Here is a 66,183-nt window from a genome sequence, read left to right as displayed (position 1 = left end):
TGTGCAGACCTGCCAGTGACTTAACCCCCTTCGTGAGTACACGCAAGCACAAGACCAAGTGCGCACGGAAAAGATCCTGTAATCCATGTCGGAGTTCGGTGGGTTATGGCAACACGAAAATACCCAGCATGCCTACTCAACGAAAGCGGAGTGAGCTGACTATAGGCTCTCAGAGTATAGTGTGGGGAACCCAAATGGGCAAACGAGCTCACACGTAACCAGACAATTCTGGAACGCTGAAGAAGAAGAAGATCCGGTGACTAGGATGGCCATGGTCATGCTTATGGAAATGTTGTGCTGTCTTTTCAAGGTATCAGAAAATACTGACTTGTGAACAGATATATTGTCTTCCTGTAGTGTCCAACGCCGCAAACCAAACGATCGACGAACCAAACGATCGACGAACTAAACGCTGAAGGTGCTGTTCGAGTGTTTAAACATACTTTTGAGAGTTAAAATTGCCTTCCACAAATGCCAGCGACCCCACCCATTATACGAGATACAACCCAGACCATGATTTTCAGTGCCTGTGCCGGGGCCTTTGGTACATGGCCGATACACTCAGGTCTCCACGCCTCTGACACCCTTCTCCACACAGTCACTTCCTCTGTGTCCGAAATTAATTCGTAAAAAAAATCGCAGTTCTTGACTCTTTGGGTGCAAGTCAATGAAACTTGATAGTTCTTCTAACGGATAGCTGCCTGAGGTATGACTAAAAGCCCCAGGGGCTCCGTGCACCTGGATTTGACAAGTTCAGTACCTTTAAGGATTTGTTTTGTATATTATACCTTCATATCATAAGCGAGAGTAAAACAGATTAACTGGTCAGAGTGAAAAGTGTCGATACAAAGATGTCTCCCTTGCTCGTACCAGTTTGGTCACAAGTTGGTCACGTACTAAGTGGAAGAGGGGGGGGGGGGGGGGTACTTGAAACCAATCAAGGCAGTGAAAGCGCATTACCCTCTCTTCTCCATCCACTTTCAGTCGGACATGAGCCAGTTGTTAAGAGGGCGAAGGGTTTGGCGTGGGATCAAGGTGGAGGGGGGGGGGCAGGTTGGTGGTGATAGCTATAGGTGCTCCACGTCAAACTGTGCAGTACTTCTTCTTTTTCTTCTTCGTTCATGGGCTGAAACTCCCACGTTCACTCATGACGTACAAATCTACTCACAGTTAAGTACTGTTTCAAATGCCGACAAATAAAATGATGTGATGAGAATCCGCTGTATTTTCGTGTGTGTGCAAGTGCCTCCACAGAATGGAACATGAAAACTAACCTTAAAACTCTCTTTGTGTCTTAGTTTTAAAACAAACTTCTCAAATACATACTAACAATATGAACATTACCTCACTATATTAGCTATTGTTTCAAAACAGCATAACACGTTAAAAAAAATCGACCACATATGCACTTCCGTTTCAAACGCCAAATAACAAGTCGAAAGTCGGCTCATCAAGTAACGTAATGAAAATGGGCTTAGTAAAAACTTCTGTTTTAAAAAGACCTATTATATAGGCGTTATGAAAATCGACTCCATGTCAGTCAACAAAGAACGCGAAAATCGGCTTCATTTTAAGTACTGTATCTCGACACAAACAAATAGAAGAACATTCGTTCCATATTTATATAACTATTCTTTGAAAACTCTTCAGACCAGAAAAAACATCGGCTCCATAATTGACTATTTTTTCAAAACACCAAATGACATGATAAAAATCGTCTTCTGGGTTGCGGAAAAAAAATGCTTCACAACGCGGACCTTGTGTGCAGTGAAGAACCACTGATTTGTTTATTTATTTGCGAATCGAAAATCCTTGGTACCGTATGAATGAATGGAGGGGGCCGTCTTGAATTTGTATGCATTAAGCTACACGCTCACAGACCGATTTCCAGAAAAGTATGGCATGCATGCGCAGTACAATGTCATATAGTACATGTAATACACTGCCCAAAACACCAGGAAACATTTTCAAAGGGAGGCCATTGGCGTACACTCGCATTTGTTTCGAGCGGTGAAGCAAACACTATAGTTGTAACTCCAACTAGTGGGGGTTTCCAAATACCGTCCACCACGTGCGCCCAAATAACGGACTATGTAATATGTGTAATCTATATATATATACGACTAGTGTCTGTCTGTCTGTCTGTCTGTCTGTCTGTTCGCGATGCACGGCCAAAGTTCTCGATGGATCTGCTTCAAATTTGGTGGGCTTATTCAGAGAGACCCCGGACACAACCTCATCGATGAGATATTTCAACACGTGCTCTCAGCGCGCAGCGCTGAACCGATTTTGGTTCCACCTCAGCTATTTTGGTTCCACCTCAGCTACCCGGGCCCCCATACCGACACACCAAAGCCAAAGTTCTCGGTGGATCTTTTTCAAATTTGGACACCGTATTCAGCTACACCCCGGACACAATATCATCGATGAGATATTTCAACACGTGCTCTCAGCGCGCAGCGCTGAATCGATTTTGGTTTTTGTGTTCATTTCACCATTATAAGTAACTCTTCCTTATCTTCTCATATTCTCCAGGTTTTCAGCGTTTACCTCCCTTCCTTCGTAATGGTGCACTATAGTGTGAGTGGAGCGTCTTCGGATATTCCCGGCGTTCTGTTACTGTTACTATTTTTAGAAGGTCAACGCAGTGTCCAGAACGTAAATTGGACCCGTAAATTATCCTCACTGTAAAAGTGCAAAGGTCGAATCAATTTATAGCCACGCGAAAAATACACTGTCATCTATCTCTCTATAGATACGGCTTCTCTGTGTTTTTGTGTGTGTGTGTGTGTGTGTGTGTGTCTCTATGTGAGCAACACCTGTGCATTGTTCAGTTCTGTTTGTGATGTGGTCTGGCGGCTTTTGTGTAAATTTATGTACTGGCCTTCCTTTTAGAAGCCATAACTTGCTCAGTCCTGTTTGAGTGGAGTTCGCCTCCAAAGGTGATTAACACGGTTACATTCGTCGACAAGGATGGGACTCGATATGGTCAGGAATGGCATTATGGCCACTGAATCTTTTTCGTGCTGTTCCCATTCCACGAATCTGGGAGGGACCTAAGCTTGGCGGGTCCATTGTTCGGACCCGGCGAAGCCGGCGTACGGCTCTAAGTACTTCTTCCCGGCGAAGCCGGCTACCCGGCGAAGCGGGTATTCATTCTAGTTATATATATATACGACTAGTGTCTGTCTGTCTGTCTGTCTGTCTGTCTGTCTGTCTGTTCGCGATGCACGGCCAAAGTTCTCGGTGGATCTTTTTCAAATTTGGACACCGTATTCAGCTACACCCCGGACACAACCTCATCGATGAGATATTTCAACACGTGCTCTCAGCGCTGTGCGCTGTGCGCGCTGAACCGATTTTGTTGTTGTTGTTGTTGTTGTTGTTGTCGGGATCCACTACCAGTAACTCTTCCTTATCTTCTCCAGTGTTTTCAGCCGCGATTATCTCCCTTCCTCCGTGTGGCGTCAATCCATATTCCCGTTACTAGGTTACTATTTTTAGAAGGTCACTGCACGTTACTATTTTTAGAAGGTCTCCAGTGTTTTGCGCGTTTATCTCCTTTCCTTCGTGCGCACCCGGCAGAGCTGGGTCCCAGGCGCAGCCTGGTATTCGGCTCTACTTCTTCGCGAAGCGGGTAATCATCTAGTATGTAATAAATATGTGAGTGTGTGTGTGTGTGTGTGTGTGTGTGTGTGTGTGTGTGTGTGTGTGTGTGTGTGTGTGTGTGTGTGTGTGTGTGTGTGTGTAGTTGAACAAGCGGTTAATTCGCTTGACTAAAAATAACGCATAAGCCTCTCTCGAGAAAAAGATACATATCTTCATAAAAACTTGCTTTTTGACTGACAAAAGTTGCAAAAACCAACATAATAATTAAATGTAAAAATACATGAACGTTCACGAAAAAGAAAACGGTTGCAATTGTTAATTAAAACATGGTTTCTGCAACTTTTGTTACTCTATTAAGCAGCGAATTTCGTGTCCGGATTTTGGTGACCCCCTGTCCGGATTTAGGCAGTAGGTTTCCCAAAACCGGACAATTTGCCGAAAAAATTCAAACCTCAATAACTTTTAAAATATAACAGATTTTTTCAATTCTTTTCAACAGGAAGATAAAGGTAGGTTAGATCTACAATAATCCGTTTCCAAATTGCGCTATGTTATATACTTTGTGAGAAAAATGGGTTTAACCTTAAGTGTCCGTTAATTGGGGCCTTTCCTCTAATCACAACTGTAAAACAAATTTGCTTTGATAAAGCTCCCGTTTTTCTCTCAGAATTTTGCTCATTTTTACATTTAGTCAAGTTTTGACTGAATGTTTTAACGTAGAGGGGGGAATCGAGACGAGGGTGTGGTGTATGTGTGTGTGGGTGTGTGTGTGGGTGTGTGTGTGTGTGTGTGTGTGGGTGTGTGTGTGTGTGTACCCATGTTTCCACAGGTTTGGTTGCCTAAATCACCATAAGGCAACTATCCACACGTGGATGGCAACCTAAACTCTGGATGGCAACCTAATTGTGTGGATGCTCGCTTCATTTAACACCGTTAAATTGACTTTTTTGACGGAAAGAATGTCATAACAATGTTCAAAATGACATTCTTTCCGTCCTCTATAGGCGACGAAATAGGTCAAATTTTGTGCATTTTTTAGTGCAAAATTCTTCGATGCCGGAGCGAGTACTGCACCCAGTGCTGTTGTAGTGCAAGTGCACTAGAAAGGCACTACACCCAGTGCCGCCTCTTAGGTAACCATCCACACTTTAGGTATGTGTGTGTGTGTGTGTGTGTGTGTAGAGCGATTCAGACTAAACTACTGGACCGATCTTTATGAAATTTGACATGAGAGTTCCTGGGAATGATATCCCCGGATGTTTTTTTTTATTTTTTCGATAAATGTCTTTGATGACGTCATATCCGGCTTTTTGTAAAAGTTGAGGCGGCACTGTCACACCCTCATTATTCAATCAAATTGATTGACATTTTGGCCAAGCAATTTTCGACAAAGGCCGGACTTCGGTATTGCATTTCAGCTTGGTGGCTTAAAAATTAATTAATGACTTTGGTCATTAAAAATCTGAAAATTGTAAAAAAAAATAAAAACTTATAAAACGACCCAAATTTACGTTCATCTTATTCTTGATCATGTTCTGATTCCAAAAACATATAAATATGTTATATTTGGATTTAAAACAAGCTCTGAAAATTAAAAATATAAACATTATGATCAAAATTAAATTTCCGAAATCGATTTAAAAACAATTTCATCTTATTTCTTGTCGGTTCCTGATTCCAAAAACATATAGATATATGTTTGGATTAAAAACACTTAAAACAAGGAGAGGTACAGTAAAGCGTGCTATGAGGCACAGCGCAACCGCTACCGCGCCAAACAGGCTCGTCACTTTCACTGCCTTTTGCACTAGCGGCGGACTACGTTCAGTTTCATTCTGTGAGTTCCACAGCTTGACTAAATGTAGTAATTTCGCCTTACGCGACTTGTTGTTTTGTTTACATGCTCCAGAAAAAAACCCTACAAAACGATTCATAAAAGTTCCGTTCCATGCATTCCGTCTCCTCTCAATCTAAGATCCCCCACCCCCCCCCCCCCCCATCCCCGTAGACCCTCCCCCCAAAGTTTTTTGCTTGCCTCTTCGACTTTTCCCAACGAAGCGTACAGGAGCGGGGCAATTAAGAGCCTTTGCAATTTTATGACCCGTCTGAAAGATGTGATTGACTGGACACTGTCGAGTGCTCTTAAAGAAGCGATCAGACACATGAGAATCACAGTGTGAAATGTGAAAAGAGGTTGACGGAAGTCTGGCAACCAGATGTTAGAGGAAAAAAATAACTCACTGAAAAAGTGAGATCGCACGTGTCGGACAGTTGAAGGTTAGAAAAAAAGGAACCTTCTTGTCATGGATAACACTGGAAATATAACGTGGCAAACATGTAATTATAGGTGCTGGACTTTTAAAATTCAGCTTGATCGCACATGTCGCCCTTAATTGTCTCTCTCACTGCTTTTTTTTTTACCCTTGCAAGTTGAAACCACCCATCCCTCTCTTACTTGATGGCAACTTTAAAGTTCTCCTTTTTCCCAACCGTTTTGTCCCAGCATATAACCACTTCATGTCCCTAATAGGCACTAGTTTCTTTTTTTTATTTTTTTACCCCAAAGTTTACATGCCTTTATTTCGAACAGTAACAGCCTAATTGCAAAGGGTTTCTATCTGCAGTATACATCACAAGCAGTTTTCAATTTTCTACACCGGTAGGTTACATAAGGTTGGGTAATACATGTACTTTAGAAAACTATAATAAATGTTCACAAATACACATACAAAGATTGCTTTGCCATTAATTCAAAAACAACACTGCCTGTAAACACTTATAAACTGAAATTCAAAGTAATGATGAACACTGCAAAGGTGTAAAGGCGGCAATTGTCAATTATAAAGAAAATGATTCGCCATAAAAAGTGAATGCCATTTTATCACGGTTTTCAATTTTCATAAATATGGAATAGATAGATATTGCACATATTACTGTTGGAGTTGTTTTGCAATGAAAATCAAATAGGGTGTTCAAAATGTAGTCCTAGTCACTTCAGCCCAGTCACAAAAAAGAATCACAAGCAAATCTTAATTAGATTTAAAACACTTTTCTGTACAGTTCACCAGTTTAATAATCATCTTTTCACAGCCCTTCATTCCCAAAACTGTTAATGCACCGCACAAACAACACTTAGTTAACAGCTGGTAGTTTTAAATGGGGGGCACCATATCATCTGAATGTCTAGTCAGCATATTTGCATCTCATTTGTTTCACACATGAAAAGGTGAGACATGTAATCAGGAAACTAATGCCATCACTTCATGGAGAAAAGAAGATGGGGAAAAAACCATGGAAAAAACAACAATGCTAAAACAGACTGCACACATTTTCCCCCTCTTCCTTTTTCACGTTTTGAATGTTGAATAAATTCAAAAATACAAAAGCTTTGTATGGTATATTCTTCTTAAAACAAAATTCTCACAGGGACCTCCCATTTTATCCAAACTTTCCACGAAAGAAAACGTATCCCTGGTTTCCATAAATTGTTCTGGCCCCAAAACTTACAAAGGGGAAAAGTGGCTTAACAGCACAGACGATATATAATATAATGCATCAAATATAAATGTCTTTGATGACGTCATATCCGGCTTTTTGTAAAAGTTGAGGCGGCACTTTCTTTCTTTCTTTGTTTGGTGTTTAACGTCGTTTTGAGGCGGCACTGTAGCACCCTCATTTTTCAATGAAATTGATTGAAATTTTGGCAAAGCTATCTTCGACAAAGGCCGGACTTCGGTATTGCATTTCAGCTTGGCAGTTTAGAAATTAATTGATAAGTTTGGTCATTAAAAATCTGAAAATTGCAGTTAAATTTGTTTTTGATAAAACAATCCAAAAACAATTTTATTTTATTTTTCATCATTTTCTGATTCCAAAAACATATAAATATGTTATTTTCGGATTAAAAAAAAGCTCGGAAAATTAAAAATATCAAAATTATGAATAAAATAAATTTTTCGAAATCGGTTTAAAAAAAACAATTTCATCTTATTCCTTGTCGGTTCCTGATTCCAAAAAACATATAGATATGATATGTTTGGATTAAAAACAAGCTCAGAAAATTAAAAAGAATAGAGACTCAGAAAAGCGTGCTATCCTCCTCAGCGTAACCACTACTAGGCACTAGCAGTTCTGCACGTACGTACGTTGGCCTGGGAGATCGGTAAAATCTCCACCCTTAACCCTATCTTAACCTCTCGATAACGACCACCTACCCATTACGACCACCCTATAGGATTCTTGATGAGTTTGATTTTTCTGTGTAGTTCACATTTGTACACCTGTCTATAAAACCCAACGGTCCATTGGGTGGTCCTTTTAGACAGGTTTGATTGTGGTCGCGGCCTGACAACCAAGACTATCATCAGTGATCGCGGGAATCCCAACAGGGATGCTGATTACTGCAACCAAAAGTAGCAGCTACTTATCGTTATTCCGTGGCACGTCACGTTACCGAGACAGTTGAGAGGCTGAGCGTACAACGACCGAATGATCAGTACGGTCTGAACCAAACCTAAGATAGCATTAAGTGTCTCGTTTTAGACCGCCGGTGTAACACTCGTTTTGCTTCCCACACAACGAGCCCTTATATTTCCAAACGGAATGTCACAAAAACAATCTGAGACGAGAAAAATAACGCAATTTTTGCCTCGTTTGAGTACTGAGCATTCGGTCGGTCTCACCGCAACCTTGATAATAAGCTATGAAACCAAAAGCGGTATTTAATAATATTAATAATAATAATAACAGCATTTTATTGTCCATTAAAATATTACATAAAAATGGAAATTTTCCTTCGGCACAGCCTGCCTGCAAACGACTATAACAACAATTGTATAGGACGACACACATGAAACATAAAACACAAAACATAGGTTCACAATCACAAGCACACATCATATTTCCAATAACACTAACCTAAAGTGATGTCCCTGTCATCTTAAAATTCAGTAATTTCACAGATAATATCTGATAAGGTAAAAAACGTCTTTAAGACTATCACAATCAGATATGATATTGCACTATATAAATTTACCCTCTCATATCACAGGAGTTGGGTTTCACAGCAGAGTAATCACATTACAAATATTTCACACACACCTTCACGTTATTTATTCCGTCGTATATGACAGCGTGTCCCTAAGACCTTTGATTCGACTAGTATTAAAACCAGAAGACAAAGGGAACAATATGTAGAAGGGAACAGAAGTAGTGACAGCCGAGAGATCAGCAGTGTACACGTTGAAAAGCAGATCGAAACAAAGAAAGCCAGGCAGAGAAGATAGAAGAAGGGAGGGAAGACAGTCACTGCGCAGCATGGGCGACTGGAGATTGTTCGTCCTGGTACTTCTTGTTGCTCTCAACAAACGTGAGTTTTGTTTGTTTTGTACAGTCAATCAAGTAGTTACAGAATATTTTAACAAGGTCAGAGGGAATATTTGTCTTCCTATGTATGTGTATGTGTGTGTCTGTCTGTAATATGCATTTGTCACAAACTACTGTTATGAGTGAATTTGCTAGAAATCCGTTTCTTCGTTTTTTTGATAACGTAATTTGATAACGTCATTTATGAGTTTCACTGGAAGTTGAGGCGGCACTGTGGCGGTTGCATGTTTGAAGTTGTTTCTTTTAACAAGTAGTCTTTAGTACAGTCCGGACTATGGGATTGCGTTTTAGCTTGGTAGCTCAAACGATTTAGAAAATTTCAAGTCACATTTTGCAGATATTTTGATGTTTTTAATTTGAAATTGCAATTCTTATTACCCCCTGAATAAAAAAAAAATTATACAGTTTTGTTGTATTTGATCGAAAATGTACCCCCCGCGGGTTAGGGGGAGTCCCATATTGGTTGGGACTAGAAAGAATTTACCCGATGCTACCCAGCATGTCGTAAGAGGCGACTAACGGTTCTGTTTCTTCTCTTCTTTTGTCTTATTTCTGCCTTACCAGTCCTTTCACCTATATTTCCTTCCAAGAAAACTCTCCCTACTATTCCCTGCAGTTTTCCAATTCTTTTCTTGTTGTCTTATTTCTACCTGACTGGATCCATCACCTTTATTTCACTTACCAAAAGTCTTCTTTTCCACATCCTTATTTCTCTGCACCCCGCATGTCGTATGAGGCGACTAACGGATTCTGTTTGGTTTAAACTGTTTTATTCATTTGTGCATTATTTACAAAAAACGCATATTGAGTAAACAACAACAAGCACAATGCTTATAGTGGTGTTTACAGTTAGAAAATTACATACAAATGGCGGCTATTGTACAGTTTAAATGAAGAGCAAGCAAACATGAAAGGAAAATTGAATGAAAATTGTACATCAAAACAAAAATCCGTTTAAGAATCCATATATAATATTTATGGTGTTAGCGAGTAAGAGATAGGGAGGGAGAGAGGGAGGGAGAGAGGGAGAGAGGGAGAGAGAGAGAGAGAGAGAGAGAGAGAGAGAGAGAGAGAGAGAGAGAGAGAGAGAGAGAGAGAGAGAGAGAGAGAGAGAGAGAGAGAGAGAGAGAGAGAGAGAGAGAGAGAGAGAGACGAGTAGACGTATCGATTTTGCTTTCACTTTACATGTTTATCTGTTCGAAACTGTCCAATAAATTCCTGCACTGTTAAAAAGATTTTTTTGTTAATTTTTGTTTGCAAGGAGGGGTTTCCATGAAGTAGAATATCTGTGTGTATGAGGTTGTTGGTTAGTTTGTTGATTGTGTTGTTTCTTGCAGCTAAGTGTAAACGGCATTCTAGTAAGAAGTGTGTTGCAGTTTCTGTTCCATCACCACAGTCGCATACGCTGTTTTCCGCAAGGTGTCGCTCAACTAAGTCTTTCTTTAGATCACTAATATTCAGTCTCATTTTTGTGTGGATTATTTGGTTTAAACTGTTTTATTTAACGTTTGTGCATTATTTACAAAAAACGCATATTGAGTAAACAACAACAAGCATAATGCTTATAGTGGTGTTCACTATTTCTAGAAAATTATATATAATATAAATGGCGGCTATTGTACAACTAAGTCTTTCTTTAGATCACTAATATTAAGTCTCATTTTTGTGTGGATTATTTGTGTTTGTCGACTGCCACTGTAGAAGTAAACGGGAATTTGTGTGTCGTCTTTTGTTAAGTAATGTTTAAATTAACTGTATTTGTTCAGGTAGTTGGTTCCAGAGTACTGTTGTCGAAGGAAAAAAGGATGTTTTGTACGTTTCTGTTCGATGTGGGGGTATATTTCGTTCTAAGGGGCGGCGTCTGTGGTAGGGGTTGTTGGCTGCTACGAGAGGTGGGAGTGCTGCTTGTAGGTATGGGGGGGGTCTTGTCGTGAATGATTTTATGGAACATTGTTAGTTTATGACGGTTACGCCTTTCAGATAATGATTGGAGTCCAGATTCTCCGTAAAGCTTAAAGTGACTGGTTCCGCGGACAGCTCCGATGATTGTTCGTATTGCATCTAGGTTTAACTTTTCGAGTTCATCTGTTAGGGTTTTGCTACAGTTGTCCCATATTATGTCGCAATAATCAAAGTGTGGTAGAATGAAGGATTTAAACATAATTTCCAATGATTTTCGACTCAGTCTATATTTGTATGTACGCAAGCAAGCTACAAGAGTTCTGCACTTTGCAACAAGAGATTTTATATGTTCATCCCATTTACAGTTGTTTTGTATTATTATTCCTAAGTGTTTGTGATTTTGAGAACTTTCAAGGATGGTATTGCCAAAGTTTAGATCTGCGATATCAGGGGTTCTTTGTGTACAAAAGTTCACCAATTCAGTTTTTGCATGGTTAAATGCTACCTTCCATGTTTCTGCCCAATTTACAATTTTTTCAAGATCTGAGTTTAAAATTTCGGCACGGATGTTGTGATTGGCTAAAGACAAGTACATGCTAGTGTCGTCAGCAAAAAGCTTAATCGTAGATTCTATATCACGTACAATGTCGTTTACATAAATTAGGAAGAGCAAAGGTCCAAGCACTGAACCTTGAGGAACTCCCGCTACTACTGGAAGATAAGTTGATTTACTGCCTTTTAATACAACTGCTTGCTTTCGATCTGTTAGGTAGTCTGTAAACCAGTTTAATAATGGCCCGTTAATTCCAGCGGCTTCGAGTTTATGCAATAAGCCCCTGTGCCAAACTCTATCGAATGCTTTGGATATATCAAAGAAGATTGCTTGGGTAGTTATTCTATTATCGAGTGATTTGCATATGTCATTGTATATTGTAAGAAGCTGGTAAACAGTTGAGTCACCAGGGATGAAACCGGACTGCGACTCTGTAATGATATTGTTTTGCTTTAAGTAGTCAAAGACATGAATTTGTATACATTTCTCGAGTGTTTTGCCAACACAGCTTAGGAGGGAGATTGGACGATAATTACTACATGTATCTTTGTTTCCCTTTTTATGAACTGGTGAAACGTGGGCTATTTTCCAAACTGACGGAAAAAGTCCTTCACGTAAAGACCGATTAAACAGTGCAGTTAGGCTGTCACAAATCACTTCGCAGCTCTCAATTAAAATTCGATTGTGGATTTCGTCTGGACCGACTGCTTTTGTTTTGTCTAGTTTGTTAATCGTATTTATAACTTCTTCGGCTGAAAGTGTGAGATTGTTTATTCTGCAAGGAAGCCTTGGTACTTCAGGAATGTCTGACATATCGTCTTCGACAATGAACTGTTGGATAAAGAAGTCGTTGAACAAGTTTGCTTTTTCTAGGTTAGTATAGTAGGTTGCTCCGTTTGACGTCAAAGGAGGAATTTCATTGGGGTTTGATCCTTTCTTTGATAAGAATGATTTAACTAGTTTCCACCAATTTTTAGTACCAAAGTTATCTCCACTGGATACTCTTTTGTCTAGTTATTTTATATATATTCTAATTTCCGATTACGAATTGTGTCAGTATAATTATTGCGAGTCATACGAAAGTGTTCCCAGGCCTCAGGTGTGTTTAGACGCACTGCTGTATCATGGACTGATCTTTTTTTGTCGCGTAGTTTTATAATTTCCTCTGTCATCCATGGTGCGTCTTGATCGCGAACAGTTATTGTCTTTACTGGCATACATTGTCTTGCGACACTTAACAGCTTTTCGGAAAATGACCTGGCAGCTTCGTTGACAGTGTGTAGCGTTGCAATGCTCATCCAGTCGATTTTCCTCAGTTCGATAAGGAATTTTTCTTTGTTTAATTTGGAATAGTTAAATATTGTTCTTTTAGACGCAGGAGTTTTATGTATGTGTTTCTTAATTGTCGCACATGGCACAGAATGGTCGCTACAAATAGGGGGTAGAACGTTAATGCTTTGCACGATGTCTACACTCGAGGTAAGAATAAGGTCAATGCATGACGATGTTGTTTCTGTAACGCGGGTCGGAAGTGTAACTAGTTGTTGTAGACTGTTTAAAGTGATAATATCAAGAAGATGCTGCGACGGGTTGTTTGTAAAATCTGAATTGAAATCACCAAGAATAATAAACACGGCGATATTTTTAATTGACTGATCAATGAGTTTCCAGTATTCTACATTAGAGTTAGGCGGCCTATAAAATGTACCTATTAACAGCGTATCCTGGTTTAATCTTGTTTCAACCCATACGGCCTCAAGCTGGGGGATCAGAAGGTCATCCCTTGGTTTGCACACAAGACTGTTTTTCACGTATACTGCTACCCCGCCGTGGGGGTCGTTAGGTCTGTCTTTACGAATTGGGGGGGTGATAACCTTTAAGATGAATGTCGTCGTTAGAAGTGGTCTCCGAAAGCCATGTCTCTGAGATCGTTATAATATCGTGGGTACCAGTCTCTGTTTCTATTATATCTAATTTGTTTCTAATACTTCTAGCATTTATGTGTATAACAGATAGCTCGCTAGGTTTCTTAGTTCGTGACGGTCCAGGGTTCGGGTGAATGTCGCCAGCAAGGCAGATTAGATAGCTGGCAAGGTTAATAAGTATTATATAGGAGAGGGATACGCTAACTGGTGCAATGTGGGTAAGTTGATTACGTGGTTTAATAGATTCGGCTTGTTGTGTCACATTCTTGGATGGGGCTGCCTTTCGACCGAGTAGATGCGATTTAAAGAATGTTTGGTTAGATAAACAATAGAGTAACAACGCAAGAGGACAGCTTTCTTTGCCCATAAAAAGCAATGCGAGAAAAGAGTAAATATTTGAAACATTCAAAAAGTTCAATTTTTGATTGGACAGGCCGACCGCTATTGAGTGATAACCCCCGATTCTTGCTAGTAACAGGCTAGTGATACAAACATTATGTCACAGTTTCGCTAAGGAACACAAAAGGAGACGGGGCCAGAAGCGGTGGCGATCGTTCACACTGGTCTCTCGGAGGAAGCACACTCTTGGACGGAGAAAAAAATGTCTCTATCAGGAAAGGAGAAAGAGGACAGTTGAGTGAACAGAGCAGAAATTTCGAAGTTCTAAGTAGGAATGACATTTTTAGGATTACGTTCAGTGTATAAATTGGAACAGAGCAATATGTCTATGTGAAAAAGCAACTTTAAAAGAAAAACAAGAAAAGAAAGTAAATATAAACAATAAGAAAAACTCGCAAAGAACCAACAGAAAGGAGAACAGCAACAATGAGTACGATCACGAACAAAGGTGTTCATGGAAGTCAAGGGCAGAGTTGAATTTGAGCAGCAATGCGAATACAATCAAATCAGACGAACTATGTATCTTGGTGGGCATTTACAGTGGTGTTTGTACATATACTGTTCAAAAAAAACACCGCATAGTTGCTACTTGCCAAATTTGTTTTATTTTTCGAAAAAATTAACAGAAAATCCAATATTTAGATTATTTGTTTGAAATTTGGTATGGACACAGTTGAATGCACACACAGTTCATTTGCATCTTCAAATCAATCAGTCAATCAATACGATTGGGTGCCGAGGCTGTCAAGTCAGTAGGGGGTGTGACTGCCTTGAGCAGCAACAACTGCCCGGCACCTCCTGGGCATGGACTGGATCAGATGCCGGATATCTTGCTGTGGGATGGTGTCCCACTCCTCCTGAAGTGCCTGCAATAGATCGCGGTGATTTGCCGGCGCTTCTTCTCGCCTGCGCACACGTCTGTCCAATTCATCCCAGAGGTGTTCTATCGGGTTCATGTCTGGCGACATGGATGGCCAGGGAAGCACCTGGACATGGTGGTCGGTGAGGAACTTGGTGGTGAGTCGTGCTGTGTGTGGGCGAGCGTTGTCCTGCTGGAATATGGCATCCTGGTCAGCCAGAAGAGGAAGGGCGTGTGGGCGCAGAATTTCATCCACGTATCGCTGGGCAGTTATGCGTCCTTGGACGTGCACCAGGGTGCTCCTTCCAGCAGTATTGATCGCCCCCCACACCATGACGCCTCCACCACCATGAACGGGTGCCTCATCCACACAGTTGGGCGCGTAACGTTCGTTTACTCTCCGGTAGACCCTCCTCCGACCATCATGTCGCTGGAGCAGGAAGTAGGACTCGTCGCTGAACCACACGTGTCTCCAGTGATTCCGGACGGTCCAGCGAAGGTGCTGGTTGCCCCACTGCACTCGGTTCTGGCGATGGCGGCGGGTGAGGACAGCTCCTCTGTGAGGTCTGCGAGCTCTCAAACCAGCTTCATGCAGGCGGTTCCGCACGGTCTGGTCCGATAATCGGTGTGGCCCGGGGAGAGCCTGGACAGAAGATGAGGCCGACAGGAAACGATTCCGAAGGTGGCGGAGCCGTATGAAGCGGTCGTGAGCAGCAGTTGTCGCCCTTGGTCTTCCCGCTCGTGGCAAGTCAGCAACGGAGCCAGTGGCTTGAAACCTGACCCACAGACTACTGATGGTGCTCTGGGACACGTGGAAGTGCCTGGTGATTGCACTTTGACTTTGGCCTGCTTGTAAACGACCCAATGCAATTTGGCGGTCTTCTCTGCTCAATCGGGCCATCTTTCGTCGCTGAATTGTCGTCTGATTTCTTTGTGGCGAACAATCCGCTTTTATGGGTTTTGGAAGACATGGTGAGAGCTCAATATTCCCCGAGTTTCACGAGATTACACTGAAGCATGACGAGTGGTCAAGCCAAATGAGCAATTTTGACATTGTAGCCACTGATAACGCATGCGTCACGTGCAGAGCTCACTTGTGGCAATGGACGAAAGGCCGACGACCAGATAAACATTTTCTGCAGTTTGGTGGATATCCTTGTAGCCATATAACTAAATTAACCAAATATTACAAGCTATGCGTTTCTTTTTTTGAACAGTATATATATATATATACAAAAGCGGGCTCGCGGACAATAGTAAACGGTAAGTCAGTCGTAACATAGAAGCGTTAGATAGGTGTACTCATGGATACAAAAAGATAGAAATAAGAATACAACCATAACAACAACTATGCCTATGCACTCACCCACACAGTAAGTCAATCGAAGGATAATAGTCTAAGTCAATCGTAGGATAAATGTACTTGTGGGTACAGAAAGTATACATACAATAATGTCAACCACGACAACAGCCATGCACGTAACTCACGCGCGCACACGCACGCACACAGACACACACGCACACACACACGCACACACACACACACACGCACACACACACACACACGCACACACACACACACACACACACACGCACACACGGTCACAGTGGTTGTTATGTGGCTGTAATGTCTCGATGACTGACTCAATGAATTGGTGGAGCGCCATGAGATCTTAGCGAGCATACAGTCTGACTTCGCGCATGGTGGTCAGTCTGTGCACTGTTTCGCCTTTCTTGATGAAAATGGCCCCATCCCTGGTCCAAGTGCCATCAACTTTCTCTTCTCTGAGAAGCTCGCGACACTTCGCTGCCATCTCGGCTCGAATCTTGGTCAGGTCCTCGTTGATGAACACTGATGAGGCTGACTTCTTGGGGCCTGGCCTGGTGCTGGAGGGTAGGGGCGGCCAGTGTAGATCTGGAAAAAACTTTCCGGTGTCAACATCCCTCAAGGCTCTCCTGGACCTCATGAGAGCCTCTTTCCAGCGGTAGGACGACAGCTTCACAATGATGGAGCGGGGGCGGGTGCCAGGAACCTCAGACCTCTTCCCGACCCGATGACTGCGGTCGATGGCGTCTGGCGTCAGCTCCACACCGATGCTTTTGGCCAGAGTGGTTACAAGGGCGTCCGTGTTTTCGCCCGGTGCTTCGGGTATCGGACCTACCCGGACGATGTTACGTCGACCATACTGCTCGAGATGATCGACCTGGTCTTTGAGCTGGGTTATCTCGTGCTCTTGCTTCTCTATTGTCTGTCGTAGAAGTGCGACCTCCTCCTTTAGCTCACTGCACATAGCATGAGCTAGCATCTGCTGGATCTCCGGGTCGCGGAGTGCCACCCTAAACTCTTCCCTGATGGACATGGCGGGCGGATGGGTTTCCGCACTTCCCTCCGCCCGCGTAATGATCGTGGCGTCGGCGTCGTCGAGGTAGCTACCGTCCGCGCAGGGGCGTTTGGCGTCCTCACCGTCGTCGGACAAAGGAGAAGAAGCGACACGCTTTGCCACAACAGACATGAGTGATGGAGAACAGTATGATGATATTGAGACCGCTGTGACCGCTGTGAACAAGTTCGTTCTCCCAACCAATGGGTTGTACGGTCACTAGAGCAGTGGGGCAGTAGGACACCGGGGCACTGGGTCACGACACGACAAAAGAGCACGGAGCACGGAGCGTGTCAAGTGTGTTAAGTACGGTGTCTCAGAAAGCACGTGATAGCAGTAAAGTACAACTACACAAATCGCTTGTCCGAGGCTAGTCGATTCAAGTCAAAGTCAAAGCGAGAAAAGCGAGATAAAGTCAGAGAAGGGCGAAGAAGCACGCGAGGGTACACATTTTTTAAAGAAAGTACTCACTGTTTGAAGACATTCAACACTTTTGCACTCGAATATGCAAAGTACAGAAAATGTACAAAACTCTCAGCACTGAAATTTGTGAAGCACATGAAGCATAGCATCACAATAACACCTGCAACTTTTCATTTGTTTGTTTGTTTGTTTGTTTATTTGTTGCTTAACGTCCAGCCGACTACGCAGAGCCATATCAGGACGAGGAAGGGGGGGATGAAGGGGGCCACTTGTCAAGCGATTCCTGTTTACAAATGCACTAACCCATTACTTGTGTCCCAGCAGGCTTTAGTAAAACTAAATTAATACCTACTGGAAGATTACCAGTTTCCAGTATGTTAAAATAGGCTTAACCTATCTACTGCTGGACTTACATCAGAACACTAACAGATTAAACTATACATGAATCGCGAGACAAGCGGCAAGAGAAGAGATTTTTGGAAAAAATACAGGTGAATGAGCAAGAAGGCAGAAAAAAGAAAAGAATTCATGAAGAAAAAGAGAGCATGACAGGAAAGAGGAACCAAAAATCTACCTAACAGCAAACTAGAAAGCTCCTGCGGTTCCAAAAACAGGAGGGGCCTTTAATTTCATAACCGCAGTGCCCCACTGCGGGACTACTTTTCATGTCCAAGAACGTAGCATCTCCCACCAAAAACAACGACGCATTGCAGAGCTCAGACACAAACACTACCCCTCCGCCATAGCGACCTTGACCTTGACGGATTCTGTTTCTCCTTTAACCCTTGTTAAGTGGTTCTTGTATAGAATATAGTCAATGTTTGTAAAGATTTTAGTCAAGCAGTATGTAAGAAATGTTTAGTCCTTTGTACTGGAAACTTGCATTCTCCCAGTAAGGTCATATATTGTACTACGTTGCAAGCCCCTGGAGCAATTTTTTTATTAGTGCTTTTGTGAACAAGAAACACTTAACAAGTGGCTCTATCCCATCTCCCCCCTTTCCCCTATCCCATCTCCCCCTTTCCTTCGTCGCGATATAACCTTCGTGGTTGAAAACGACGTTAAACACCAAATAAAGAAAGAATCGAAAATGTGCCCAAAATAAAGAAAACCGATAACATTTTCGATTTTTGACATACAAATATACATGTAACATACATGTTCATTTTTGGGGCATTCACTTGTATCCCCTTGCTCATATTTGCTTTCTACTAAAAGACTTTCTCACTCTCTCTGCGGAGCTCCCACGACTTTAATTTTGAAGGTATGTCTTCTACATTTTCACCAAGTAATCTTTGACCCGGTCAAAACTATGGGCTTGCATTTTAACTTGGTGCGGTAAAAACTATTAAAAAACCCAATCACTTCTTTTCAGATTCGTACTGCTTGGACTGGAGTGGCTCGCCAAAGGACAATGACGTCCTTTCAGTATGTGTCGGAGATGACGTCACTTTCCCGTGGGGTTTTCTTACCGCACCAAACGAAGGCGTCAAGGAACATTAAATGGCAATATGAAACAAATTCCACCTCGAAACTGATTGCCTTTTACAGCTCGGGGGTGTTTGAAACCAGTGCAAATTATTCAAAGCGTGTGAGCTACGAGTCAAATGGAAGTGTGACGATGACTGACGTCACGATGAAGGATTCTGGGATGTACAGCATCAGCTTTGAAACACAAGACCAAAATGGCGTCGGTCGCTATCAAAGATCTGTTGCTCTGCAAGTTAAAGGTACTGTTTCACCTTGTTCGGGTCTGGGTCAGTTTGCTGGTTAGTTTTGGGATTTTTTAGTTTGATTTTGATTTTTGATTTTTTTTTGCGTGTATTTTTGTTTTTATAAAATATTTCTAGATTGCTTCTATATATAGTCCTGATTTTGTGATGGTACAAAATAAATAGCTTTATGTCCGTTTGCAAAAATCGAACCGCACATAAGACACACCATTTTATAGTTTCTAAGCTGCGAGGGCATTTTTCTCGGATACGGTGTAAAATCTAGTTTCACTGTTACCGGGTGTTTCGCCGTGAAAAATCGCATGTGCTATAGAAGGACTATGCTTTTGCTATGTCAAGGCCCTATTTTCTTCTTAATTTAAGTAAACCATCTTTGTGCGATTCCTTCTTTGTTGATAAGGAAGCAATTCCCTGTGTGTGTGTGTGTGTGTGTGTGTGTGTGTGTGTGTGTGTGTGTGTGTGTGTGTGTGTGTGTGTGTGTGTGTGTGTGTGTGTGTGTGTGTGTGCGTGTTTGTATGTGTGTGTGTGTGTGTGTGTGTGTGTGTGTAGAGCGATTCAGACTAAACTACTGGACCGATCTTTATGAAATTTGACATGAGAGTTCCTGGGAATGATATCCCCGGACAGTTTGTTTTTATTTTTTCGATAAATACCTTTGATGACGTCATATCCGGCTTTTTGTCAAAGTTGAGGCGGCACTGTCACACCCTCATTTTTCAATCAAATTGATTGAAATTTTGGCAAAGCAATCTTCGACGAAGGCCGGACTTTGGTATTGCATTTCAGCTTGGTGGCTTAAAAAATAATTTATGAATTTGGTCATTAAAAATCGGAAACTTGTCATTAAATTTTTTTTTTAAACGATCCAAAAAAAAATTCATCTTATTCTTCGTCATTTTCTGATTCCAAAAACATATACATATGTTATATTTGAATTACAAACAAGCTTTAAAAATTAAAAATATGAAAATTATGATTACAATTAATTGTCCGAAATCGATTTAGAAACAATATAAATTTCATCATATTCCTTGTCGGTCCCTGATTTCAAAAACATATAGATATGATATGTTTGGATTATAAACAAACTCAGTACGCTAAAAAGAATAGAGATACAGAAACGCGTGTTATCCTGCTCAGCGCGACCATTACCGCACTATTCTGGCTTGTCGATTTCACTGCCTTTCCCACGAGCGGTGGACTGACGAAACTACGAGTATGCAGTGCGTTCAGTTTCATTCTGTGAGTTCGACAGGTTGACTAAATGTTGTTATTTCGCCTTACGCCACTTGTTTTCTCCTCTCTGTGTCTCTGTCTGTGTATCTCTTTCTGTATGTCTGTCTGTCTGCATCTTTGAGTCTTGGAGACTTGAGTCTTGAGTTTGTCTTATGTGTCTGTCTGTCAGTGTCTCTGTCTCTCTCTGTCTCTCCCTCTCTTTCTCTCTCTTTCACACACCCCTACCATCCCCCATCCCTCCCCACCTCTTTCCCCATCCTATTGTATTCTCACCCCACCCCTTCGACCTCACGCCCCTCCCCCCTTCCCACCTAGTCATCATGCAACATACATCGTTACCATCGAGGACAAAAAAAGAAATAAGTAAGCTTATAACCCCTCGCAAGGAAATCCACGGCCGTACGTGTTTTGCCATTCACAAATAGCTCGTTTCCCTTCAAAAAGCCTATACATTGGAACAGAGAGTAGAAAAAGAAGCCTAAAAGTAGTCAAGGTAAACCGCAGTTCAAGCATTACCTGGCCTAATTGGCAACATTCAGGCGGCGTCTACGAGCTAATCCGTCAAAATCCGTGCACAGGGTTGAAACGGGTGTGCACTGGGCACACAGTACACCTGTGGAAAAGAGGGATATATGGAGACGTGCTTTTCTTCTTGCCTTTAACACTGGAGTGGCGACAGCCCTATGTGATGGGGCTTATCCCTTTCATAGTCCGCGTCAAGTCATGCACTTTTCGCATCACTACCCTTCGTTTCAGTCCCGCGTTGGCACTGTCGCTCAATCATGCTTATCAGCTGACACTGTCCCCTCCGCCAAACAAAAACAAGTCGCGTAAGGCGAAATTACTACATTTAGTAAAGCTGTGGAACTCACAGAATGAAACTGAACGCACTGCAATTTTTCACAATGACCGTAGTCCGCCGCTTGTGCAAAACGGAGTGAAACTGACGAGGCTGTTTAGCGCGGTAGTGGTTTCGCTGTGCTGCATATATAGCACGCATTTCTGTACCTCTCTTCGTTTTAACTTTCTGAGCGTGTTTTTAATCCAAACATATCATATCTATATGTTTTGGGAATCAGGAACCAACACGGACTAAGATGAAATTGTTTTTAAATCGATTTCGGAAATTTAATTTTGATAATAATTTTTTTATTTTTAATTTTCAGAGCTTGTTTTTAATCCAAATAAAATATATTTATATGTTTTTGGAATCAGGAAATGATGTAGAATAAGATGAACGTAAATTTGGATCGTTTTATTTAAAAATAAATGTTTATTACAATTTTCAGATTTTTAATTAGCAAAGTCATTAATTAGATTTTAAGCCACCAAAATGAAACTGAAATGCAATACCGAAGTCCGGCCTTCGTCGAAGATTGCTTTACAAAAATTTCAATAAAAATGAGGGTGTGACAGTGCCGCCTCAACTTTTACAAAAAGCCGGATGTGACGTTATCGAAAAAATGAAAAAAACTTGACTAAATGTAAAAACGGTCTGTTTTTTGTGGGTTTTTCTTGGTGGTTACTTTTTACATTTAGTCAAGTTTTGACTAAATGTTTTAACATAGAGGGGAGAATCGAGACGATGGTCGTGGTGTATGTGTGTGTGTGTGTGTGTGTGTGTGTGTGTGTGTGTGTGTGTGTGTGTGTGTGTGTGTAGAGCGATTCAGACTAAACTACTGGACCGATCTTTATGAAATTTTTCATGAGAGTTCCTGGGTATGATATCCCCAGACGTTTTTTTTCATTTTTTCGATAAATGTCTTTTATGACGTCATATCCGGCTTTTTGTCAAAGTTGAGGCGGCACTGTCACACCCTCAATTTTCAATCAAATTGATTGAAATTTTGGCCAAGCAATATTCGACGAAGGCCGGACTTCGATATTGCATTTCAGCATGGAGGCTTACAAATTGATTGATGACTTTGGTCATTAAAATCTGAAAATTTTAATTAAAATTATTTTTTTATAAAACGATCTAAAATTACTTTTATTTTATTCTTCATCATGTTCTGATTCCAAAAACATATAAATATGTTATATTCGGATTAAAAACAAGCTCTGAAAATTAAAAATATAAAAATTATGATTAAAATTAAATTTCCAAAATCGTTTTAAAAACCACTTCATCTTATTCCTTGTCAGTTCCTGATTCCATAAACATATAGATATGATATGTTTGGATTAAAAACACGCTCAGAAAGTTAAAACGAAGAGAGGTACAGTAAAGCGTGCTATGAAGCACAGCGCAACCGCTACCGCGCCAAACAGGCTCGTCACTTTCACTGCCTTTTGCACTAGCGGCGGACTACGTTCAGTTTCATTCTGTGAGTTCCACAGCTTGACTAAATGTAGTAATTTCGCCTTACGCGACTTGTTTGTTTGCTGTAGTTGTTATTTTTTCCCAAAAAAAACCATTTACGCATTTCTCGTGTGGTTTTCCCCATTCGTCTTTGCTATCTTTTTTAATTTATTTTCTTGTTCTTTCTTTCTTTCTTTCTTTTTACATTTAGTCAAGTTTTGACTAAATGTTTTAACATAGAGGGGGAATCGAGACGAGGGTCGTGGTGTATGTGTGTATGTGTGTGTCTGTGTGTAGAGCGATTCAGACTAAACTACTGGACCGATCTTTATGAAATTTGACATGAGAGTTCCTGGGAATGATATCCCCGGACAGTTTTTTTTATTTTTTCGATAAATACCTTTGATGACGTCATATCCGGCTTTTTGTAAAAGTTGAGGCGGCACTGTCACACCCTCATTTTTCAATCAAATTGATTGAAATTTTTGCAAAGCAATCTTCGACAAAGGCCGGACTTTGGTCTTGCATTTCAGCTTGGTGGCTTAAAAAATAATTAATGAATTTGGTCATTAAAAATCGGAAACTTGTCATTAATTTTTTTTTAAACGATCCAAAAACAATTTTATCTCTATTTTTCGTCTTTTCTGATTCCAAAAACATATACATATGTTATATTTGGATTACAAACAAGCTCTGAAAATTAAAAATATGAAAATTATGATTAAAATTAATTGTCCAAAATCGATTTAGAAACAATTTCATCTTATTCCTTGTCGGTCCTTGATTCCAAAAACATATAGATATGATATGTTTGGATTAAAAACATACTCAGTACACTAAAAAGAATAGAGATACAGAAAAGTGCGACCATTCTTGGTGAAAAAATGCAGTGCGTTCGACAGCTTGACTAAATGTTGTTATTTCGCCTCACGCGACTTGTTATTCTCTGGCTCAGCAGATTGCGATTCGCGGTGACTATCGTCTGCTTCGATCGACTCGACAACACTACTACCACTCACACTGACACTGTCCACATTCGCGGTGTTCCTGTCATTTTGTCAGGAAACACTTACCTTGGCGAATGGTAGCAAACCTTAGTCAATTTAGTTTTTTTCTTTTTTGATTGCGACATGATGTTCAAATCCAAATCGAAAGCACTGACTGACTGATAAACTATCGCGAACCGGCGAACGCAAACGCTGAGAGTGTAGTTTCCCAGTGGTCAAAACATTTGTTTCAGGGATGAAACGCCAACTTTTGTGCTGCAAAAAAATGACGAAATTTGTGTCCAGAAAGTGCGCGACACTTTGAAATCTGCACGCTTGTGCTGCACACACCTCTTCCATTTCCACAAGAGACTTAGAATTTTATGAGGGAAAGTGTGTTATGAAATGCCTGGGGACATTGACGAGTTATTGCAGTTTGCGGCTGCTCTCCACCGAGGCATTCTTTTCGGGCATACAGTGGTGACTTTTCTGTGTGAAAATCAAGCTGGTACTAGTGGTAGAATCAACACAAAAACTTGTGACGTCACAGTGCACCGACGTCACAGTGCACCGAAAACCACGTGACCACTACTTGACCCCAGGCGACTTGTCTTGGTTAGCCCCGCAACACTAAATCTTCAACTACAACAACAACAATTATTTTTCAATTTTTACAATATTTTTCCAGAGATGTTTGTAACATTTGGCATTCGATTTTCAAGTTTTTGGAGATACTTGAAAACCTTGGACTTTTCCTTTAATAAATACTCTTTGATTTGCCAAAAGTTACTCAGTCTTCGTTGATGAAAAAGCACAGAATTCTACCGTGGCAGGATATCGTTAATTGCTGGACACTGTGATGAGCTTATCGTCTAATGTCCACGCCAGTTTAATTGCTGAAGACGCGAAAGAGCAACAATAAAAATGTCACATCTGATTTTTGTTATGACTTTAGTCGTTTTCGTGTTGGGAACGGAATCGTGCAAATTTCGAGAATCTTTGTTCTCCCGCATTCAAGATCTGTCAGACCTTGTGTTCGCCGACAGCCTGTTGTTTCAATTCAGTGCAGTCTCTGCTGAAGACTGTGCACACACGTGTGCTGCAACGCCGTCCTGTTTAAGTTTCACATACCCTGCACCAATGTACACCCGGGGTACCTGCCGTGGTCACGCCACCCGGGAGCTGTCCAGTAACGACGCGACGCCATCTGCGGGGACAGTGGCATTCCTCGGGAAAAAAGGTACAGTGCATCCAATTACATCATTTTTAGCAGGCACCTTTTAGTTTTTACACGAAGGCAATTTTTTTTTTCTTGGGTCGTGAATCGAGACGAAGGTGGTGGTGATGATGGTGGCTGTGGTGTTGTTGGTGGTGGTGGTTGTTGTGGTGTGTGTGTGTGTGTGTGTGTTTGTGTGTGTGTGTGTGTGTGTGTGTGTGTGTGTGTGTGTGTGTGTTTACTGTTACATAACCTTCAGTAGCCACTTTCATGACGTAGTTTTGCATCCGAAGCGCTCCTCTAAGTGTTTTATTTTCAATTCACATTTCTGAGCAAAAACCATATTAGCAAGCTGAGAATAAAACAGCAGCAACATTGTATCTTCCATGTTATGACATAATTTCCGTCCAAGTGTGGCATACAAACCTCGTAAGTTTAACTTAAAGGACCCCACTGGGCGAAAAGTGGCGTTTTGTATCTTACAAAACTACTCAAAATCCCAACAAAACTTCAAGTTTCAATGGGTTTATTACATTTTGGTGTTCACGACAACGCCAGATTTTGATTGGATTTTGTTGAAGTTATCGCTGCGAAATTGCCTGGATTTTCAGCGCGTTTTGCGACGGTCAAAACATCATGTTAAACCATGTTACAGCATGTCTGTAACATGCAAAATTTCCAAGTTTTGATGGCATTAAAGCTTTGGTTTAACGCCAAGTAACATCATGTTATCGTAGACTTAACTTGCAAAACTGCTTGTTTTGGTGGTGGTACAGCTTGCTTGTAATGTGATTAACATCATGTTATTGCTGGTTTAACATGCAAAACCCCATGTTATGTTGGTGTTAAAGATTGCTCAAATGCCTATTAACTCCATGTTATGTTGGTGTTAAAGCTTGCTCAAATGCCTATTAACACCATGTTAGTTGGTGTTAGGCTTGATTATTAATGTAAAAAAACACCATGTTATGACGTTCACATAATTGTTTTCACCTGGATGGAATTGTGTGGAAAAGAAAGCATGTTGTTTGGGAATTGTGTGCGGGTTTCATGCTTGGATATTGCACTTTGCTGACTTGTCACAGGTCAATTTACATTTAACAATATTAGTTTTCAAATGCATCATCCTTCACACATTATGTAAACATCTTTAACATTAACACTTTGGTTGTAAAATGATTGCACTTTATTCAAACAGGACAAAAAACAAAAATGCTGATTCACAATGTACAATAGCAAAGGACTATTTTGAGTGGAGACATTGTTCTAAATCACTTCCCTTGTGAGTAAGAAGAGTCATACCATGTTCCAACTTTTTGCTAAAAATTCGCCCACAATGTGACCTTCAAAGTTGAAAAGGGGTAACTGAACTTCATGTTTGGATGTCATGGAGTCGAACATGTCAGTAAATTTTGAAAGCCCTAGATTCATAAACATCTGAAAACTGCTCAACGTCATTAATAAAAGTAAGAGTTAGTAAGACTGGCCTAACTGCTATGGTGAGGCAGTAATAACTCGTTGATGAAGAATTATTTGAATTCTGAATTTCGAACAAACAAATACAGTGTCCTTCCAACCCCCCTTTTCAGGCCTCCAAGAATAAAAAAAAGCTTGTCTTAAAAAGGAGGAAACCTGCTTAATATGTAGGTAAATGTACAACAGGTTGTGAACAGAAAATCCAAAAATGTAAGGTCTTAAAAGCGGGGAAGTTTGAAAAGGGGGGGAGGGGGGGGACCTAAAATATGGCGATCATAACAACCATAATTTATCTAACAAAGTTCATTCTGAAATCTTCTTCAGCGTTTGATTATGGAGAGACTAAATCCTCAGTTCAGATGTGGTCTTAACTCCTTGTCTCCCAGGTACGGATATATCCGTACCCACTCATATGGCTCTATCTGACCAGGTATGGATATATATCCATACACACAGTCACTATGTACATTGCATCTGTTATCATTCGGCTCATGAAGGGAAAAGAAAATAACTGCATCGGTCTCGAATAGCAGCTAGCATCTGCTGAAGAGACATTAAACCCCAAAAACCAACCAACCAACCATTCGGCACATATCCGCATCCTGCTTAGACTGAAAACTGAGCTGTGCTAATATATTATATAACTGCAAACATCCCTCAAATTCAATATTGCAAGCCACTATACATTCCTCATAAAGGCACATTCCTTCATGCTCACGTGTGAAAACTAACATAAGTTTACAAGTGTGTATCTATTTATGATAATAATAATAATAATAATAATAATAATAATAACGGGCATTTATAAAGCACCTTATCAGAAGTTCAAAGCGCGTGAATACATGTATAAAAAATTTATACAATCACTGTCAGATTCAAACAACACATCATGCACCTAAGGCCAAAAAAAAATATATATATTCTGTTTACGGTATCCCGACCGACCCTATTTTTTGCGCGACCCTAGACTTTTTTTTTTGGCTTTTGGGAAGAAAAAAAAATTGAAATTTAAAAAAAAGTTTGTTTTTTGGCAAAATAATTTAATAATGTTTTTTGGGAAAAAAAAGAAAAAAATCCTGACCTACCGACCCTATTTTTTAGGCCAATGTTACCGTAAACAGACTAATTTTTTTTGTTTGGCCTAAGGAACTATCCGTAATGTTGTTGGAACAAGTGAATTTTCAAATTGGACTTAAAAGATTAAATGTATGGAGAGTGACGCAATAGAAAGGGGAGTGAATTCCATAACTGAGGGCCATGATATGAAAACGTGCGGAAGCCATGAGCCTTGCGTTTAAAGCAACCTTGACGGAGAAGTCGAGCATCAGCAGAAGAACGAAGGGTGCGAGAGGGAGTGTAGAGGGAGACCAGTTCCGAAAGATAGGCAGGTGCCGATTCAGAGATGATCTTGTAGCAGAAGCAAGCAGCTTTATACCTAATAGTAATACGTTCAGACACAGGAAGCCAGTGAAGTTCTTTCATGAGAGGAGTCAGAGTGTTGTACTTTTTGCAAGGGTTGGAGAGTGGAGTCAGGGCAGCCTATGAGAAGGGAGTTGCAGTAATCTAATCTACACATAATACAGGATGTAACGAGAGTTTTAGTGGCATCAACAGTCAGACGTTTTCTTGTGGAACCTATTCTTCTAGTTCTAATGTAGTACCTGTTTGTAGTGAACTCACCAGCAGGAGTATTGCATACATAATGACGCATTACTGAATTAAAGTAACTATTTTCAAAGCTTCTCGCTTACCTTGGAATAGTGTCAAGCAGCTTATGTTGTGTCTAGATCAGCCATCAGATCTTCACACTCAGCCTGCACTTGCTGAAAACTGGACATGCCTGTATCTCAATCAAGCTGTTGTTGCGGAGACAACGGAACCATGCTCAAGTCAGGTCCAACTGAAATAAAAGCATATTGTTAGCTGATAAATGATTTGATCAAGCAAAACCATGCGGTATTTTTTTAATAAAATATTTTGTATACCCCGCTAATGCAAAAATAATGTACTTATTTACTATTAGCATTAATTTTAGCTGGTCATTCAAACCAGAGCTTGTTCTAGAACTCCACAAGAACAACCATGGCAGTTGGCAATGGCACTGGCAGAATACAGATCAAAACAATATTATTATTAGCCTCACCAAGGGTTGACGTCCCATCAAAATGAATGACGGACTGAATCAAACTTCAGAGACATTACAATTTTTCACAACGATTTTTCAGCAAACAGCCATGTTTACCTGTACAAATGTATCAGTGATATAACTATGAGTATGACAGTATGACAGTGTGGTAAGCTTACCGACGATTCGTTCAGTATAGTCTTTCTATGTAAGTAGTGGTCCAGTGAACGATACTTTCCGCCTGTGGTTTGAGACAGAGATTAAGTTGAAACTTAATTCGAAAAGCCAAACACTGACCAATACTTACGTATTTTGAGCAAAACCCATGCACGTCGATCACAAGTTGATGTCTGCTGGAGTACGTAATCATAACGTAGAGGACAACAGCTTCACTTGGCTGGCTTCGGTTATTCCCACCTGTATCTGTTCCGTGCTGTTCTCCAAGAGACACCATGGTGCAGCAAGCTGAAGGGTGTCCTGTCGTATTTCCTCGAAGTTGTAGTAGGCAACCAGGTCAGGAGCAGGAGGTGGGGGGCGACTGACCTGCAGCAGAATTCAAATCAATTAGTCAAGTCACTATGACATATCTTTATTGTTATCGCCACACCAACCCAAAATTTTTCCTACCATACTGTATTTGTTATCCTGAGAGAGAAAAAATCCATGTTGCAGACTCAACTGGAAAAATTCCCTTCTCCATCATCTAGTGGACAGAGCTCACATGATTTCAAACAAATCTTTTTCTAAAGTCACATACTTTGTGCGACAGTGTTAGTTTACTGTAACTGTAATTTATAAATAGCAAATTAATAAATATCACTTATCAGATAATCAGCTAAATGCCTGGCAGATGACCCTCATTCAAAGTGAGTCGTGGCTAAACCATGAAACTAGAAAAACAGGTTATACCACAATATAAATCTCACACTGACAGCGGACAAAAACTGATAAAAACACCCAGTATACATGTACCGGTACTCACAAAAGAGTTACAAGTAGCATATTATCACTATCAGTATCACTAATAGCATACTATACTGGGCAAATAACAGCAATTTTTACTCACTGGGGGTTTCCTGGCTGGAGTCTTTGGTGTTTCTACTGACTTCTGTAGCACATGGTTGGTTGGCAGACTTCCTGGAATGAGTGCTCGCTTGCCTGTAGGCCCTGCAAAAAAACATGCAAAGAAAATGTTCAAAATGCCGAGTCGAAATTATAAGTTAAATTAACTAAACAGACCTATACATTTAGATCTATTGAAATGGAAACAAGATTTAGTAAAACACACTACTGCAAATCTGTCAAGAATGAACAAGACTGACTCAGTGACCGAGTAAAACAACAAAAGAAATCTAAACCAGAAGTTTACTAGAATCTATTCAAAAACACATTATCACAAGAACAAAGACCACGACCACGCCCCCTCGGTACTGATGTACTTGTCGAAGGTATATTCTCCTCAGAGTAGTCAGAAATCAGACTCACCGTTGTCAGGTTGTTCAACATAAACATTGCCTTCTTCGTCGGAACTGTTTTCCTCATCGCTGACATCTCCATTACCAGCCAGGAACATCAAATATAAAGCGATGAACGTCTTCCACATCATACCTACGCACAAACCTCGACGCCATCTTGGATCACATGAAAAAATCCCGGAGAAAAACCTCAAAATACACACTTTAAAATCGCTTTTCAATAACACATGGAGGCAGCTATTTGTAGTAAACTCACGTGACTGACCATGTGATAAAAGTCATGTGATTTGATCATGTGACTAGCGTGAGGGTTGTATTTAGAACAGTGACCCCACAGCCGCGCGTAGATGCGCGGCTGCTAGCGAAAGGCAGCGTTCACTCTAAATGTGCTGCCTAAACTGACGGACTAGTTTCTGTCCACAGCCAAAGCTTTCATCACACAAAAATTGCTATATATGACAGCTAAGACCGCATTTGTTACATTTTAGCAGTGTTGACCCCAAGTTTCTACTTCAAACAAAAAATCAATAGCAAAATCTCAAAGTAGGCTATGTGCGAGTCCCCTAATATGGACCACCTTCAACAAATCGAAGAAAAAGAAGCTAAAGGCTTTTTTCATTAATTCATTAAGAAGCTTGCTGGAAATAACCTATTACTAGCCCTCGAGATCAGTTTAAAAAAATATAACAAAAAGTCTTCTTTTCAATCAATCAATCAATATGAGGCTTGTATCGCGCGTATTCCGTGGGTACAGTTCTAAGCGCAGGGATTTTTTTTTTAATGCAAATTATATCGTGCACATATTCGTGGAAGTTGATAATTTTACTTATTTGCACTCTGTTTTTGATAAGCTTGTTTAGTTTCCTGGTGTTCTTCAAATAATGCTCTCATCAACCCGAAACAGATCAATCTAAATCATATTTGAATTAGTCTGACTTGTACACTAAGTTGTATCATGCTATTTTGAAGTATAGGGGGCTTTTTTTTACAGTGATTCGTGAAGGCCGCTTCACTGGTACTTATTCCCCCCTCTGCTTCTTTACCTCTGTAAACTTGTAGAGCTAGTTATTTTTCGATAATGACCCAGCAACCAAACAAATAACGAGCCAGCAACAGCCTGAATCCTCGATAGTGCAATGGGTTGAGAAGCTGTTCTGTTTCGGTACTACTTTTGCGACTGAAAAGTTCCGAACGCTCTATACGTACGAAGTATACATCTCTGGAGCAAACAATACAAACATACCGCATTTAAATTAACAACTACAGGCCTGAACACATGAATCTCCATATAAAATCCATGAGTTCGGTTGTTTTCTGAATCTAGATCTGCCGTGCACAAACCGTTCATCACAAGCAAATTCCCAAGGCAAGTAACTCATACTCTAGCGACAAGAGTAGTTCCCCTTCTTTTAACGCAGTATCTTCGACAACACTGACTGCAATCCGACGGTCAGTTTTCAACAATATTTCATTTTATAAACAGATCACACGCAACCAAATGCACACATCTCATCAATTTAAACAACATAAAGCGGTTTCATACACTAGTTTCCCCAGAAAACTGAACTTCATACAGTAATTAACGTTGGAACACGGGTGCAAAAGTTCGTCTGCTAGTCCCATTTGACGAAAGAACATTATCCTAAGATAATACTAAAACATAAACAGAACACACAATATCTGCCTTTACCGCCATAGCAGAATAACAGCATATCTGTGTACTTTATTTTAGTCCAAAACAGGGAAACTGACAAGAAGTGTTAACAGAATGGAATGATTTGCACGGAACTATACAACCGCGCATTAATCGATCGCCTGCGCAGGTTGACTGGTTGAGTGATTCGGATTCGATCAAACTTTCGCACAAAAACTCCTGTTTTCTTTGAATAACTGAAGAAAGGAGGAATAAAGAGGTTACACACCTCGTCTCAGTGATTATTAAAAATAATGGTCTCAGTTCGCGGTCATGAAAAAGCTCGCTGAAGCTCGCATTTTTCATGATCCGCTAACTTCGACCATTATTTTTAATAATCACTGAGACTTGGCATGTAACCTCTACATATTAGGCGCCCAGGCTCCTAATATGTACCATTTGTGATTTTGTATGTATTTAATTTTTGCTGAATGTCTATCAAAGCTATTTCACTCTAATTAGGCCTAACGGTTAACCTAAGAGAGAAGGACTACCAAACACAAAATGAAACTTCTTCGCAAGAAAACAAGCTAGTTATCAGCATGAAACAAAAAGTGGTCCATATTAGGAGCCCTTCCTAACTGTCTGTGTCTGCGTCGAAGATGTTACCGTGAATGTGTTTTTAAAAGACATTTGTCAGGGCGGCATTCAAACCACACGCACCAGACACGAACCGACGAACAAAATACTTCTGACAACAACTTAAATGTAAAATCAACAAGAGTGTAGCAGGGACCTATATTAATATAGGTCTATGAGTGTAGTAAGATTCCAAATTGTATTCAGACCAAAACAACAATCATAAAACATACATGGGATTTTTCATGTGTGTGTGTGTGTGTGTGTGTGTGTGTGTGTGTGTGTGTGTGTGTGTGTGTGTGTGTGTGTGTGTGTGTGTGTGTGTGTGTGTGTGTGTGTGTGTGTGTGTGTGTGTGTGTGTGTGTGATGATAATTAGTTTTAACGTCCTCTTAGAACTGCAACTGGCTTTAGGACAGGTAGAGTTAATATGCTTTATGTGGGGACAAGACACTGAACAAACATGCAACCAGAGAACACATATGGTCGTGTTATAATCATATCTGGAAGTCTGTTGCGATGTTTCAAAATGGGGATGGAAGTGAAGATTGTGTACGCGGAATATGGTTGGACTGGAGCGGTTTTGTAGGCTTATTTTTTTATTTTTTGTTATGTGGAATATTGTTATATTTGTGGCTGAATAGGTAAGTAAATACATAACTGGAATAATAATACAATGAAGAAGAAAAAGCTCGGCGTGAGAGAGTATTGAGGGGTGGGAAGGAGGAACAGAGATCAGGGTTTTTAAAACAGATATCCTATTTCAGCCATATATATTGAGAGACACAGGGTGTATGCTAGCTTCCATTGAAGCGTGCAATGTTTATCTAAAAAAATAAAAAAAAACTCATGGGGTTTCAGTTTGTGTTCGTTGACAAGGGTGTGTAGCACAGGAGCTCCTGTGGTGTGTAGGTTGCGGAAGTCTTGTTGGAGTGATTGGCAGCGGTCAAAGAGGTGTAAAAAAGATATAAACTTTCCACATTCACAGAGACGGGGAAAGCACTTGTGAGCGCATCCATCCGTGCGATTGCTGCGAAGTAATTTAAGGAGGGAGGTGGGGAGTGTAGGCCTGTTTTGTTTTGTTTGTCGGGGCAGAATAAGCCAACCATGAGCATTGCCTTCTATTTTTAATTCTGTTTCCCAGTGACGCCAGGCAACTTTGGCCATTTTGTGTTTTGCTCCCGTCTTTGTTAATTTTATGTCATGAAATGCTGCTTGATCTGTAACAGCCTCTTTTGCTTCTCTGTCAGCCATATCATTGCCTCTGATCCATGTGTGAATGATTGATTGATTTGTTTTTTGGGAGATCAAAGATGAGTTAGAGTGCAGCCATTTCGGCTCTTTAGTTTTAGATTCGATTTGTGTGTGTGTGTGTGTGTGTGTGTGTGTGTGTATGTGTGTGTGTGTGTGTGTGTGTAGAAGCAGGAAACGATAAGCACAATAATAGCAAACTAAAGAAGGAGAAGGAAAACGAAAGGGAGGGTAAAAACCACGCACTTCTTAACTCAAACTTCATAAAACCGACTGTAAAACTTAACACCGGCTATTCTCCTTTCTCAATCATTATCAAAATCGATCCTAAAACAAAACAAGTCGCGTATAGCGAAAATACAACATTTAGTCAAGCTGTCGAACTCACAGAATGAAACTGAACGCAATGCAATTTTTCAGCAAGACCGTATATTCGTAGCATCGTCGTCAGTCCACCGCTCGTGGCAATTGACAAGAAGAGCGGGGTAGTAGTTGCGCTGAGAAGGATAGCACGCTTTTCTGTACCTCTCTTCGTTTTAACTTTCTGAGCGTGTTTTTAATCCAAACATATCATCTCTCTATGTTTCTGGAATCAGGAACCGACAAGGAATAAGATGAAAGTGTTTTTAAATTGATTTCAAAAATGTAATTTTGATCATAATTTTTATATTTTTAATTTTCAGAGCTTGTTTTTAATCCAAATATAACATATTTATATATGTTTTTTTGAATCAGACAATGATGAAGAATAAGATGAACGTAAATTTGGATCGTTTTATAAAACAATTATTTTTTTTACAATTTCAGATTTTTAATGGCCAAAGTCATTAGTTAATTTTCAAGCCACCAAGCTGAAATGCAATACCGAAGTTCGGCCTTTGTCGAAGATTGCTTGACTAAAATTTCAATTAATTTGATTGAACAATGAGGGTGTGACAGTGCCGCCTCAACTTTTACAAAAAGCTGGATATGACGTCATCAAAGGTATTTATCGAAAATAAAAGAAAAAAATGTCCGGGGATATCATTCCCAGGAACTCTCATGTAAAATTTCATAAAGATCGGTTCAGTAGTTTGTTCTGAATCGCTCTACACACACACATGCACACGCACACACACACACACACACACACACACACACACACACACACCACGACACTCGTCTCGATTCCCCCTCTATGTTAAAACATTTAGTCAAAACTTGACTAAATGTAAAGAGACAGTATGTATTGCATCTAAACACGAGCTAAGTAAAACATTATCAGAAAAGGTAGAGCAAGAGAAATCCCAAAACTCAAATTCGAGTCACTGCAGTTCCTACTGTACAAGTTGAGAAAGTTGCAAGTCCAGTCAGTAGCCACCATCTCGGACGGATGTTTCGGGGAGGGGGGGGGGGGGGGGAGTAGAACAAAGGCCTATCTGTGGTCCGTCGCCGCTTCGAATTCCTTACAGGTTCCACACACATGGGAAAACGATTAACTCGGCCAGTACCCCAGCAAAAGTGCAAAGGAATATAGAAGAAAACTAAAATCTGACCGCGCTAAATAGTCAGCTTAGAATGACCTACTTTCTCTGCTCAACGCACGGGCAATGCAGTCTCTCGTGTACACTGTACTGTGACAAGGCTCATAATTATAGAGAAAATAAGAGATACCCCCAAAAATGTTTGTGCACTGCACTTTTTTTTCACATTTATAAACTGATGATCAGTGTGTGTATGTGTGTGTTCAGTTGTGTGTGCGTGTGTGTGTGTCAGTTCAAGGGGTGTGTGTGTGTCACTGTGTGCCCGTGTGTGTGTGTGTGTGTGTGTGTGTGTGTGTGTGTGACGGTCAGTCAGTGACAGTCACAGTGTGTGTGTGTGTGTGTATGTGTGTGTGTGTGTGTGTGTGTGTGTGCATGTGTGTGTGCATGTGTGTGTGCCGTGTGCAGTGACAGTGTGAATGTGTGTCAGTGACGGTGTGTGTGTGTGATGTATGTGCAGTGTGTGTGTGTGTGTGTGTGTGTGTGTGTGTGTGACCGTGCTGAGAGAGAAACTAGAGAGAGAGAGAGGGAGCCGATAATCGTCTGATTCTGCAGGTTCGGCACCAGGCTGATGAAAATGCAGAATAATCCATCAAAACAACACTCTAACATCAAGTTTTAGAAACCAGAAAAACTTATCGTAACTCCATAGGTTTCGTGGTGTTTTGCGCACTGCTGAAACGCGTTTAACACGACGTGAATCGCCGTGCGTTAATGTAGCGAAAACGTCCAAAACGCAGACACCAAAACTCGATGTTTTACTGTGTTTTGCACCCCGCTAAAATCCCAGGGATTTTATTGCGTTACGGCATTTTTTGACTCACATGCGAAGGAAAAGTGAGTCTATGTACTCACCCGAGTCGTCCGTCCGTCCGTCCGGACGTCCGGACGTCCGGAAAACTTTAACGTTGGATATTTCTTGAACACTATTCAGTCTATCAGTACCAAATTTGGCAAGATGGTGTATGATGACAAGGCCCCAAAAAACATACATAGCATCTTGACCTTGCTTCAAGGTCAAGGTCGCAGGGGCCATAAATGTTGCCTAAAAACAGCTATTTTTCACATTTTTCCCATTTTCTCTGAAGTTTTTGAGATTCAATACCTCACCTATATATGATATATAGGGCAAATTAAGCCCCATCTTTTGATACCAGTTTGGGTTACCTTGCTTCAAGGTCAAGGTCACAGGAGCTCTTCAAAGTTGGATTGTATACATATTTTGAAGTGACCTTGACCCTGAACTATGGAAGATAACTGTTTCAAACTTAAAAATTATGTGGGGCACATGTTATGCTTTCATCATGAGACACATTTGGTCACATATGATCAAGGTCAAGGTCACTTTGACCCTTATGAAATGTGACCAAAATAAGGTAGTGAACCACTAAAAGTGACCATATCTCATGGTAGAAAGAGCCAATAAGCACCATTGTACTTCCTATGTCTTGAATTAACAGCTTTGTGTTGCATGACCTTGGATGACCTTGACCTTGGGTCAAGGTCACATGTATTTTGGTAGGAAAAATGTGTAAAGCATGTGAGTCGTATGGGCTTTGCCCTTCTTGTTCTAACTTGATGTGAATCGCACAGGTATAATGCCACAAAATTCAGTTGATTAACTTCATGTTTCATGTTATATGCCACGTTATAGTGCCAAAACGTGACTTTTCGCCCAGTGCCCCAACAGGCTTTTTTTGGTGTCAAAAACGCGTTCATTTGCGTTTTGGCGTGACTTAGGTTAACCAGGCATATGCATGCCGTAGGAAATTGTTTTCTCACCTTCCCTCGCAGGGTTTAGTTTATTTCGGAATCGTTTTGGGCCATAATCCGACGAATTTCGTGGCTGAAGCGAGGCGTTTTGGCGTTCCGATCTGGCGGCCATTGTATCGCGAACGTCCGCGAGAGTACGGAAGTGGTGAATTCTGGGTAAAATTCCGATGACGTCCGATGCAGTGAAGCAACTTTAGCTGCTGAACCTTACAGTTTTGAGACTGGGGGTTAACATCAAGGGTCTGCGCGCCCCGTGATTAGTATTTTTTTTTACAAATCACGTTAATGATCCCGATATTTTTTTTGTCATCTTCAAAGTTAAGGCACAAAAACAAAATCCCTTGACTTTTGGGGTAGCGCGACTGTTTATGTTTAGATTTTTTTTTCATTACTGGATTGTCCCGTCGCTGGGAAATTCGGGTCACTTCCTCCCAGTGGAAAGCTAGCAGCAACAAAGTCGCGCTACCCCAAAGTCAAGGGATCTATGGGATTTTTTATTCTTTTCTTTATTGTCCCATCGCTGGGAAATTCGGGTCGCTTCCTCCCAGTGGAAAGCTAGCAACAACAGAGTCGCGCTACCCCAAAGTCAATGAATCTATTAGATTTTTTTTCATTTCTTTATTGTCCCATCACATTCCACAACTTGGACACATACCACAACTTCAACACATTACCACGTCTTGGACACATACCACATCTTGGACACATACCACAACTTGGACACATACCACATCTTGGACACATACCACAACTTGGACACAGACCACATCTTAGACGCATACCACAACTTGGACACATACCACAACTTGGACACATACCACAACTTGGATACATATCGCAACTTAGACACATACCACAATTTGGACACATACCACAACTTGGACACATTACCACATCTTGGACACATTACCACATCTTGGACACATACCACAACTTGGACAAATACCACATCTTGGACACATACCACAACTTGGACACATTCCACATCTTGGACACATTACCACGTCTTGGACACATACCACATCTTGGACACATACCACAACTTGGACACATACCACAACTTGGACACATACCACATCTTGGACATCTTTCTTTATTTCTTTATTTGGTGTTTAACGTCGTTTTCAACCATTGAAGGTTATATCGCGACGGGGAAAGGGGGGAGATGGGATAGGGGAAAGGGGGGAGATGGGATAGAGCCACTTGTTAATTGTTTCTTGTTCACAAAAGCACTAATCAAAAAATTGCTCCAGGGGCTTGCAACGTAGTACAATATATGACCTTACTGGGAGAATGCAAGTTTCCAGTACAAAGGACTTAACATTTCTTACATACTGCTTGACTAAAATCTTTACAAACATTGACTATATTCTATACAAGAAACACTTAACAAGGGTAAAAGGAGAAACAGAACCGTTAGTCGCCTCTTACGACATGCTGGGTAGCATCGGGTAAATTCTTTCTCGTCCCAACCAATATGGGACTCCCCCTAACCCGCGGGGGATACATCTTGGACACATTACCACATCTTGGACACATACCACAACTTGGACACATAGCACATCTTGGACACATACCACAACTTGGACACATTACCACATCTTGGACACATTACCACATCTTGGACACATTACCACATCTTGGACACATACCACAACTTGGACACATCTTGGACACATACCACAACTTGGATACATCTTGGACACATTACAACTTGGACACATAGCACATCTTGGACACATACCACAACTTGGACACATTACCACATCTTGGACACATACCACAACTTGGACACATACCACATCTTGGACACATACCACAACTTGGACAAATTTCACATCTTGGACACATTCCACAACATAACTTAATTTAGATCTGCATATTATTATAATTTTGTTTAACATGCACATACATTTTAAATGAATTGATGAACCATTCAGCACATGTTTAGTTGCATTATGTGCGACATATAATTTTTTTTTGAAGCTGTCTGTGTTTGTTTTATGCTTAAGAAAAATAGGCAGTGAGTTCCATAGGACCGCACCTGAAAAAAGAAGGCTTGATTTGGAAAGGTCAATACGTGGAGTCGGTGTTATGATTTTTAGTCTGTTATAGTTCAAAATAACATTATCACGTAATGTCTCCGGTGCATATCCTGACATCACTTTATGCATTATAACACCTTTATTATACATTAATCTTTTTTGAAATAGTACGGTAATACTTGCAAATTTTTATAATCAGATTCTGAAGGAGTGTGATTTTTTAGCATAATAAGCTTAACTGCTCTTCTGTGAAGACTGGCTAAAGGTTTCAAAGCATTAGCACTTGCACAATCCCATACACAGAGAGAGATAGAGAGAGAAAGAGAGTGAGAGAGAGAGAGAGAGAAATAGACAGACAGACAGACAAACAGACAGAGAGAGAGAGGGAGGGAGGGAGGGAGAGAGAGAGAGAGAGAGAAATAGACAGACAGACAGAGAGAGAGGGAGGGAGGGAGAGAGAGAGAGGGGGAGAGAGAGACAGAGAGAAAGTTGAACTTTATTTCACAAGGATTAAGATTTAAGGCTGGGCCTTTTCTAACAATCTGATAGAGAGAGAGAGAGAGAGAGAGAGAGAGAGAGAGAGAGAGAGAGAGAGAGAGAGAGAGACAGACACAGACACAGACAGACAGAGAGAGAGAGAGAGGGAGAGAGAGAGAAACAAAAGAGACAGAGAGAGAGAGGGGGGAGATAGAGAGAGAGAGGGGAGAGAGACAGAGCGAGAGAGAGAGAGAGAGAGAGGGGAAGATAGAGAGAGAGAGAGAGAGAGAGAGAGAGAGAGAGAGACGAACTTTATCATGCATATTTGTTGGGCAATTGTGCGGTCTTGCATGGTTACAACCATACCTTGCTCAATCTGCAATTTGAAAGAGCATAATGACATATTACACAGCACAAATGACTAAATCATGTGGCAGACCACCAATCGAACAAGCAAGCAAACGGAAACGGAGACGAATATTCAAATATCAATTTGAAAGACCGGTATGGGTATGTGTTCTTCCATGTGTTCCTCATAGTGGAAAACCACCATGTTTCCATAACTACAGGTAACTGTGGGTTTGGATTTAAAAAAAATATATTATTATTGTTTTTATGTGAGTGTGTGTGTACGTGTGTGTGTGTGTGTGTGTGTGTGTGTGTGTGTGTGTGTGTGTGTGTGTGTGTGTGTGTGTGTGTGTGTGTGTGTGTGTTTCACTATTCACAATCAATTAATTCATATCTGACACCCTCACATTACGTTTACACAAGTAACATATACATAATACTGAATACACATTACACATTGTTCATAATCGGGCGTTGATGATTTCAGATAAGTGCCCACGATCATGGAAGTTACTCGGAGAGTCGTGTTACATGTACATCAGCATTGCTGCCACCTGGCAAAATGCACAGGTAAGATCTGCCCCCCCCCCCCCCCCCCCCCCCTTCGCCCCGAAGTCACCAAAACACTACACCCTGCACCCCAATCTATCCCTGTTCTATTCATTGCCACTCCGAGTCGGTCTTTCGATCAATCATTACACCGACAGCATCTTGCATTCGAAATTCATCGACAATTTTGACTGAGATAAGTTCATTATTTGTACCAGAAGTGTTTGTCTGATTATCTACTTAAAAGACCTCTGTGTCGACGTGCTGTAAATGTAACGTTTTGCTTTGTCAATAATCAAACGTTCCAATAACCTACAACTCTTGTGTTTTTAAAACTCTGAATGTTGGAACGTTAGCACTATACCTGTTTTGGGATTTCTGACTCTGCAGGCAGAGTGCGAAACCATGGGGGCTGGGCTGGTGGAGATCGACTCCCAGGCAGAGAACTCCTTTGTCTTCACCATGGTGACTGCTGCAGGAGGTCAGATTGATAATACACTCTTTGCATTACACACGTACACATAGACAAAGAAAGAGGACAGGCAGAGAGAGAGAGAGACACACACACATGCACATAAGGACACACACACGCGCGCGCACGCACACACATAAACATGCATAAACACACACACACACAAACACACACACACACACACACACACACACACACACACACACACACACACACTCCACACGAACTTTTAAATGTTGTTAATAGGTTTAATTTCAAGAAAACTTGTAATACATGTTTGTTTTTGGCTTATTGATAATTTCCTAGTGGTATGTCTTTTTTCAGGGGTAGGGGGGGTGTTTTCTTTATATATATATATGTGTGTGTGTGTGTGTGTGTGTGTGTGTGTGTGTGTGTGTGTGTGTGTGTGTGTGTTGGTTGGTTCGTTTTTGCGTTTGTTTTGCGTTTGTATGTTGATTGGTTGGTTTGTTGGTTGGTCTGTTCTTTTGTTTTTCAAGTTTCTTCTGGCTCCCTTTTCACACGGGGTCAAACGTATTAATTTCATCCAACTTTCGAGAGTTTTCATGCGTTTCCCTATGTTCCTTTTTACTGCGGCTGCGCAGAACTTATCATCTCAGTGTGATCATTACTAGGTCAGTTTGACTGCGGCTGCGAACAAGTGATTTACTTACAAGACAAGACACTGGGTTAGATCAGTTCACCAGAATGACAGACACAAAGAAGGGAAATCCGATTATTTTATTATAATTGCAAAACCATCCCCACTAGAATACCTAAACCACTGTAATATAACACACGCCCTCATCAAATCAAATCAAATCAAAGTCACTTTATTATTTAAAAATGAGAAATTACAGCGGTGATGCTTGTGCATTAAGACAAAGGAAACACTACAACGTTACAGTGGAACCTCTCTATTAAGACCTTTAACAATCTGAGAAAATCAGGTCTTAAAACGGAGGAGTCTTAAAATGGAGGGAGTCTTAAAACGGAGGAGTCTTAAAATGGAGGGAGTCTTAAAATGGAGGAGTCTTAAAATGGAGGGAGTCTTAAAACGGAGGGAGTCTTAAAATGGAGGAAGTCTTAAAATGGAGGGAGTCTTAAAATGGAGGGAGTCTTAAAACGGAGGGAGTCTTAAAATGGAGGTGAATGTACAAAGCTTCATAAGAAAAATTAAAAAAAGCGCGGTCTAAAAATGGAGGATGTCTTAGATTGGTGAGTCTTAAAAGGGGGGGGGGGGGGCTCCATTGTATTAACATTAAAATACATGTACACCACAGGAGCTTGTATCAAAGCGCCGATCGATTATTTTGAACTCTTTCATCCTTACTTGTACTGAATAGTAGTAGTAAGGATACAGTAAGGAAGGATGAAGGAGTAAATAATAATCGACCGGCGCTTTGATACAAGCTCCTGTGGTGCTAACTAATACCTTTTATAAACATGTGACGTCAGCCGAGCACGCGTGGCTGGGACTCAGTGACGTAGGAACGGAGGGACTCTTCCTACTCCCCTCCGGCCAGCCTCCTACCTTCACCAAGTGGCAGCCAGGGGAACCCAACGACTTCAGGGGAAGGGAGGACTGCGCAATGTTCCGGCCGGGCAATCCAAAGTCTGCTGACGGCTGGAACGACGCTTCATGCGACAGACAGTTTCCCTTTGTTTGTGAACAACACGTTTTGTTCTGAGAGGTTTCGAACGACGCTCCGTGCGACAGTGGTAAACCCTTTGTTTGTGAACACGGTCTGTTCTGTTCATATAAACAAATGAAAATAAACCAGTGAATCATATAAACAAATGAAAATAAACCAGTTTGTTTGTTTGTTCGTTCATGGGCTGTGTAACTGCTTCTGATCCGCTGTTGTTGTTGTACGGAAGCCTCATTGTTTGGTGTATGCTGGTAACGTTCACACTCTCACCGACACACAGACTCATTGTTTGGTGTATGCTGGTAACGTTCACACTCTCACCGACACACAGACTCATTGTTTGGTGTATGCTGGTAAACGTTCACACTCTCACCGACTCATTGATTGGTGTATGCTGGTAACGTTCACACTCTCACCGACACACAGACTCGTTGTTTGGTGTATGCTGGTAACGTTCACACTCTCATCGACACACAGACTCATTGTTTGGTGTATGCTGGTAACGTTCACACTCTCACCGACACACAGACTCATTGTTTGGTGTATGCTGGTAAACGTTCACACTCTCATCGACACACAGACTCATTGTTTGGTGTATGCTGGTAACGTTCACACTCTCACCGACACACAGACTCATTGTTTGGTGTATGCTGGTAAACGTTCACACTCTCATCGACACACAGACTCATTGTTTGGTGTATGCTGGTAAACGTTCACACTCTCATCGACACATAGACTCATTGTTTGGTGTATGCTGGTAACGTTCACACTCTCACCGACACACAGACTCATTGTTTGGTGTATGCTGGTAAACGTTCACACTCTCATCGACACACAGACTCATTGTTTGGTGTATGCTGGTAACGTTCACACTCTCACCGACACACAGACTCATTGTTGGTCTAGTTCCTTTTAATTTGGTGACGGTAGAGAGAGAGTAAGGTGAAAACTGGGCAAAACAAAAAACCACATATAAGCCCTACAGAATTTCTATTAACTTAAACACATATTTAACACATATTTCTTGCTTATAAACTGAAGAGAAAAAAGGGTAGAGCGAATGAAAAGGGAAAAGAAGAGAGAGAAACATGAAAGAGACACAGAGAATGAGAAAGAAGGCGAGAAAGAGCGGAGATGGAGAGAAGTATAAGTAAACAAGGAAACAAAGGAAGGAAGAGAGAGAGAGAGAGAGAGAGAGAGAGAGAGAGAGAGAGAGAGAGAGACAGAGACAGAGACAGAGACAGAGACAGACAAACCAATAAAAGAAGACAAAGTCAGACAGACAAACAGAATGGAGAGAAAGAAAGAAAAATGGAAGAAACCGTGAGCATACACAACATCAATTAATACGATATTTCTCATACACAAGAGAAAAAGGGAAGAAAAAGTAAGCATACACAACATCATCAGTGAATACAAGCTTTCTTATACACAAAAAATAACTTTCCCCTACCGTATTCCAGGTTCACACAACACCATCACAACACAACCCTCTCAGTGGAAGGACATAGGACGACAAATCTCAACACCCAAAACTGACTAACATCAACACCTCCGAACTCACAAAACTGAATAATAGCTCACCATATAAAAATAAGAAACTGCAAAGCACACGCAAAAACACGTTCTCCATGAAACACTAAACAAACAAACAACTTCACGAGACTGCTTGATCAAGGCTGAACTCGAAAAGCTGAGACAAAAAAAGAACACACACAAAAAACGAAAGTAAGGGACGTTTCATGAGCAACAACCAACAAACTTGTCCACATGTCATCAATCACTTAAAAAAACAGTACAGCCGAATACAAAAAAGAGCTCAAAACCCGATTTTAAAAAAGAGGCCCTGCACGGGCTGAAACTCCCACGGCTTTTACGTGTATGACCGTTTTTACCCCGCCATTTAGGCAGCCATACGCCGCTTTCGGAGGAAGCATGCTGGGTATTTTCGTGTTTCTATAACCCACCGAACTCTGACATGGATTACAGGATCTTTTTCGTGCGCACTTGGTCTTGTGCTTGCGTGTACACACGGGGGTGTTCGGACACCGAGGAGAGTCTGCACACAAAGTTGACTCTGAGAAATAAATCTCTCGCCGAACGTGGGGACGAACTCACGCTGACAGCGGCCAAGATACAAATCGAGCGCGCTACCGACTGAGCTACATCCCCGCCCCAAATAAACCAGTGAATCATCACATAAACAAATGAAAATAAACCAGTGAATTTAAGGTTGCCGCGCTTGGCCACTTTGGTGACATTTATTTTAATCTACCTGAATGTTTCATGAATTTGACCAATTCTGTACATTATATACCGTGGAGATAACATATATACCGTGGAGATAACATATATACCGTGGAGATAACATATATACCGTGGAGATAACATATATACCGTGGAGATAACATATATACCGTGGAGATAACATATATACCGTGGAGATAACATATATACCGTGGAGATAACATATATACCGTGGAGATAACATATATACCGTGGAGATAACATATATACCGTGGAGATAACATATATACCGTGGAGATAACAGTAACAATGTGGATTCATTGTCTCCCTTGAAGTTTGTTGAAATGGAGCAAGTAAAAGATGAGTAAAGCTGATTCGAAAATAGGGTCGTTTTGGGGGCTGCACCGCCATAACACAGGCATTGGCTCCTTATGGGAGGACTTGCCTATAACAGGCGTATACAAAGCGAAGAGATGTTCCCTCTGCACTTACCATAAACTCCCGTGTTGTCACAAGAACTTTTTGTGAACGCAACAATGTGTTCTAAGATGTGCCTGACCGCAACATTTTGTTTTGAGATGTTTTGTGAAAGAAATAAGTATTTCTACAATGTATCAAGGATCTTCTTCTTCTTCTTCCTCGTTCATGTGCTGAAACTCCAACGTTCATTCATGTTTTTTCACGAGTGGGTATTTACGTGTATGGCCGTTTTTACCCCGCCATTCAGGCAGCATACGCCGATTCGGGGGAAGCATGCTGGGTATTTTCGTGTTTCTATGACCCACCGAACTCTGACATGGATTACATGATCTTTTCCGTGCGCACTTGGTCTTGTGTTTGCGTGTACACACGAAGGAAGATAACAAGGCACGCGCAACAGCTGGAGACGAGACACTGAAGCAGAGATCAAGAGGCAGGGGAAGACCTGGAGCCAGATCGAAAGGGCAGCCCAGGACCGTGTCGGATGGAGAATTGTCGTCGATGGCCTATGCTCCCCCGGGGGTTCATAATGGCCTAAGTAAAGTAAGTAAGGTCTGCATATACTTTGACCTGGGAGATCGGAAACATCTCGACCCTAATAATTATTTTATTTTGTTTGCAAGCACATAACAAAAAGTGTAAGCTGCTTTGTTGTTACTTCGTTGTTAATGTAAATGCTTAGATTTATGTGTTAATAAACTTAAAGGAAATGCTTTAAAGGCATACTAACGCACTCCCGTGTTTACAAAGTGTAGTTTGCCCACAATCGATGTCAAACGCACCATAAGACCATATAATGACGATACGTCACCAAGCGCGGACCATAATACATGCATTACAGCTTGTTCTAGCCTCTGAAAAAGTGAGGATGTCAACAAAGCCGCGGTGTTCTCTCCCTTGCATCAACGTTACATGTGTTGCCAAATCTATAAATATAGGACGATCCAGATCAAAATGAAAATTCAAATATCTCAACATTTAAGGGGTCCTAGACCACAATATTTTGCAGGGAACTTAATTTAGTCTGTCTCCAGCTGTTGGTAAAGCAATTAGCGTGTATAGTCATCGAGTACATATGGCTTTAACAAAAAGTCCAGTGTGGGTGTGTGTGAGTGTGTGTGTGTGTGTGTATGTGTGTGTGTGTGTGTGTGTGTGTGTGTGTGTGTGTGTGTGTGTGTGTGTGTGTGAATGGGCGTCCGTGCATGTGTTTGTGTGTGCATATGCGTGCGTGCGTGTGTGTTTGTGTGTTAGTGGGCGTGCGTGTGTGTGTGTGTGTGTGTGTGTGTGTGTGTCTGTGAGTGTGTGTGAGTGTGTATTTGTGTGTAAATGCGTGCGTGTGTGTGTGTGTGTGTGTGCGTGTGCTTGCGTGCGCCCGTATGCGTGTGTGTTTAATGTGTGTGTGTGTGTGTGTGTGTGTGTGTGTGTGTGTGTGTGTTTGTGTGTGTGTAAGTGTGTGTGTGTATGTCGTTACAGATAGGAACATTTGGTTTAAACGACTTCACAACACACACCTCATTATGCAGGTCGGTACAAGGTTATTTTATGTTAAAAGGGCTGTAAATGGTCCTTGACAATTACTGATTTTAGAGAAATCTTTCATCCGTGGGAAGCAGTCAGGGTGTATCTTTTGTACGAATTTAATTGTCCCGCCGTACAGAAATGGGTAACTGTATCCTCGATATATAACACCGTGTGTTGCCTGTGAAGGATGGTCCTTTTATCTATGCAGTACAAATTCATTACCCTACCTTCTCCATCCACTTTGTGTCTGAAATAAGTCAATTGTTAGGAGGGCGAAGGGGCAGGCGTGGGTTTGGGGGGTAGGGGTGGCTGTGGTAGGTGCAGTCCAAATGCATGTCCCGATACAGAAAACCGAGTGGGGATAAACACACCATCGCTTAGTCATAGACAATGGGTCGGAATGTTAGTGCTTTCTAATAAATGCACCGCGTGTTCTCAAAGCGACCCTCTTTTAAAGATAAGGCCACAATCGGTCCACACTGGGTCATCTCACTGATTCAAAGCGACCCTCTTTTAAAGATAAGGCCACAATCGCTACACACTGGGTCATCTCACTGATTCAAAGCGACCCTCTTTTAAAGATAAGGCCACAATCGCTACACACTGGGTCATCTCACTGATTCAAAGCGACCCTCTTTTAAAGATAAGGCCACAATCGCTACACACTGGGTCATCTCACTGATTCAAAGCGACCCTCTTTTAAAGATAAGGCCACAATCGCTACACACTGGGTCATCTCACTGATTCAAAGCGACCCTCTTTTAAAGATAAGGCCACAATCGGGCCACACTGGGTCATCTCACTGATTCAAAGCGACCCTCTTTTAAAGATAAGGCCACAATCGGGCCACACTGGGTCATCTCACTGATTCAAAGCGACCCTCTTTTAAAGATAAGGCCACAATCGCTACACACTGGGTCATCTCACTGATTCAAAGCGACCCTCTTTTAAAGATAAGGCCATAATCGCTACACACTGGGTCATCTCACTGATTCAAAGCGACCCTCTTTTAAAGATAAGGCCACAATCGCTATACACTGGGTCATCTCACTGATTCATTTAAAACCAAAATGAAAATTGTCCAGTACTAGGCTCTACTCCTCCTCCCTAATTTGTTAACAGTATCTTGATATACATTCTGTTGTAAACTTGAATCTTGTAGTAATCAATATTATTTAAGGGTCTAGTAGTTGTTGTAGTCAAACAGTCCTATACAGTGCCTCTTTAACTTCCCCCCCCCTCTCTCTCTCTCTCTACTTCTCTCTCTTCTCTAGATCATTCTTTTTTATGCATGTTGTATGTATGTATGTGGCGATGTGAACTGTGATGTAATGTATAATGAGTTGTAAAAAAGAAGAAGAAAAAAAAAAAAATTCCCAAAACAAACAGACCGCCAACGTTCCAAATTTCAGAATCAAAAATGAAGAAAGGTAACTATGTTGTTGGAACGTTTAATAATTGACAAAACAAAACGTTACGTTCACAGATATGCCCCGCTTGTGTTTTCCCTGCAAGCGCCTGAACATTTTGTCAAATAAGTTTTTGTTTTTCTGTATAATTAGTGTGTGTCTGTCTGTGCACTTAAAGAACCGCTGGCTCCAAATATCTGTGAACGTAACGTTTTGTTTTGTCAACAACAAACCTTTCTTACGTTTTGATTCATTTAAAACCAAACTCAATGGGTCATTTTCAATAATCTCTTACCCTGTTGACTGGAGCGTAACTTTTTTTTCTTTTTTTTTCTTCTCTTTTTTTTCTCGACTTTTGGGAAGACGCTATGTATGGCGTACCCTTTTTGTCAATTGAACAATGTGATTGTATGACAAACATGGTGTCTGTGTGTGTGACTGTACATAACACTGGAACTGGCACACTGGTCTGGGGCACACAATGTGTGCAATTCAGGGCTTCCCATAGAGCGCGTCCCTGCGTCCTATCCGCACTAAAAGCCGAAAACACGTACTAGAAATGTATGGAGGGGCTCTAAAAATTGAAAGTGGGGGTCCCGGGACGCACTAGGAGGGGCGTCCGTGGGGAGCCCTGAAAATTACTGCTACGCGTTATTTTATACAAATGGACCCGGAGCGTAACTCTTTCAGGGGTCGATTGGCCACCTCAGTCCAACTTAAAATGACCGCTCATTTTAAATTCCAATGTGTCGTAAGTTCGTTTTCGCTCATTATCTCCCAAATATGTGTGTTTTTCAGTCTACTTTCGTTTGAAAAAAAAATCGGTTCCAAATCTAACTATTCTTTTCAAACACTTCAGGACCAGAAAGAACAATCGGCTTCATATTGACTATTGTTTCAAAGCACCTTCTTTTTATTCCTCTTCTTATTCCTCTTCTTCTTCTTCTTCTACTTCTTCTTCTTCTTCTTCTGCTGCGTTCATGGGCCGAAACTCCCACGTACATTCGGTGTTTGTTTTGTGCATGAGCGGCTTTTTATGTGTTTGGCTGTTTTTGCCCAGCCATTTAGGTTGCCATACGCCGCTTTCGGGGGTTTCAAAACACCAAATGACATTATAAAAATCGGCTTGTGGGTTGCGCAAAAATTGCTTCACAACGCGGACTTTACCTTGTGTGCAGTGAAGAAACACCGATTTTTTTAATTTTTTTTTTTATTCTCATTTTGTACAGTTTTTTTTTTTACATGTATATGCTGTACATTACAGGACATCACCTAACCGAAAGGACAGAATCATATAACAGAAAAGCACACTTGGACAATTACAACATACATGGGGTGGGAAGATGGAATGGGGAGGGGGGGATGTTCAGTGGTTTGGTGGTCGCATTATCAAAAGGTTTTAAGAACGAAAAAACCTAAGGGTTACATCAAAACGTGCATATACAGGCGCCAATCCTTGTAGAATTTATCTACTGTATTATTCACAACTGCGTTATACTTTTCACAAATAAATCTTTGCTTAAAGTTTCTGCTAAATGTCTGAAAATGAGGGGTCTTTTTGTTCATTTTGGAAATATATACATGGTGTTTGGCACAGATTACTAACACATCAAAAGCTTTATCGGTGACTACATTGTTCGCCACTCCAAGAAGAACCAGTTCTTTAGACAGTTTTAAATTGTCGCAATGGGTGCAGTTCGCCTTTAGCCAATTTACAAATTCTATCCAAAAAGTCTGCACTTTATCACACTCCCAAAACATATGTAAAAGGGTTTCTTCATTTCTACCACAAAATGTACACAATGACGTATCCACAATTTTTCGCAAAAATAGAAACCTTTCTGTGGGCAAAATTCTGTACAATAATCGGTACTGGAACCATCTCAGACAAGTGTCTTTTGTTGTTTTAAAAACATGTTGAAAAATAGCCTTCTTATCTAACAAACAGTCTAAAGATTCAGACCATTTTTCGATACATTTTGGGACCGTAGTATGTTCAATCAGTTTTTTGTAAATAAGTTGTGTCTTACCTTTACAAATACACTGATTTATTGATGTATTCGCGAATCGAGAATCCTTGGTACACTCTGAATAGATGGAATGGGCCGTCTTGAATTTGTATTCATTCAGTTACACGCTCACAGACGATTTCCAGAAAAGTATATAGCAAGTTTATTTTCGTTTAATCTGCATACAGTAAACTGCCTAAAACACCAGGAAACATTTTCAAAGGACATTCAAGGACATTCGCACTTGTTTCGAGTAGTGAAACAAACTCTACTGTTAAAAACGTGCAATTTAGTACTGAACATCTGTATCGATCTTTACTTTTTTATATATTGTTTAAAGCAATGTTGTCCTTAAAATATCTGTAATTTGATTTCTGTTACCCTTATTATGTTTTTCTGGTGTGTGTGTGTGTGTGTGTGTGTGTGTGTGTGCATGTGTGTGTGTGTGTGTGTGTGTGTGAGTGTGTGTGTGTGTGTGTGTGTGTGTGTGTGTGTGTGTGTGTGTGTGCATTCATGCATGTAGGTCTCTGTGCAGGCGGAAGTATTATTTCTTGGCTGGAACTGTTTGAGATTCATACATGCCTGCATACAACACTTTTGATTAAACAACGTTGAATGCAATCATTCCACACACACACACACACACAAAAGTGAATTGTTCTGGATTACCCATTGGCACATTTCAATGACTGTTGATATGTGTACATGAATACTTTTAATTTTACGTTGACATTTCAATTATGTAGTGTTTGTGCTAGTAAGCCGCCCTACACACGTGACGAGGAGCAGTTTCCACAACCAGTACTTCTTGACCCGCGCTCCTCAACAAGGAAAGAAAGGTCACACAACGCGGATCTACAGTGGAACCTCTCGATAACGACCACCTCTGGATAGCGACCACCTGCCCGTTACGACCATCCTATATGATTCCTGATGAGTTTGTTTTTCTTCTTTATTGTTCACATTTTTACAGCGAGCACCTGTCTGTAAAGACCAACGGTCCTTTTTGTGGTCCTTTAAGACAAGTTTGATTGTAGTCGCGGCCCGACAACCAGGACTATCATCAGTGATTGCGGGATTCCCAACAGGGATGCTGAATACTGCAACCGTAAGTAGCATCTCCCACTCAGTTATCGTTGTTTCGCAGCACGACACGTTAATGAGACAGTTCAGAGATTGAGGGTACAACGACCTGATGTTCTGTACGGTTTGCGAGGACGATTGCGAGGAAGGAAGTTTGATATTGAGAGCAGCAGACATATGCAAATTGTATTTTATTTTGTTATGTTTAAATGTTTTTACTTTTATTTATTCCAGCTACTGTGATTTCTCTGACGATATTATGACTGTGTAGATGTGTGTGTGTGTGTGTGTGTGTGTGTGTGTGTGTGTGTGTGTGTGTGTGTGAGTGTGTGTGTGTGTGTGTGTGTGTGTGTGTGTGTGTGTGTGTGTGTGTGTGTGTGAGACTGACGCTAGGATATGTTCTGTATGTCACACCATTCTCTTGGTGACAAAATCTTCTCATCCTTCATCATTCTATCACATTGAAGAAGCCTCCCGCAGAGGCGAACATTCAGATCATCATTATTAAACATATACCATATTCATCACCAAAACTTTTGAGTTGATTGTTTTTGAATATGTGCGTACTTAATTTATATACTTAATTTCCACACAATGAGCCCTTGGGGGAAACATTTGTACATGTTTTAATCAACGGAATGTTACAAAGGAATTCTGAGACAAGAAAATTAACTTAATCTTTGTCTCGTTTGAGTACTGAGCATTCGGCCCGTCTCACCGCAACCTCAATATTAAGTTTATGAAGGCCTAAACCAGTACTTCCCGTTATTCCGTCATAGGACAGTGTGTTCCTGAGACCTTTGATTTGACTAATGTTAAAACCAGAAGACGAAGGAAAACATATGTATTTGCGGAATCAGAAGGGAGCCGAAGTAGTGATAGCAGAGAGTTCACGATCTTGACAAAAAGACACACTCTCGGCACAGTAGGCAAGGTGAAAACAAGATTGAAACAAAGAAAGCCAGGCAGAGACGAGATAAGAAGGGAGCTAACGCTGAACGCAGTGTACACGTTGAAAAGCAGATCGAAACAAAGAAAGCCAGGCAGAGAAGAGAGAAGAAGGGAGCTAACGCTGAATGCAGTGTACACGTTGAAAAGCAGATCGAAACAAAGAAAGCCAGGCAGAGAAGAGAGAAGAAGGGAGCTAACGCTGAACGCAGTGTACACGTTGAAAAGCAGATCGAAACAAAGAAAGCCATAGGCAGAGAAGAGAGAAGAAGGGAGGGAAGACTGTCACTGAGCAGCATGGGCGACTGCAGACTGTTCGTCCTGGTGAGAGAAAGGGAGAATGTACGTTCTGGCTCACCGATTCCGACAGACCCTAAATATTAACGCAAAATAGGCTTCTGGACTAAACTTTTACTAAAATGAAACATGCGACAAAATCAGAAAATTACTGCATAAATCCATACAAAAAAAAATACAGTAAAGTAAGGTTGTTTTGAACCAATCCCGGGTCTGTCGGAATCAGTAACCCAGAACGTACATTCTCCCTTTCTCTTATACAACCACGGAAATTACGAGCCGTTGCAGGTGTTCTTTATGGATATCCTGGATTTTTTGCTGTTGGTCTCCCCTTTCGTTTTATTTACAGCAAGCTAAATAATCGTCTCGTATCGAAAACAAAAGCAGACGACAAATTTAGTCAGTTGGAGTTGTCTCCCGTACTCCTGTAGCATGCACTGTGCGCTGCAGATCTCTGTGGCTGCACCAGACGGTTCGGGAATTCCCAACAAAAGAAAAGATCATACGGCACTGGCAACTTCAGTGTCAGCTGAACACGAGAGCGTTCGGTCTTTTAGAAGATTTGTATCTTGAAATGAAAATTAACGAATATCGCGCTGTCTGAAGGAATGGAGTACATATCGGACAATGACCACGCTCAGGCTAAAACGATAGGACATCTGACCGACATGCGACAATGTGAATCGGACATTTGGGGATTTTCATCGTTATATGTCCGATGTCCGACGCCTAACGACATCCCTGCCTACATTATTCTGATTGATCACAACCAAACCTACTATCATTGGACACACCCAAATGCAAGCGTCTGTTCTTGAAAATTTCCCACTGATCTAAAAATAAAACCAGTGCAATTTCCTCTGTCGCGCTTTGCCACAGAAACTCACGGTTTGGCCTGTATTTCTGATTTGTGCGCAAAAGCTTTCTTTCTTTTTTCTTTTTTTTAACATAACAATGTTTAATGTCACTGTATGTTTAAAAGACCATGGTCATATTTGTAAAAAAAATGTTAAATTAGAAAATAAATAAGACTTTGTTTTATGATTTTTCCTACACCTGTGCTGAAAATAAGACATAAAAATGTTGGTATATAAGTCGCTCAAATACAAGAAGGAATGAATGGCTCGGTTTGAGTTTGTTGCAGTTGACCCTGCACAATACGATCTATGATGTTTTTGGTAACAATTTTGCCGTGACGTATTTCACAACTTCCTGTGTTACACAAACTCAGTGATGACCAATTTTGCCTGTACCAGAAACAAGCCAGCTCCGAAATTCTCAAGAATTCTAGGATTCTAAAAATAGTACCGTTCACGCGTGAACGGTAGGTCTTGCTGGTAAACCGGCGGCTTGGGTCACTCTGTTTCAACGCTTCGCTTCAATATTTAGGCCGCCTGAAAAGGCAGCCACCGAGTGCACTTTATGCAAATGACTTGTGTAATATTGTTCCACCACGATTGGTTCTGGTGTATCACGTGGTTCATGAATATTAAAACTTGTTTATTGAATCAAGCTTTGACAAGTGTACTTGGTGGCTGCTTTGAAACTCAACAAAGCCTACTGCCCTTTCACAAACACTTCCCCGTCATAGCGGGTTTTCCCGATTGACAAAAATTCTTATTACACACTCAGACTATTTGAAGCCGCGTTTGTTCTCCAGTGGCCAATTGCATAAGAATATTCTGGTGATGAATAAACGCGCTTTGTGTCATTAGCATCTAAAGATTTCTTGTTTACAATAGTTGTGTTGATCTGATGAAGCGCGGAACTGATCTTAGGGTTGTCATGGTGAAACACTCGCTTCTGAAACAGTGCTTCCTTGTAGTTATCATGCGATATGCTCGACTTTACAACCTGTTTGCTTACACCCTTTGCTTTTTTAACCACCCCTTTCTCACTTGCAACACTGTACATCTTTGCACGCAATCCAACATACTCCTTAATTATCTTCCCATTCATTTCATCTTTCATCTTTCCAATAACCTTCTTGTTACATTTGAGTGCAATGGTGATTCTTTAGGGTAGTCGCAAGTGTCATAAAAAGAATCTTTTCCTTTTACTGCAGGACTTTCAGCTTCTAGATCTTTGTAAATGTCATCCGCTGGAATGTCAAGTAAGAATGAATCTGTGTCTGTGTAAAGTACTCTCGATTTGGGATATCTTGGTTTCAAATAATCATACAAAAACTCAAGCATCAACAGTTTTGACAACTCTAGCACAGTAAAGCCTATGAATACTGGTTTGTCAAGCTTGACTACAAGTTTTTTCATTAAGATACCATACAGCTGTTCATGAAAGTATTTAAAGTCTTGATACTGTGGTTTGGATGTCAGCTTGATGGCCTCATTTTCTCTTGTAACAAGTCTAACATCCTTTCTCTTGTGTGGGTTTTCCATTGTCTTACCAAAGCAACTGTTGTTCATCAGTTTAAAAAAGTCTTTCTCTGATGCATCAGCGGCTTTGGTTCTCAGTTCTGTGTTTTTCATGATGTAAGGTTTCATAAACTGTTCTTGATCAAATAAAATTATACGATGAACAGCCTTCAAAATTAATCCATGTCTAATGTAAAACTGTAACAGTCTGTAGTGACACACATACTTCTTTTTGTGAAACAGATTGGGCACCAGCTTTGGAGGTTCTCTTGGGTTTACTTTTAACCTCTCAGCCGCTAAAGGATAATCATTATGTAGATCATGAAGTGATAGTGGATAGTCTAAGTCAACTTCTAGTATCCATCCCTTTCGACTGTCTGGGCCTGCTTTTAATATTGTCAGCACAACACATTGTGAAAATGGTCCTGAATAGATCTTAAAGTTCCGAAGTGGAAGCGTCTGACACATTGCCCAACCATACAAATTGTTTGCATCTAGATACATGATGTAATTAGAAGGTTTCATAGGATCAAAGTCGTCCAAGTATTTGTTGTTGGCTTTGCAGTAATTGTGTGAAGCCATACTGATTCCTCCACGTAGTCCATTTTCAATCATCTGAAGTGTAGGTAGATCTGATAGCAAGTCAATCTTTACTCCTGTAAATCTAAGAAATGCATCCCAGCTCATGCCTGGTGCAGATATGTAATGTGAAGGATCTAGATTGTAGTGCTTCATACATGTTCTTCTGTAATTCTCAAATATATCTGCAAGTAAACAAACATCAGCCAACAAATATTGATCATGATAATCACCCATTGTATTACATCCTAATTTATTCCATGCAGTCTTAGCGTGTTCATAGTCTTCGTCACTTATACCTTTACCCTTCAGCCGTGAGAAGTAAGCATCCTTTGGTGGTAACTCATCTTCATCAAACCTCTCCCACGAATCCATGTATTCATATGGATAGACTCCCTTTCTAACTAAGTCACTGTCAAAGTACTTACATGTGATTGGGAAAGCAGTTAGTGATGAAGATAAAGACTCAAGTGTTCCCATCAGATGTTGAGCAGAATCGTAGAAGTATAAACTATTCAGAGTAAAGGCCATGTACTTTTCTGAAGACTGCGCAATGCATCTTGCTTTGTATTCATCAGTTACTGCCTGCATGATCAGATGTGAATCATAACCGCGCAAGTTATGGAAGAAGATTGGAAGCTTCCAAGTCTTAGGATCAAACTTTAATTGTAGATTACATTTGCTGTGTGCTGCTCCTCGGAACTGCCCACTTACATGATCATGATCTCTTACTATTGGATTGTCTGTGTTTGGTGTTAGACTTTGTTCGCATATCCAACACTGTGTGGTAGAGTTAAACTGTTCTTGGTCTTCAGGTTTCATAACAATGTCTGAAAGATTCAGTTGTTTGGAGCAGTCATTTCGCACTTGGTTCATTTGCTGTAAGAAGTTCTTTGCTGCATTAGGTCCTCTGTACAATTGCGGTTTAGAATGTTTACCATCTGAACTAACAACAATAAATGCATATGAACAGACTTGATGATTACTTAAGAGTTACTGTTTTAGGTAGGTCTTTTGGTAAAGGTCCTTCATATGGCACAATGATAGATTCAAAGTCAGCATAAACAACATAAGGACTTTTCTGTAGTTTGCATACATTCTTAAAATACACTTTGCTGTCTGGCGGTGGTGTTGTTAACTTCACAACCGCATCATCAACGCTCTTACAATGTTGCTTGTGTATAAGTGCTGCATGAATTGATGGAATACGCAAGAGACATCGCCTACAAAAGTCTTGTTTACTATTGTGATTGCTTGTGCTCGCCATCAGTCTACTCATTGTACGAATCAAAGTGTAATGATATTTTACACCATCAGTCATTAGTAACATGTCAACATGGTTAGTATCACAATCACCAATCGTTGGTGAGTTCTTTGATATTCTGACTGGTTTCAGTTCATCTTCCTCATCCCACGTGTAAACATTTACGGTGATGGGTTTGTTTTGCTGTTCAAATTTGTCAATGCTTGTAATGCTGACAGGAAATTCAATACCAGTAAAGTTTAGTTTATTTCTGTATGCATGATAGTTCGACACTCTTTCTGCATTTTTCTTTACACTGTACAGTCTTGCCAGAACACACCACATAAAACATTTGTCATCATCATTCTTTATGTTCAGCACAGCACGTTTTTTGACAAGAGCAGGAGGTAAAGGTATGTAACTTCTACCTCTGATGGGGGCAAATTTACTTAGCTTCAATTCTATTTTTAGAATTTCACCTTCTGACCATCCGGATCCTTTCATCTTTGCATCCTCTGCAGCTTGCTCAAACCGTTTCATCATTTCATCTGCCCAGTTTCCATTCAATTCTGCCATAGAATTAAGTGCTAGTTGTCTGGTTGAAACATGAACTTCTAGCACCTCATCACTGACTGTTTTGTATTTTATTAAACTGACTATCTGCACTTTTACTGGAGGTTCAATCAACAAATTGTTTGGAATTTGTTCAATGGCGTCTTGCACACTGGACTGCACATTTTGAGGATCCGTTACTTGTAATTCAACGGTGTCAAATACTGTCGATAAAGATTCTAATACAGAGTCTTCCATCGCTGTGAGTTTGATTTTATAACTCAAAATAAAAATATAAATTAAAAAAATGAAGTTGCTTAGAATTCTTTCTCAGAGCTTCCATTTTTGTTAACACTATAAAATCTGAAATAAAAAATCATTTAACATTTGTACCACGTGGAACTAATTGTAATTCCTCTTTTACAAAGGCTCTTTGCGGTGCTGGTTCTCTCAAGTAATATATAGGTGGATTTGTCTCTACTACTCTCTTGATTTCATGAATGTCAATACTCCAGATTGGATCCGTTGCACGCTTCCTGCTGTCACCCTCAGCTTCACCGGGTGCATATAAATATCTGACTTTCTGATTGAAAGGTAGTAATGCCACTGGTGTTGTTGACTTTGGAGCAACAGGTATTGTTTTCTGTTTGATTGCATCAACTGGTCTTAACCCTGTAGCTTTAAATACCTCCAGATTCATTGCTCTAAGTACTGATGGTAATCTTTTGACCCATTCCGTGTTACGCAATTTACTTTCTGTGTCCAAAAATTCCTGATGGTACTGATATGAAAACAGTTTTTCTGCCAACTGTTTGTTAAAGCTCTCAACAATAGCCTGTGACCTGTGGTTTCCTGGAATACCTCTCTTCACTGTAACATGATGTTTTAACAGAAGCTGGTTGACAGCTCCTTTAAACTCCTTACCATCATCGCACTGAATCATTCTGGGATACTTTAGTGGTCCACGTCTGTAAATTTCTTGCAGGGCAACAGCTGTAGCTATAGCACTTTTCTCTGTCAACGGTTCAGCATCTTTGTATCTTGTTGCAACATCAACTACAGTCAGTGCATACTTATATTTCTTCCTTCTGACTGTGTCATGCGGTAAATACAGCAGGTCTATTTGATGAGTGTCATTCGGTTTAATGTTAACAAAGTGTGGTCGTGTAATTTTTCTTGGTGCAGGTAAATAGATCTGCCAAACTGCCTGCTTTGACAACCATTTCTTTGCTGTATCTTGAGAAACACCTGCTGCGTCACTGAGCTTGTCAATAGCAGTTCTTCCTTTCCAGTATCCTTTTGGGGAATAATATATTTTAGATAACAAAGCATCACTCATGGTTTTTTAAATGACAGAATATTAAGATTTGACAGCACGCGCAATAAAGTAAACAACAGCCATACCAATAACAATGAAAACAATCTCGCCCACCTTCTGCTCTTCTGAAGGCTGATAAAAGTCACCCAGTTTTGGAGGAGCACTTGTCTTCATTTTCTTTCCAGTTACAAGATAGTATTCTTGAATGGCTGCATCAACATTGGCAAAGGTTTTGTTTGCATGTCCTTGCTGCCTGAGTTTATCATTCATAAAGTCTAACTGCGCAATTCGTTTCTTCTCGTATTCATCCTGTGCTTTCGCCAGTTGTTCCATGGCTTTGTTGTGCCTTTCCCTCTCTTCACCATTTTGCAGTTTAGAAAACAAATAGTTGCTGCCAGAAAATGCAAGCGCATTTACAATCGCACCTCCCACCACCATAACCAAGCTAGCCATTTTATTGTCTTACATGTTTATATTTTCTGGAATAATTCCTTGCTTCACCAGGAAGTCTTTTGTTGCAAAGGAAGCTGTCACAACACCAATTAGTTTAGCACCGTCTTCGAAGTCTAACTTTCCCAAGTCGGCTGGTTTCATTCTGAGGAGACTTTTACCCAGCATTGTGTAACCTACACTCAAGCCTCCAATCACTGCAGCGTGATAAAACAGATTAACTATTGTCTTTTCAGAACTCATTTTTATGTTATCAAAATTAAAATATTAAAATTATTCCATATGAAATGAATCCACTGCAGGTACTACTGTGGGCTTTGTTATTGTTTGTACTGCTTTGTTTGTTGGTTTTGGTGTTTCTGATTTTGGTGTTTCTGATTTTGGTTTTTCTGACACTTTATATTTGCCTTGCCAAAGTTTGTAAAGCAAGTATCCACCTCCTCCAACAACAGCTGCTACAGCTACTTTTCTGTATGATAGAAATGAAGATTTTAATTCTTGATCAGTTTGTGTGACCTTAGTCACTTCAGGAATGTTTGGTGTCTGCTCAACCTCAGACATAATGTTCTGCTTTGCCTTTTGATTTAACTTTTTTTGTCTGTTCCATTCGGCTAGTTTTTTTCCTGCTTCTACTCTACCAGGTTTCTTTGTCACTGTGTTCACTTCTGGTATTTTCGTCTGCTCCACTGTCTGCTTCAACTGATCTGTCATCTTTTTTATTCTGAAAATTAATGTGTTTGAAAGTAATTAATCCAGCAACAAATGGTACTAATAAAGCACCAAATCGATAATACAGGCCACAGGCAAGAGATTCGAGGGACTTGGAAACAACAGGGTCATGAGTTAGATCATGTGTTAAGTCTTCCTCCGAGTCGAGAGGTGTAAAATGTCCAAAAATCTTTGTGTACAAACCTATAACAGTCTGTCCAATACTTCTAACCATCTTAGAACCAAGCACTGATTCATACCGTCCATGATACTTTTCTATATCTTCTGAGGAAAGATGTTGTACTTCTTCCACAGTTAACTGCTGCCCAAGGTAGTGTTTTGTTTTTCCACAAACAGCAAGTGAATACAATCTTTCTTTTTTATCAGGTATAGTCCTACTGTCACAGATTTCAATATCTGTAGCAGTCTGCATCAGCAATTCATCACAGTTCATTTTATTTTGATGCAGAATAAAATTAAAATCTAGTAATTAAACTTGAGTAAGAACTTAGGTAGGAACTTAACAAGAACTTAGGTAGGAACTTGAGTAAGAACTTGGGTAAGAACTTGACAAGAACTTGAGTAAAAACTTGACAAGAACTTAGTAAGAACTTGACAAGAACTTGACAAGAACTTGAGTAAGAACTTGACAAGAACTTGAGTAAGAACTTGACAAGAACTTAGCAAGGATTTCTACAAACATACATACTGAACTGGTTGATCAGTTTTTAAAACCAGTTTCGAGTGCTTAGAAGATTTCAGATTATTCTTTATTCTTTCTCTCTCCTGTTTGTTTTCAATGACATCATTTTCTCGAAGGCACTCTTCAAAACTGTCACGGTCCTTTGAATAGAACAATGTTATTGTTTTGAGTTGCTCTCTAAAGTCTTTCAGAACTGCATTGTATTTTTGTGTTAATATCCAAACTGATATTAATGCATGTCGTCCACTGAATGCAAGCTTTGCTAGTGCACTTTTCTTTCTAACAATGTCACGTTCTGCTGCACAGTCATCAATAATAAACAGTGTTGGTGTGTTCTGAAAAAGATCGAAATAATGCTCCAAGCAAACATTTAGACGATCAGAAGGATTTACAATAAATATATTTTGATCAGACCATATGAATTTTCTCTCCTTGTATGTTCTGTTATGCTTTATGGTTGGACAGAATATGACTATGTGTTCAAAGTGATTTATGTAAACAGTTTGTAATAAATCCAAAACATATCTTGTTTTGCCGCAACCTGTTGCCCCACAAATCAAAGAACAGTGTGGATCTTTTGGAAGAAAATCTAGATACTTCATTTTAACACGTTCAATAAACAATATCCTGTAATCTGCTTTCAGAGATGTTTAACTGCGCATCTGACACAACAAACACGTAGATCTTAACTGATTTACTACTACTCCCTACTTCCTTTTCAATTTGTATTGTGATTCCTTCTGATCCGTTTTCAATTCGCCTTCCACTTCCATGCAGTTTGTTGTCGTCAGTTGTTCTGAGATCCAGCCATAACGCATATTTATTTGTCAAGAAATCTTCTACGCCAACACCGTGTAAATGTAGATCTTTAGCCACAAGATCAGATGTTGGGTCTTTCAATCTTCCTCCAGTAAAGTACTTTCTTGCTTCATCATAGTGTTGGTATGGCAGCATGCCAGATGCAAATATTTGGTTTGGCTGCCCTTCAATTGTGCAATATACTCTATTGATTAGTGGATTGTAAAACTTTTCTATTTGCCTTTCATATGAATCTTTTGGTTCCTCAAACAACATAAGTATTCCCTTCATTGACCTAGCTGGTGTATTCAAGTTAATGTTCCAGATTGGATCAGCCTGGCTTTTTGAAAGTGTACTGTGATTCAACACTCTTTCATAATAGATAGGCAGCTTAGAACTGTACTGATTTTCTATAAGTCTAGCCAGTTCAGGATGGTTTACAACATCAAACTCTAAAGAAATTCCAGACACCTTATACTTTGCTTCCGGGTCTTGTGAAAGCATAACACGATCATAACTATTGAAAGTCAGGTCGTATGACAGCCTGTCACGCAATGCTCCTTGATAGAAGGGAGGATGTGAATTTATGAGTTCAAAGTCAAGTGGAATACAAAATTTGTTTCCAAAAGCAACATTGACAGCGTTATCTTTTTTGTTATTGTCAGCTTTATCTCCTGCTCCTATTCTAACTTTTATCCCATTGTCTGACTGAATCCCTTGAAACACTCTGTTTTTCTTTTCATTGTCAGTTAACCAATTATCTGCATAAACTAAAAATACATCTGCATTATTCAATGACATCACTTCCCGCCCTTCCAGTTTGACAGTAATCTTCCTCACAATTGCTCTTCCTACATTATAAGCCAAAGTCCTATTTTCATCTGAGCCAGATTCTAATTCTAATTTGAATGATAGTCTTACAGTGCCTGGTACAATAACATCGTTCTTACCTAGATTAGGAAACCTAACAGTAAGTATTTCATTCTGATCAATAGTAGAAGGATTATTTGTAACTATAACTGTTTGCCTTATTCCTTTTACCCCGAGAGGTTCTTTCAGCCTTCTGTAAGGATCAAGAACAGAACCGAACGATTGTGCCATCTTTTTTTATTTTCAAAATAAAAAATAAGTTACAAATGGCAGAAGGTGGATTTGAAGATTTATTTGAGCCAGCGGACGACATGAGCGAAGCAATCCCTTTGGTTCCCTACCATCATTCACTGCATTATGAGGTGGCACGACATGAACTTCTGGAAGGTAAAGTTAGAGATTTCTACAAAAGTTTAGGAGAAGAACCTGATGTTTTAGATCCAAACCAGTTCAAAATGGAAGCAAATCATTTATATACAACTAGCGATAAAGGAGAAAAAGTCCAACTTACATATAAATCTAATCCTGCTAAGTTTCTATCAAAAGTTTCACTAAAACAAAAACTTACTGCTAATCGACTTAGGCAATTAGATATTGTGCCTAGCACACGGTCATCACCTTCCCATGTTGTTTCCTTACTTCAACAAGCAGAACTAGGACTACCAACTGCTACTCAAATAGAATCTGTTCCATTGCAAGATCTTAATAAACTTGCAGATGAGGCTGATCAACTTATACAAGAGATAGAGACTTCTTTTTCTGAGGAAACTTCACTGAAGACTCCACATGAACTATTACCTATGAGAGAAATAGAAGCCCTTAATCAATCACTACAAACCATCAGAGGTGAAATAGCAAATAATCTGTCAAAACTAGGTCAGCTGGATGAAGATATAAACAAAGAGAAACAAAAACTTGCTGATGCTGATGATTTGAACCTAGAACAAGAAGTAAAAAACATAATTTCTAAGCGTTTAAAAGATTTGCAGGAGGAGAAAGCCATAAGGTTAGAAGTTCTAAGTAACAACAGAGAACAACTGAGAACACAGGTCAGCAGAATAAAAAATACAATTCAAAGAATCCTTTACGAAGACACAACTCTTGCTGAAAGAATTAGAACGCTTTTCAGAGAGCAGGGAATCACAATAGCTAGTATACTAACTGCGTTAGGATTTGCAATAAGCACATTAGTGTTAACACTCACAGGTGGCACTGTCACACCTCCACCTCCACCTTCACCTTCATCTCCATCTGATCCGGGATGGGTAAAGAAACAACTCAAACACATTGCAGAACTATTAAAGAAACTAGCAGCAAAAGCTTTGGGTGCACTTCCAGGAATCATTGGTTCAATTGTTAGCTGGCTGTTATCTTTTGCAGGTAAAGTTGTTGGTTTCATGGCTGAACATCTCTGGACTCTAATAGTTTTAATTGCAGGTGTTCTGCTAACGAGAATAAAGCAAAAGTAAGCCTACACCCACTCCACCAATTACTAGAGCAGTCTTCTGCGATTCATGATCATCACTAATACTAACAGCTTGATCATCACTAGTGACAGAATGATCTTCACCTGCAGCGTGATCTTCACTTGTCACGCTTTGTTTCTGTTCATTGTGATATGGCTGTAACATCGTTCTGATTTCTGAATTCAGTTCTTCACCCTTTCCAAGCGGCTGGGTGTCGCTAGCAATAATGATTTCATTGTTATAATTTGTTATTGTTCCAATCTGCAGCTGGAGATCAGAAGGTAACATGTAAAGGCAGTTACCAACAGCAAAGTCAACTTTTGATTTTGCATAACGGAGAGAGTCTTGATACCTTTTGATGCTGGAAGGCAGATCAACTGCAGAGTTTATGACATCTTCTAAATTTGATAACAACTGTTTCTGTGCATCAAACCCTGTGCTTGTTCTCATTATGTTTGATCGTGTCTGTGCCTGCGAGCCTAGCAAGCACCACGTATATGTTCGGATAGATTCATTGATCCTTTCAACACCTGATCCAGTGAAACCTTTGCCGGTGTCTAATATAAAAGTAGTCCATGCATTGTGGTGCTGTTGTTCTATTGATCCTAACTGTACCTGCACATTTGAAGAAAAAGATGTATGACCTGGCCAGTAATCAAAATTATACCTCCTGTGGACACCCCATAAATATAGTGTTCCCATGCCATGGTTTTTGTCTTGCTTTTGCCTAAAGTCGGTCTTAAAATCTATATTGAATTCATTGCAGAGACGCTCATACACTTTCATGTTTATCCTATTGTTGAATGGGTTCCAGCTCTTTTCATGCGGCATTGGTGCCTGAAGTTCAGACAAGATTCTCCTGCACTGATAGTAAACGTGAAATGTGTACACACACTTTGTCAGTAAGTTTGAATTATTCATGTGGTCTGCATAGGACACTCCACATCCTGTGGTTGCACAGAATATTGCAAAGTTTAACTGATTCTGATAGAACTGAATTGGGTGAGAGTTCCACATCTTTGGAACACTGTCATTTTTGATTGGGGGATTTAGGTAAGAATGGAATGGGTCAGGCACTTTAACGCGAATGGATTCTGTTTCTGTTACAGCAAAGTCCAACTCATGGAAAGAAATAGTCTTTGGATTGTAATATGGTCCAGTTTTGTATTTAATGTCTTTGTTGAATTTATACTGAATCATTTTTGTTGTTGAATAAAAAATGTTTATCACACTAACAAATGTGAAGACTGGTGTGCCAGTTAAACTTGCAAACCCTATCAACAATCAAAATGGAGGAATGAAAGTTGCACTGCATGAAATTATGTACAAGGTTACTTGGTATAATATCAGTAAAAAAAAGAATAACAACTGGGTTAGAATTAATGGTAAAACACATTCTGTAGAAGATGGTTACTATGACTTCTGCACTTTAGAGAAAGAATTGTTTGCTCCAGTAGGTATTACAGCGAGTTTAAATCATGCAAGTCTCATTGCTACTCTTACTATGCCCAAAACTAGAGAAGTAAACATTGAGTTTCCAACCAAACTCCTTGATATGCTTGGAATTACAAAAATATACAAGGGAACACGTCCCATTGACATGGATGTTAACAGTGTACTGTTTGTTCACATGAGAGAGCTTAACACATCCTATAATCTGTTTAATGATCAGCGTTCTGATCTGCTTAGGATTCTTCCACCGAGTGATGCCTCTTTTTGTAAAATGCACGTGCCAACATTTAAGACACTTCAGTTCAAGGACTTGGAGGAAGGGTGTCATGAATTCCTACACATTGATCTGAAAAATCAAAGTGGACAACCAGTTGATTGTTTGTTTAACATTACATTGGAAATAGTTCCATAAAATATTGAGTATTAAAATGTCGAGTGGACCTACAATAGCTTATCCTGTTGCATGTTCAACTATAGAGTTGAAAGATTTAGCAGACGCTATCGACTTTGAGAGCAATGCTGAAGTTGGTGCAGTGTATGCATTCGAGTTTACAGACACTGGTCATTACAAGAGAAAGGAAATCGACGATGAAAAGAAACCAAGATTCCTCAAACTAGGTCAAATCCGTGATGTTAATGTACCTGATCCAATTGTCGATGACACATTCTACATGTGGAAACATCAGAATAAAAAATGGGTACTTAGTCCTGTTATGAAAAAGATTGACTGGGAAATGAAGTTTGAATTTGTGAGTCCATACACTCTTGTTGGAAAAGACGACACATTCCGTAAGTCAATCAATGCTAAACCACTAATTGTTAGCCTTGTTCCTGCGATTAACAGCAGGGGAGAAGTTGCAGTTAAACCTTTCCATAAGAACAACTATCTCATTCACAGAAAACAAAGTGTTGAAAAGGACGCTGACACCATTGTCGATTTTATACCCAAGCTTCCAATAGGGCAGAATGCAACTATGATATTTGATATAGTTGTCAGGAAAAGGGAAGAAACCACAAACACTGTTCTAATGAGAGGAATAAATCTCAACTGGAGACCATTAAATGTTGAAGAAGTCAGAGTATTTATTGCTGTTCAAAAGGATTCTAACACAATAAAAAAACAGACGTCAAACCAAAATGTTGTTGTTAACGCAGATATAAATAATTTAACAGAAATAAGAAGTATTAATCTTACTTATCTTGATTTGATTGCTTTCTACTATACAGATAAGGTGTTAAGCAATGAACAGCTTCAAAGCTTAGCAGAAACACTGGCCAGTGAGAATTAAGATAAATATTTTATATTTTGCATTAAAAAGATGACTAGCAGTGTGAAGTT

The 66,183-nt window shown here is 40.3% G+C and overlaps 2 protein-coding genes across 2 annotated transcripts; one reads left to right on the top strand and one right to left on the bottom strand.

Moving 5' to 3' along the window:
• Nucleotides 1–23,660: 23,660 nt before the first annotated feature.
• On the top strand, nt 23,661–42,526 carry LOC138954331 (lactose-binding lectin l-2-like). The gene is made up of 4 exons (XM_070326201.1): nt 23,661–24,933; nt 40,157–40,239; nt 40,609–40,699; nt 42,146–42,526. The coding sequence occupies exons 1-4, from the start codon at nt 24,618–24,620 to the stop codon at nt 42,376–42,378; spliced, it is 723 nt and encodes a 240-aa protein (XP_070182302.1). The 5' UTR covers nt 23,661–24,617; the 3' UTR covers nt 42,379–42,526.
• On the bottom strand, nt 28,022–31,200 carry LOC138954330 (uncharacterized). Its single transcript, XM_070326200.1, has 4 exons — nt 29,996–31,200; nt 29,577–29,677; nt 28,818–29,053; nt 28,022–28,285 (listed from the first exon to the last, which is right to left on the bottom strand). Exons 1-3 carry the CDS (start codon nt 30,114–30,116, stop codon nt 28,877–28,879), a joined length of 399 nt encoding a protein of 132 aa, XP_070182301.1. The 5' UTR covers nt 30,117–31,200; the 3' UTR covers nt 28,022–28,285; nt 28,818–28,876.
• Nucleotides 42,527–66,183: the final 23,657 nt, after the last annotated feature.

This window comes from Littorina saxatilis, unplaced genomic scaffold (assembly GCF_037325665.1).
Source record: "Littorina saxatilis isolate snail1 unplaced genomic scaffold, US_GU_Lsax_2.0 scaffold_757, whole genome shotgun sequence".
In the NCBI taxonomy this organism is placed as follows: Eukaryota; Metazoa; Mollusca; class Gastropoda; order Littorinimorpha; family Littorinidae; genus Littorina; species Littorina saxatilis.
The sequence above is the reverse complement of the archived record's forward strand: the minus strand, read 5'-3'. Positions and strand labels throughout refer to the sequence as shown.

What these genes read in the sequence shown, in the direction of transcription:
- LOC138954331 (XM_070326201.1), top strand. Translation starts at nt 24,618, where the DNA reads ATGTCACATCTGATTTTTGTTATGACTTTAGTCGTTTTCGTGTTGGGA. An exon ending in GGCATTCCTCGGGAAAAAAG is followed by an intron (nt 24,934 to 40,156) that starts GTACAGTGCATC and finishes TGATGATTTCAG; the next exon opens with ATAAGTGCCCACGATCATGG. An exon ending in CATGGTGACTGCTGCAGGAG is followed by an intron (nt 40,700 to 42,145) that starts GTCAGATTGATA and finishes ATGTGACGTCAG; the next exon opens with CCGAGCACGCGTGGCTGGGA.
- LOC138954330 (XM_070326200.1), bottom strand. Translation starts at nt 30,116, where the DNA reads ATGATGTGGAAGACGTTCATCGCTTTATATTTGATGTTCCTGGCTGGT. An exon ending in TGTTGAACAACCTGACAACG is followed by an intron (nt 29,678 to 29,995) that starts GTGAGTCTGATT and finishes GTTTTTTTGCAG; the next exon opens with GGCCTACAGGCAAGCGAGCA. An exon ending in CTCCAGCCAGGAAACCCCCA is followed by an intron (nt 29,054 to 29,576) that starts GTGAGTAAAAAT and finishes ATTCTGCTGCAG; the next exon opens with GTCAGTCGCCCCCCACCTCC.